The sequence below is a fragment of the Helianthus annuus genome, chromosome 16 (assembly GCF_002127325.2).
Source record: "Helianthus annuus cultivar XRQ/B chromosome 16, HanXRQr2.0-SUNRISE, whole genome shotgun sequence".
In the NCBI taxonomy this organism is placed as follows: Eukaryota; Viridiplantae; Streptophyta; class Magnoliopsida; order Asterales; family Asteraceae; genus Helianthus; species Helianthus annuus.
Genome location: NC_035448.2, coordinates 16,392,008 through 16,464,096, shown reverse-complemented (window position 1 = coordinate 16,464,096; position 72,089 = coordinate 16,392,008). Strand labels below are relative to the sequence as shown.

General features: G+C 35.3%; 2 long non-coding RNA genes across 22 annotated transcripts; both read right to left on the bottom strand.

Moving 5' to 3' along the window:
• Positions 1–31,972: 31,972 nt before the first annotated feature.
• Positions 31,973–36,362, bottom strand: LOC110918441. Of its 8 annotated transcripts, none has more exons than XR_002581314.2 (8): positions 36,005–36,360; positions 35,829–35,892; positions 35,141–35,234; positions 34,897–35,053; positions 34,333–34,419; positions 33,566–33,721; positions 32,913–33,173; positions 31,973–32,383 (listed from the first exon to the last, which is right to left on the bottom strand). It is a non-coding gene; the product is annotated as an uncharacterized LOC110918441 (long non-coding RNA). The 8 variants fall into 8 exon arrangements; XR_002581315.2 differs by lacking the exon at positions 31,973–32,383 and adding an exon at positions 33,259–33,391 and having other exon boundaries at positions 32,772–33,173; positions 36,005–36,362; XR_004884922.1 differs by lacking the exon at positions 31,973–32,383 and adding an exon at positions 33,787–33,843 and having other exon boundaries at positions 32,772–33,173; positions 36,005–36,361.
• A 1,523-nt stretch (positions 36,363–37,885) lies between these two features.
• On the bottom strand, positions 37,886–43,165 carry LOC110918440. Of its 14 annotated transcripts, none has more exons than XR_004884917.1 (10): positions 42,900–43,164; positions 42,660–42,756; positions 42,311–42,565; positions 42,151–42,232; positions 41,901–42,043; positions 40,836–41,632; positions 39,096–39,216; positions 38,829–38,934; positions 38,371–38,400; positions 37,886–38,150 (listed from the first exon to the last, which is right to left on the bottom strand). It is a non-coding gene; the product is annotated as an uncharacterized LOC110918440 (long non-coding RNA). The 14 variants fall into 14 exon arrangements; XR_004884916.1 differs by having other exon boundaries at positions 42,664–42,756; XR_004884918.1 differs by having other exon boundaries at positions 42,660–42,741.
• Between the last annotated feature and the right edge of the window lie 28,924 nt (positions 43,166–72,089).

The following is a 72,089-nucleotide window of genomic DNA, read 5'->3' as shown; positions in this document are numbered from 1 at the left end:
GGATCGATTTCATGGGCCCATTCCCTAATTCGCATGACAACTTATACATCTTGGTGACGGTCGATTATGTATCCAAGTGGGTTGAAGCGATTGCCACCAAGATGAATGACCATACCGTCGTTTGTAATTTTGTACAAACAAACATAATTTCTAGATTTGGGATTCCCTGAGTGATCATTAGTGATGGGGGATCTCACTTTAAGAATTTTAACTTTGGCAAACTTTTGAAACGGTATGGTGTTGACCATCGAATCGCTACCCCCTATCACCCACAAACAAGTGGTCAAGTGGAAGTTTCAAATAGGCAAATAAAAGAAATTTTGCAAAAGATTGTTCGACCGGACCGAAAGGATTGGTCGACGAAGTTGAATGATGCTTTATGGGCTTATAGAACGACTCATAAAACACCTATTGGAACTACACCTTATCGCTTAGTTTATGGGCGAAACTGTCATTTACCGGTTGAACTTGTGCATCGTGCTTGGTGGGCTATCAAAGAGGTTAACATGAAATATGACGATGCAGGAAAGGAGCGAAAATTAAAGCTTTGCGAATTGGAAGAGCTGCGGGAAGAAGCGTATGAGTGTGCTTCAAAATATAAGGATGATCTGAAGAAGGCACATGACGCAAAGTTGAAGCCAAAAGAGTTTGAGGTGGGTCAAAAGGTTTGGCTTTACAATTCACAGCTCAAATACTTTCCCGGAAAGCTCAAGAGCAAATGGACGTACGTGATTACACGGGTCGGGAAACTTGGGGATGTTACAATCAAGGACCCGAAGGATAGGTCGAACCAAACGGTTAATGGGCATCGTCTTAAACCGTTCCTTGACGGTAACAATGATAAAAAGGATGAGAATGTGGAGTTGGTGAACTTTGTGGTAAGTGTGCCAACTTATTAGGTCAACTGAAAGGACCGGTAATAAATTTTGTAGAGTTGTGTATAATTTATTTTCATTGTTTGTGTATTTTTGTGGTAACCGTTCTCGTTTCGTACCAACCTTTTTTATTGTGTGAAGTCCGGATATCACGAACGCGTCTTGAAGACAAAAGGTATGTTTTTAAACTTAGTTGTGTGTATTGGGGACAATACACGATTTTTTTTGGGGGTGGTAGGACCGTTAACGGTTTCGCGTTTTTAAAATTTAACTTATAAAAAAATCATAAAAAGATTTTTAATAATTTTTAGGAATTTTATATGTATATAGTTCTTTTATAAAAATTTCATAATTTTCGTCCTATTTTTCATTAAAAAAAATAGAAAATTGAAAAATAAAAAAATTCGAGTTTCTGCATATCGTCGGCGACGGTGGTCAGGCCCGTCGCCTACGGTACCTCAAAAGTTATGTAAAAACATTAACTTAAACATTAACGAGTACCGTTATTCGACCACGCATCAGCCGCACACCTAGTAGGCCGCACAACTCTTGTACAATTATATAAAACACATAGTACAAACACCTGCTGCATGACCGCACACCTTACTATATGCTGCACAACCACTTTTTGGACTCAATGACTAACTGGACCGCACACTCACGTTTTGAGTCGCACACCGTTATATCTGGGCCCTATGTTTAATAGACCGCACATTTTACATGCTGGATTAGTGTTAGTGCATTAATGTCTATCGCCTCCGTCAATCCAGTTCGTAGCTGAAATGAGTAGTAATCAAGATATTATATTGTAATATTTAGGAAAAGGAAAGGTGACATTTATGTAATTAATGAGAAATCTCATTAAAGCCCCTTGGCCTATAAATAGAAACCTTAGGGTTAGAGATTAGAACTTTTTGCCACATTTGAGATTTGGAGATCTAGAGCTAGAGAGAGAAAGTCTAGAGAGAGAAAGTGACGTCGTGATTCAGGTGCTTGTACGTTTTCAGATTTATCAACAGAATCACAGAATCATAGATTATATAACGTCGTGTGTGTTCGGTCACGTTCGTGTACGGATTCCACACGTTACACGAGTCGGTTCGCAATCGTTTCGGAGTCGAAAACCGATCCTACAAGTGGTATCAGAGCAGGAGCTCGATTGCACGGATCAATCACACGAAATCGCACAAGAAATCATCAGATTCAGATCCAATTTCATCCAGATTTGTCAAAATTTCTTCACTTTTACATCTTCATTCACTTTTCTTCTGAAAAACACAAAATTAACGGGGTTTTAACGGTTCAAATTGGCTAATTTTTTAGTATTATATGCGAAAATCATATTCGAACAACCCTACAAAATTTCAGATCAAAATTCCAAGTATTTTGAGAGAAATCAAGAATTTTCTGTCTGAATTCATTAACATGTTCGTTGCTGTTCTTGGTAATGTTCACCGATTGGATGGCAATCCGATCAGATGACCATCCGATCCTTAGCACATTGGTTTATTAGGTTCAAGTGTCAAGTGTTGGATTGCAATCCGATCGGATCACCATCCGATCCATTGCAACTCATTAAAAAGGTTGACCTTGTTGACTCTGACTCGATCGGATCACCATAAGATTCACAGCACATTGTTCATTCAAGTTTTAAGGTTCAAGTGTCAAGTGGAAATCCGAACGGATTGCCATCCGATCCTAAACTCTTCATTGGCTTGTGTTACAAGTTCAAGTGTCGGATCCTCACTCGATCGGATCACCATCCGATATTTTGTTGGTGTCACTCGATCAGATCACCATCCGATTCTAAACACAAATTAGTCAAGTGCCGGGTCCCCACTCGATCGGATCACCATCCGATCCAAAGCATAGTGTCCAAGTGTCGGATCGTTACTCGACCGGATCACCATCCGATCCGCTGTCATCTGATCATTGTTACTCTGTTGACTTTTGTTGACCCACTCGATCGGATACACATCTGATCCAACTGTTTGTTTAAAATTAATCGTTTGTTTGTACGTCGTGATTCAGGTAATTCAAAGGTGATAAACGAAAAACATCATGGCTGAAGAGTTTCACAACACGTTCTACAAAGCTTTCACAACAAAATCGTCGGAAACTTCAACCGTTACACTGAAAACCATAACAAAAGCAATCAATGATAATATTAAACATGATAACTTCTATGGAACCCATCAAAACCACCAAAGCTTGAAAGTATTGAAGATTACACATGGTGGAAAGAACGATTCATCAACTGGGCCAAAGCTTACGCACACGAAAGCTGGTTTTGTATGGAGTTTGGTTACGATAGACCTATCAATGATAAAGGCGAAGAAATCCCACTCAAGAGCTTAACCACCGATGACAAGAAAAACTTCTCATATGAACAGAGAATGATTGCTCTAATCCAATCATCGATTAGAGATGACATTTTTGCATTACTTGAACATGACGGGTCATCAAAATTGGTTTGGGAAGCTTTAAGGATTAAGGCTGAGGGGGGGTAAACAAATAAAGAAAAATAAAATTGCTTTGTTAAAGAAAGAGTTTGATTTGTTTGATAGTCTAAAAGGAGAGTCGGTGAGGCAAATGATTGAGAGATTTTTCCATTTAAAAATTGAGCTTGATAGGTTTGGAATTGTCAAAACACGTGAGGAAATTATTGATAAAATCATTGAAGCGTTACCACGAGCTAATCAGTGGCAAACGTTTGTGTTTATTTTGAAAAATGATGTGTTGTATGAAACAATTACTCTCGCTGTGTTGATTGAAAAGATTGAAACTCATGAACTTGAATTGCAGAAACAGAACAAGATGAGTAGCTCTTCGCATCAACAGAATGTCGGTCTTTACTACAAGGGCAATGTACCTCAGGTGACTGTAAATGAATCACCAAAGACGGCATTCAGTGTTGAAAAGACAAAAGAACCACAGAAATGCTCATCAATTTACGATCCAGGATATCATTCATCATCAAGAACATCAAACTCTGAAGAACCTGAAGAGATTCTCTGCAACATCGCTTTAAAGCTAAAGAAGTCTTCAATGATGAACATCAATGCTGCTAAACAACAAATGAGTCTTCTAGGATCAATTCTGGAATCTTATGAAGATCTGGTAGATGGGAAAATTGGAAATTCCGAACTGACAAAGGAAGATTACGACCAGATCGATCCAGAAGAGATGGAACTCATTGATCTGGGATGGTGTTTGGCAAGCTGCATTCGAAGAGCTCAGCGGTTCATGGATATCATTGGCAGACAATCAATCTGTGGACCATCAACAAAACTGGGCTTCGACAAATCAAAAGTGACCTGCTTCAAATGCAAGCAAAAGGGTCATTTCAAACGAGAATGCAGAAACTCTGCTGTTGAAGAAAGAGCTAATCCGTTTAAAGAAGATTACTATCAAAAGGCGATCTATCACAAGAACAGACAAGAAACACCAAGGTTGAAACAAATTGAAGATAATCCTAAAAAGGAGAAATCAAGAGCTTGTGTTGTGATCCAAAATGATGAAGGGTTTGACTGGAGCGAATTCCTTCCAGAAGATGATCTTGTTGATGATCGGTTCACAGCTCATGGCAGAACTATATCATCAAACAAACATTATGCATTCGTTACTGAGATAAAAGAGAAAACAAGAGAAGAGATTCTGGAAGAGAAAACTTACAGGGAAAGATGTATCGTTGGATACAGAATTGAGGAGATGGAAAAACAGTATGAAGAAGTAAGAAGCAATAATAGATGGGACAAGAAGCGAGAGTGTTCTGTCAATAGCAATGGTGAACCAGTTGTTCATCCAAAAGAAGTGGTTTTTGATGATGTTCTTGCAGTAATTCCTCTATCCGGCGAGTACTACTCAAATGTTGAAAAATATAAATACTTGTCACACCCCGATTTCCACGTGTCTCACCGGTGGGCCCGGTGGGGGATTACCGTGACGATGTTGGCAACAATATAGTCAAACCACACAATTATATAATGCACAGCGGAAGCATAAGATAAATATATAAACTTCAACCTCTGGTTGTAATATCAAATGTATTACAGGGGTTGAATATATCCACAGTGGATCGTAAATAAACATAAAGTATTGTTCCATCAGATACTGCAATCAAGCTTGCGAGACTTATCACGACGCTAGGGAGCTAATACTAGCCAATTTACGTTTAGGTACCTGCACTTAATCTTTTTGGGGAAAATACGTCAGTTTACACTGGTAAATACATTCAACTGACACATTTGAAAATGTTTATTAAAATTGATTTGAATGCACAAGGTACAAACTCTTTTATAACTTGGGAAAATTATAATAAAATCTTGTGAACGTTTTACATGTCCTTTTATGCGTTCAGTAGCCCGGGTCGTGCCGGGTTAAAGATTTATAGACACACCACGTTTGCGTAAAACCGTAGTATAAAAACCAACGGCTACGTCTTTTAATTTAATGTCGACACTTTATACCGGGTGTACGCCTACACCGAGATGTCGTTGGTCGTGGCCATTTCGTAAAATGATGCCAAGGATATCCGGGACAACGGTCATTAAACCCCCCAAAGGCTTATAAGCAACAAAACTGTTTAAATGAGCCGATCATATTATTTAATTAACCACCTAAGCGATGGAAGAATATAATGCTCAATCAAGCGGTATTAATATACCGTAACCCAAGCCCATATAGGGGAAATAAGTTAAAGTATTTACCTTTGCAAGTATATTTCCTTAATTTGGATTAAGTCACCGATAGCTTTTACTGGGGCTCCTAATCTGGAACGAAGGTTTTAATTAACCTCTTAGAATCCTAACGAGTCGTTATAATGGCCGTAGCCTAGACCGGTTGGTTCCGATATATATAGATATGGTTTAATCGCGCGAAAAGGCGAAAACCGAGAATGGGGTGTGATTCTGTCCCAACAAGTTCAGAGACTTGTTTTATATGGGTTAATGGTTCACACTCTGGATTTTGGGGTTCAAATGATATTATTTGACCCGTATCGGCTAAATTATGAAAACTAGCTTCATAAGCCGAACCGTGCGCGCAATAGGCGAAACGGTTAACCATGAGAGTCGTACGCTTATTTCCTAAGTCAATATGCCTTAAATGGGTTGTGGTATCAGTAGGATACCTTCCGTGACGCCCGTAACGAGTTTAAGTTAATATTATGCCCCGTAGGGGCTTTTCGGTCATTTTAAAGACTTTTAAAGAGCTTTTCGAGTTCTACAGGAAATCTGAGTTTCCCGAACAGCTTATAAAGCTTAAAATACTTTATTTATTATTTAAAACCAGTAGCAACTGGAATCGGGTCAAAAGACCTTGTAGAACTCATGTTTTGGCCGAAAAGGGCATATTCGGTATTTACCGAACCGTAGCCATAACCGCAGGTTATGAGCGAGGTAAAATTTATTAAAAATCTTTAAAATTCCCAAAATATTATTTTAATACAGTGGGTAAAAGTTTTGGTGACGAAATCTTGGTTTAGATAGGGGTTATGCTAATTGCGCCGTTTATTACAAAAGTTTACTTTAAATGCGCCATTTAGCATAACTCTCATTCTAGACCTCGGATTGACGTGAAACTTTGCGGACATGCTTATAATTTAATAAGCAAGGTTTTGGTCCGTTCACGTGTCCGAAATACTCGTTTTAATTTCAAAAGGCCGTTACGGTCAACTTTTAGGCGAGTGACGGAAATGCGCAAAAGACTCGGATAACTCATGAACTGATCACAGAGGTTTATACCAACATGTGACCTGGTCCTAAGAGAGTCCTAAGGTATATTTATACCTCACTAAAACGGGTCAGAACTGAAGTCAAAGCAAAAGTCAAACTTTTGCGACATTCGGCTCCGAACCGGGTCAATATAGCAAATGATCGATTCAAACGAGCGCAAACAAGTTTATATACTTAATATCATGTTTTATAAGTGTCAAAACAGGTTTCATAACATATACATTACAGATTATGCATAAATCGCTAAAATAGCTTTCTGTTGACTTTTTAACCGCACGTTTGACTCGATATTTGACATAGTTAGAGTGGTGATCAGGGGGAACCTTTTTAGAGGTTTATTACTCACATAATTACCTACTCAAAACTACTTTTGATCCATCATAAGACTGAACCATTTGCAAGTTATTGCAATGACAACCGTTAGTTACGACGGTTGCGTTTATGAGCTATAACTATGGAAATGCAGGACCAAAATGAGTATGAACGACTTACAGAAGTGTGTTCTTGCTTATAGAGCAGAGAAAGAGGCTAGAGAGCTCTTGGAATGATCAGATGAATGTGTTTTGTGTTGTGTGAATGTTATGCACATAATGTGGCTATTTATAGCCAAAGAAAGCTCTCTAGATCACTACACAACAACCTATACTGGTCATGATGATGGGTAGATGTCCCCTGAGTGATATGGGTCGAGCATAGAGTGCCCATGCCCCATTAATTGGTTGTTGGTCGTTCAAAGGGTCCAAAGGTCAAGTAGTTACAATGTTTCTGCATCTGGGCGTCCCACGCGGCCCGCATGGGAGTTCCATGCCATTTTAATGCGGGTCGCCTAGGATTTGAATATCAGACGCGTAATACAGGAGGCTCGCGGCCCGCCTCAACTTAACCATAACCTTCACGCGGGTCGCGAGAGGTTAAGATTTCAGAAATTTTAAATCTTTTGTCATGATTGCGAAATCCTGGTAATTAATAACGAAATCTTTCGTAATGATTTACCTGACCTTTCGGGTTTGAAAGGGTAACTTTGCGGTTTGGCCCTCGGTTATTTACCGATAGGGGCCTCGTGTTATTTACCCGCGTTGTTAAGTCCCCGGTTTATTTATTAATTATTCAGAAAGCCTTAACTTCTGTTATTGACGCTTTTAACCCTTCTCATACGAATCTGAGTATAACTCTCTCGTTTTAAGACGGAACTTCGCGGAATTTATACAGTATATTCTAGTGAGCGTATAATACTGTTACGAAGTCTTGGGAACGTTAAAGGGTCACTCAGAGGTATAATTAAACATGTTGACACAGTTAACCCCTGTAGTTCGTAATCTCTCACTTTCTTTCGCGTTTCGCTTCCGTACGATTTATGATTTATTCGTTTGAAGGTACAAGCATTTATTTAGGGTTACTATACAGTATATTTACCCTTGTCGACATTTATAACCCTCGAATTTACATACTTTCAAGGTTTGCCAAAATTAGTCCTTTATTTATTATAGATGCCACGTGTAATCAAATGACACGTGTTAACACATCATTGGACACAAAAATTCGAGGTGTTACATCCTCACCCCCTTAAAATAAATCTCGACCCGAGATTTACTCAAATAAATAGGGGTACTTTTCTTTCATTGTAGCTTCGACTTCCCACGTATATTCAGGACCTCTACGAGCATCCCATTTGACTTTTACAATCGGTACGTGCTTTCTGCGAAGCTTCTTTACCTGTCGATCCTCGATCGACAAAGGTTTTTCTATAAACTTTAAGCTCTCATCTATATGCACATCTGTGTGTGGAATCACCAACGATTCATCGGCGAAGCACTTTTTGAGATTGCAGATGTGGAACACATTGTGAATTCCATTGAGCTCTTCAGGCAAGTTCAGTTTATAGGCAACTGATCCGACTCGTTCAATGACCTCAAAAGGCCCTATGTATCTCGGACTCAGCTTGCCTTTCTTGCCGAAACGCATCACCCCCTTCCAGGGTGACACCTTAAGTAATACCTTTTCACCTACTTCGAAGTGAAAATCCTTACGCTTTGGATCAGCGTAGCTCTTCTGCCTATCGCGGGCAGCCTTGAGACGTTCCCGGATCTGGACAATCTTGTCCGTTGTCTGGAAAACAATCTCTGGTCCCGATAATTGGACCTCTCCTACTTCCGCCCAACAAATAGGCGATCTACATTTCCTACCATATAATGCCTCAAAAGGCGCAGCCTTTATGCTGGTGTGGTAGCTATTATTGTAGGAGAATTCGATCAGGGGTAGGTTTTTATCCCAGTTACCACCTAAATCGATCGCACATGCACGAAGCATGTCTTCTAGCGTTTGGATAGTACGCTCACTTTGACCGTCCGTCTGTGGATGGTAAGCCGTACTAAAGTTTAAACGCGTGCCCAAAGATTGCTGGAAACTCTTCCAGAAGTGTGATGTGTATCTAGTATCCCTGTCGGAGATAATAGACACAGGTATGCCGTGTAAGGCTACAATCTTATCAACATAAAGTTGGGCTTACACATCGGAGCTATACGTCTCCTTGATGGGTAGAAAATGAGCTGATTTAGTCAGCCTATCGACTATGACCCATATTGTATCATTTCCTTTCCTGGTTTTGGGTAACTTGGTTATGAAGTCCATAGTTACACATTCCCACTTCCACTCGGGAAGTTCAGGCTGTTGTAGTAAGCCAGACGGCTTTTGGTGCTCGGCTTTGACTTGAGCACAAGTCAAGCACTTTGCTACATTGGCGGCTACAGACTTTTTCAAGCCTATCCACCAATAATTTGCCTTTAAGTCTTGGTACATCTTATCAGCACCAGGATGAACTGAGTATTTGGAACTATGGGCTTCCTGGAGAACAACATCTCGTAGTCCTCCATAAATCGGAACCCATATACGTCCGTTCAGCCTCAAGATTCCATCCTTGCTAAGAGTCAACTGTTCCTCAGTTACTCCTAGCTTTTCATTAGGGTAATTAGCTTCCAACACAGCCTCTCGCTGTGCAGCTAATATCCTTTCAATTAGATTGTTCTTGACTTCAATGCTCTTGGCATTGATTCGAATGGGTTTTACCCTTTCCTTTCTGCTCAAGGCATCGGCGACTACATTCGCCTTGCCGGGATGATACCTGATTTCGCAGTCATAATCATTCAAGGTTTCCATCCAACGGCGCTGCCTCATTGTTCAACTCTTTCTGGTTGAACAGGTGCTGGAGGCTTTTGTGATCAGAATAAATCACAAATTTAATGCCATAAAGGTAGTGCCTCCACAACTTAAGTGCAAATACAACGGCACCCAACTCCAAATCATGGGTGGTGTAATTCTTTTCATGCACCTTTAATTGCCTTGAAGCATAGGCAATCACCTTGCCCTTCTGCATAAGCACACACACCATGCCTGTGTGTGATGCATCGCAGTAAACTACAAATTCATCAGTACCTTCAGGTAATGTCAACACAGGTGCGTTGCTTAGCTTTTGCTTCAGTATTTCGAAGGACTCTTGCTGCTTTGGGCCCCAAATGTACTTTTCTTTCTTCTTGGTCAAGGAAGTCAAGGGCGCAGCAATCCTCGAGAAATTTTCAATAAATCTCCGGTAGTATCCTGCTAACCCCAGGAAGCTACGGATTTCGGTAGGCGTCTTTGGCTCTTGCCAGTTCATGACTGCCTCTACCTTAGCGGGATCCACTTGGATACCACGCTCGCTCACAACGTGACCTAAAAATTGAACCTCTCGTAGCCAGAATTCACATTTCGAGAATTTGGCGTAGAGTTTCTCACGCTGTAGTAATTCGAGAATGCAACGAAGATGCTTCTCGTGGTCTGCTTGGTTCTTGGAATATATAAGGATATCGTCGATGAAGACTATGACAAATTTGTCCAAATGCGGCTTGCAGACGTGATTCATGAGATCCATGAACGCAGCCGGTGCATTTGTGAGCCCAAAAGGCATCACTAGGAACTCGTAATGACCATAGCGAGTCCTAAATGCAGTCTTGTGTACATCTTCATCTCTGACCCTTAACTGATGATAACCCGACCTTAAGTCGATCTTCGAGAAGTAGCTTGCTCCTTGCAGCTGATCGAATAGATCATCGATCCTTGGTAAAGGATATCTATTCTTTATGGTAACTTTATTTAGCTCTCGGTAGTCGATGCACAACCGCATCGATCCGTCCTTCTTCTTTACAAATAGGACAGGAGCTCCCCAGGGAGATGAACTAGGTCTGATAAAACCTTTCGCCAGCAGTTCATCCAACTGGGTCCTCAGTTCTTTCATTTCCGTTGGAGCTAGCCTGTAAGGTGCTCTTGCTATCGGAGCTGCTCCAGGAATGATGTCTATTCTGAACTCCACTTGTCTATCTGGTGGCAAACCAGGTAGTTCTTCAGGAAAAACTTCAGGGTATTCAGAAATGACAGGAAGATCCTCTATCTTCGGCTTAGGTTCTTCAATTATCACCTGAGCCATGTAAATTACGCAGCCTCTGTTCAAACACCTTGAAGCTTTTAGCATAGATACGTCTTCGGGCAATCCGTAATGCGTATCCCCTCGAATGGTAAGAGATTCACCACTCGGAGTCTTTAAAACTATCTGCCTTTTGCCGCAAATGATTTGGGCCTGATTACGGGATAACCAGTCCATGCCTAGCACAATGTCAAAACCCGCTAATTTGAAGGGAAGTAGAGATAAAGGAAAAGAATGGTTCCTAATGGACATTTCACATCCTTCTAGAATAGTAGAGACGGTTTCTATCGTGCCGTCTGCTAACTCTACTTCGTATTTCATATCAAGGGTTTTGATAGGCATATTTAGTAGTTGGCAAAATTTCTGGTCTAAAAAGGATTTATCAGCGCCAGAATCGAATAGTACTCTTGCAAATATATTATTTACGAGAAAAGTACCTGTAAGCACATTGTCGTCCTTAACCGCTTCCTTTGCATCCATGCGAAAAACTCTCGCATTCGACTTCTTCGTCTCTTCCGCCTTCTTGGCATACTTTGGGCAATTACTCTTTATGTGCCCCTTTTCGTTACAACCATAGCAGGTTGCATCCTTTATCTTTTTGCACTCCACGGTCTTATGATCCTTGGACTTGCATAGCCCACAGGATGGAGTCTTTTGTTGCGACTGTGAACCAGACGCAAACCTACACTTCCCGAAGTGAGGTTTCTTGCAGACCTTGCAGTGAGGTCTTCCATCAGCTTGCCCCTCCTTCTTTGCCTCCGACCCTCTCTTGCCCTCACCGTTTCCACGGTGCTTTTTCCCAGACTTTCGTGAGGTATCATCCTCACGTTTTCGCTTTTCAGCCTCCTTGCTCCTTTGTGCCCTCAGACGGACAGCGTCTAAAGTTAGAGACAAGGAGATGTCAGTAACTGACCTGAAGGTCGTCGGCCTAGAGGCCTTCACACTGGCCTTGATCGCCGGTTCTAAGCCCCCAATGAAACGGGCAATCCTTCGAGGTTCTGGTGTCACAAGATATGGCACCAGGCGTGACATGGTGTTAAAGCTTGTCAGATATGCTTGACAATCCAGGTTTGTCATCACTTGTGAGACAAAATCCGCCTCAATCTTCTCAACCTCATGTTGAGGGCAGTAGTTTTCTTTTATGAGGGCAATAAACTCCCCCCATGACATTTTGTATAAGGCAGACTTACCTGAAGCCTGCACCAGAGCTCTCCACCACGCCAGGGCCTCGCCCTTGAACGACTGGGACACAAACTTTTCCACGTCCCTCTCAGCGCACCCGCTGATGTCCACAATCGTGTCCATCTCGTCTAGCCAGGTGATACAGTCAACCGCATCTTTCTCCCCTGTAAATTCTCGGGGCTTACATGATACAAAGTATTTGTAGGTGCAACCCTTAGCACTGGATGCATCAGTATATTCTCTATCGCGATGAACGCTGTGCTCAGTGGACGAGTGTTTGTCGTCATCTTTCTTGGGTTCAGAGGGTGGTTTGGAGTGTGTCTTTGGTTTAGAGGGTGGTTTTGACACGGTTCTGCCTTGGGACTCAGTATATTGACGATCAATAGCTGCCTGAACAGCATTGTCAATCAGAGCCTTCAGTTGTGCGCCTGTCAGATGCACTGGCGTATTGTCATAGTCATCTTCATTTGTGTGGCTGTTCTCTCCATTGGGATCCGCCATTGTAACTTGAATCTGTTACAGAAGATAACAAAATTTTATTCAGGAGATTATTATATAATTGTCTTTTATGACAATTTGTCAACCATGGTACAGAGACCATATTTGGTTAACTTATTATTTCATTAAATATTAGGATTTGAATATATCCTATTTCAGCTATATAAATAGTATTGGCGGCATAAAGCCTAATCATGATGATGTTTTATAATATTAGCCGAGATTTCAGAGAATCAAAGGCATAGAGAATTGAACCGTAGTTCTTTTATCTCTTTCTGACAGAGAGTCATAGACTACCACTGTCTTTTGTCTTTGTAAGACAATTATTACGGCCCATAGGCACTACACCTCTAATGGATGTTTTTAATATGGTTGGCCCGTAGGCACTACATCTCTAATGGATGTTTTAATAAGGTTGGCCCGTAGGCACTACATCACTAATGGATGTTTTAATAATATTGGCCCGTAGGCACTACATCACTAATGGATGTTTTAATAATATTGGCCCGTAGGAACTACATCACTAATGGATGTTTTTATAATACTGGCCCGTAGGCATTACATCACTAATGGATGTTTTAATAATACTGGCCCGTAGGCACTACATCACTAATGGATGTTTTAATAACACTGGCCCGTAGGCACTACATCACTAATGGATGTTTTAATAATATTGATCACCTTCATTGGTGATTTAACCCATGATTTATAAATCATTTAATTGGGTTTTGAAGTCCTTAAAGGGTCATTGTATAAGAATGACGTGCGTGATTTTTAACGAATCACATCTGCCATGATTGTTAACATGCGTACAGAGGTTAACAGGGAATCAGAATCTTTTCAATTAGGTCGTACCATCTTGACTGGATCTTAAAAGACACCAAGCTAGGTTTCACCTTTTAAGACTCTTTATTTAGGCAGATCAATATAAAAGGAATGGTTTTGATTTATTTTTACACATATTAAAACAAAACTCATAACATACATTCCATAATCTCAAATACAATTACATATTGCCCTAAACGGGTCTTTCCAATAGTACATACCTCCATAGAGGTTTAAAATAAGTGACAAGTCCACACAGGGACTAATACAAGGTAGGTTTCCATGCAAGGACTAAAGATAAGTCCACGTAGGGACTGAAATACGATAAGTTGTCCACACAGAGACTTATTTTAAAGCAGAAATTACATTAGTACAACTATTAAGGGCTAATGGTCACGTTTCTTCTTTTTGCCCTTTAGTAAGTTCGCCAAGCCTTTGAGAAATCCTCGGTGGCTTTTCTTCTCTTCCTCGAACTCTCTCTCCACACGATCTAGTCGATGGAGTATTTCTTCCTGTTCAGGAGGAGAGAAACGTGGTTGTGGCGCTTGATGCGGAACGGGAGGTCTGGGAGGTATTGGATACCCATGAGCTGAGTAGTCCGGTGGTCCCATGTTTCCATGTGCTCCGTCAGGGTAGCGCGCATTATATCTTGCCGACACCACATATGGGTCGCGCTCATAGCCGTAGTTGTATTGTGCTTGTGATGGTTCGAACGGGTTGTAAGCCGTTGGACCCGTATAAGCAGGTATGGGTTGGTCATACCCAAATGGTGGCGAATTTCGTGCAGCTGGTGCGGAGTTCGCCTCCTGTATAGGACTTGAAGGTCCTTCTTCTTGTAGTGGCGGATAGTGGCTACTACTAGAATGTCGAGGAGTGCTGAAGTGGATACCCCCTCCTTCTCGTGTAGACATACGAGCATTTGTCCTCCTACGCCTCGGCGGATCAGGTATTACTGGTTGCGCCGGTGGCGGAGGTGGTGGCGTAACTGCCACAAAGCGTGAATCCTCAGAGGGATCCTGTGGATGTCGCGGTTGTTGAGATGTTTTTTGAGGTGGCGTGTAGTACCACTCATGTCGGTCAAACAACGCTTGGAAACTGTCTGGTCCTTGATAGGGCGTTCCATGGAAGGATGACCCATCAGAAACTTCTATCGGATGCGTGGGCGTACCACGAGCTGGTTCAGTAGGATCCTCATCTTCCTCCATGGGATCTTCAGAAAAGTGGTCTTGTGGCCCTAGTGGAACAAAACCTGAAGGTTCCTGTATGTAATCAGCCGGATTAAACTGACCTATGTAATATGGAGTAGGGTCGTTATAATTCCGGGTCGATACCGAACGTTGTAGAGGTATGAAGGAAGGTTGTGGGTTGTTGGGATCATTCTCTGAGTTTGGGCCAAAGGAGTGCCGGTAAGATGGCGTCGAGCTGTGCGAGGTGGAATGCCTCGCGGGTTCGTAAAGATCTCTTCGTCGTTGTGGCTCTTCGCTCCGTGTCATCGAAGGATGCCTTGTACCTGATGGTCCAACTTCGTTATCGTGATGTGTCACGACTTCTCCTCTGCCTCTTCTTCCTCTTCCTCTTCCTCGGAATATAACAGGTGGCATTTTCCTGCTTAATAAAACTTTAAATACAAAAAATAAAAGAAAAGACAAAATTGGAATAACAATTCGAATTTGTCCTAAGTTCTTGTCTAGACTCAAGTATGTGCAATTGTGTCATTGAGATTAAACACAATAGGATAGTGTTTAATTCACTCAATGTTGGCTCTGATACCAACCTGTCACACCCCGATTTCCACGTGTCTCACCGGTGGGCCCGGTGGGGGATTACCGTGACGATGTTGGCAACAATATAGTCAAACCACACAATTATATAATGCACAGCGGAAGCATAAGATAAATATATAAACTTCAACCTCTGGTTGTAATATCAAATGTATTACAGGGGTTGAATATATCCACAGTGGATCGTAAATAAACATAAAGTATTGTTCCATCAGATACTGCAATCAAGCTTGCGAGACTTATCACGACGCTAGGGAGCTAATACCAGCCAATTTACGTTTAGGTACCTGCACTTAATCTTTTTGGGGAAAATGTGTCAGTTGAATGTATTTACCAGTGTAAACTGACGTATTTTCCCCAAAAAGATTAAGTGCAAGTACCTAAACGTAAATTGGCTGGTATTAGCTCCCTAGCGTCGTGATAAGTCTCGCAAGCTTGATTGCAGTATCTGATGGAACAATACTTTATGTTTATTTACGATCCACTGTGGATATATTCAACCCCTGTAATACATTTGATATTACAACCAGAGGTTGAAGTTTATATATTTATCTTATGCTTCCGCTGTGCATTATATAATTGTGTGGTTTGACTATATTGTTGCCAACATCGTCACGGTAATCCCCCACCGGGCCCACCGGTGAGACACGTGGAAATCGGGGTGTGACAATACTATAAGAAAAAGCTGGATAAAATCATCAGAGATGCCATGACACCAAGTCTGAAAAAGAGGGATGAAGAAAGAATGAAGAAAAATGTTGATGAGTTGGTGAATGATTTAAAGAAGGTAGCTGAGGAAGAGAAAGAAAAGAAAGACGAAGCAGTTGGTGAAAAAGCTGTTACTGAAAAACAGCAGAATGAAGAAGTTCTGAAAAAGATAGGAGAAGATGATAAGAAGGTTGAAAGTTCGATTGAAGTGAATGGTGCTAATGTTGTTGGTGAGGAACAGAAGATAAAAGAAGCTAATCAGACACAGACGGAAGCGAAAGCCGAAGTGCCAATCACTGAGGTAAAAACTGATTCTGAAATCTTAAATAAAACTACTGAAAAGATGAAAAATACAGAACAAGAGATCTTGAATTCACTAAAATCGAAGAAGTTTTCAAAAATAAATGAAAAGAGATGTTAGAAAACGAAAAAGTTTTGAAAGATAATGACGAAAAGCTCACAAAAAAATGTAAAAGTTTAGAAAAAGAAAATGAAATTTTAAAAGAAAAAGTTTCAAAAATGACAGAAGAGTGTTTGCAAAAAGAAAATGCATTTCAAGAAATGAAAAAGGAATATGATTCAATAAATTGGCCTATCACATTACAAAAGAATCATATGAAGATGTGAAGAGTCAAATGAAACTTGTTCAATCAAGATTGAAATAATGTTCTGAAACAACTGATACGCTTAAGCGACAGTATGAAATAAAGCAACAAGTTGTAAATTCTTACATTGAAGATGTTGCTAAGCTAAAGCGTAAAATAGCTGATTTAGAACAAGATAACAACAAGTTACACAGTTATCACACTTCGTCATATGTTCTTGAGCGCATTTTCAATATAAAACCGGATGGTAAAGATTCTGAGCAAAACAAGAAAGGAATTGGCTCAGAGTATCATCAGGTTCCACCACCGTTTGAGGAAAAATTCACGTTATATGATGACGAAAAGGTGGAAAAAGCTTTCAACATGGTTGATCAATTTCCAGAAAACATTGACATAACCTATTCCAAATTTGATGATTCTAGTGATTCAGAGGTGGTAGGTAAGGTCGTTGAAAGTGTTTTGAAAGAAGAGTCGGTTGAAACAGGTAAATCTGAATCACAGGATGAAAATGAAGGTAGTTTTCATGAGGGTTATCTGAAAAACTCAAAATCTAAGAATAATACGAATGATGATTCAAAAGGATTGGTTTACACCATGATTGGATCGGACAAATTATTCTCAGATCTTGAAGTTCCGATTCAGAATGTGATTTCAGAAAAGATTGACAAAGTTTTCAAAATGGTTGAGATTGAAAAATCTGAGATTTCAAAGTTTGCTGGAAAGAGTCACAAAAATTTTTATAACAAACCTGGTTACAAAAAGAAAACATGAAGGCTAGGTTGGGTTATAAAAAGAAACATAAATGGAAAAAGATGAAACACCAAATTATCAGAGAAAGATGAATTTTTTTCACGGAACAAGTTCTGAAGAAGAGAAAGAACTCGAATTTAGACGACAGTCTAATGCAGAGTTCTATGCTCAGAAAAAGCAACAACAGCAGGTCAAAGATGTGTCAAAGGGAACATGCTTCAAATGTGATCAAATAGGACATCTTGCACGCAAGTGTCCAAATCCGAAACCTGTTGGTGTTGAAACGAAAAAGAAGTCTGATGTTGTGAATCAGAAATCAACCAAGTTTGAATCAAAGCAAACTTGTAAGCCGAAAATGTCAAAGGCTGGCTCACAACAAACATGGAAAACAGAGACACCCAGACTTAGAACAACACAAAGTTGGAAAACAACTGTTGATGCAACAAAACCAAATCAATTTTGGAAACCAAAAGTTTTTGTTCAAAATCAAAATGTTCAAAATGAATCACGTTTTTACAAAAGAAGTGCTTCAAAAGGACAAGGTTGGGCGGTTAAAACGCAACCTAGTTCTGAGCAGAAAATTGATTCAATCAAAAAGGATGAAGTAAAAGATGAAAAGTTGTTTGTTCAAAATAATGATAAAAATTTTCCGAAATTGAATGAATCATACAGTGTTGAAATGCCTAAGGTTTAACAGACCTGTGCTAACTTGTTCAAGTGATTCAATTAAGTTGTATGTGCAGGTGCTTAAGAAAACTGAATGTCAGATAAAGGAGTGTCGGAGCAGCCTGGCACAAGAGGAGAAGGCTGCTGAACCCTGCAACTGAAACAGGGAGTTTGTTTGATTTTCTGTACATAAATAAACAATATTTCTACAAACCCTAAAAAAATTGAAAAATTTAAAAACCAAAAATATGTTTTTATTTTGTCAAAAATTTGAAAAATCAAAAATATGTTTATTTTCACAAGATTGAAAAACGGTTTTCAAACTGTCGAATATCAATGTGTTGTAAATCATGGGGGTACGCTATATTTTATGCAAATCAGAGCATGAGATGCAGAAAATGGATGGCGAGACAAAGCTATCAGTAGGGTTGTCAAATTTTCTTTAAATGTTTTGAATTTTAGGGGGAGTAAGAAAATTTCAGAAAATCCAAAAACATTAAGAAAATTTGAAAAAGCCAAAAACATGATAAAAATCAAAAAGAGTTTTGTGTAAAAAGAGGAAATGATTGTACATCAGTTAGACAATCATGGTACACTAAAGAATTAGAAAGTTAAATGTGACAAACGGTCTCACTGATGATATGCCAGTAGGTTTTTACACGCTTAGTAGATTGTTTTCGATATATAAACCTAAATATCAAATACTTACTTATCTCGTGGGGAACATCTCTCGGATATATGGGTAACCCCCGAAATCTTGTTTGAGAGATTGCCTGATTCTGAGATACTAGGTCTTTATACTGTTTGATATCTAGGGTATTATACCTGGTCTTCTGATATTGCGGAAGCAATGGCCTAGACCTCGTATATTACTTTCCGCGCTTTAAAAGCTTACCCTCTGCATAAAAATTGAAAAAAATCGATATGAATCAATTGCAGTTGAAGAAAAGATTCCCTAAAGGGAACACACCTAAAGTCGAGCCTTCATCTCTTTGACTGAACGGAAGTTCATACCTGAGCTCTCAAGGTCTCGCACTAACCCAGAGAACAAATATCAAATTGGTATATTCACCTGTAAGACTGAATCTAGGGAATTTTGATACGGGAGTATATTCTGAGGTGGGACACGCGAATAAGTTTAAGTCCTTAAAAGACTAATTTCGTATCTCGAATCGATTAAACTTTGTGTGAAAATTTAAGTGGATCAATATATTGACAATCTAAGTGAATCGTTTAGAACTTAAAGTGATTTAAAGCTCAACGGTACTAGTGTTTTGTCATAAACTGATATGATCCTCTGACACGAACTCAAACAAAAATATTGTCTATAAATATGTTTGTAAATATCTCTTTACTCCTTTATATTTCAGAAAAATACAAAAAGATTTTGATTCTACTTTATTTTCGACAACCGATGTCTAAAAGCTGAGTTTCAAAATCTGAGTATGCTGATCGTGTTTCTGAAAAATAAACAAGTTCATTAATTTGAATCTTGAAGTTTTTAATCAAAAATAAAAAAAAGTTTGTGAAATCTCCAAGGTCATTAATTTGGACTTGGATGATAAATCGTGAAGGTTTTGGATGCTTAAACTGTTAATATTTGTTGTAAAGAGCAAAGTTTCGATTTTGATAATTAATATTACCAAATCTATGAAGATTGTCGATAGGGGGAGAGAATCAAGCAATCCTGGATATATTCATAATATTATATTTTAGAGCCAGGATCTTGATTAAAAGTTTTTAAGAGCCAGGTCATGATTCCTGGACAATCGAAAAAGCTTTCACAGTCGTATATTTGAAATGTTTTAGCTTATGCTGAGAGCCAGGTTTTAAATCCTGGATGTTCAAAAAAGTTCACTTATAAATGTTTGAAAATATGCAGATGTTGTACCAGATTATGATCCCGATAGCCGAGTCTAAGGGGGAGTCTGAAGACAAGCTTATCGCAAAGGGGAGCTTGTAACTGGAAAGGCAGGTGTCGATTCCAAAAGCACGGAAGCTTGACGAAAGGGGGAGCCTGAAGAAAAGAGTTTACTGAAAGGGGGAGCTAAAGCTGAAGACAGATCCATAGGGATACTATTCAAGAAATAGGGAGTTTGTGTTTCTAAAGATGATAAAGCTTCAAGAAGACTCAGAGAAAGAGAAGAACAAGACGCTACGAGATTGACTGCGGCAATATCCAAGGGGGAGTCTGTTAGTGCATTAATGTCTATCGCCTCCGTCAATCCAGTTCGAAGCTGAAATGAGTAGTAATCAAGATATTATATTGTAATATTTAGGAAAAGGCTAGGTGGCATTTATGTAATTAATGATAAATCTCATTCAAGCCGCTTGGCCTATAATAGAAACCTTAGGGTTAGAGATTAGAACTTTTTGCCACATTTGAGATTTGGAGATCTAGAGCTAGAGAGAGAAAGTCTAGAGAGAGAAAGTGACGTCGTGATTCAGGTGCTTGTACGTTTTCAGATTTATCAACAGAATCACAGATTATATTACATCATGTGTGTTCGGTCACATTCGTGTATGGATTCCGCACGTTACACGAGTCGGTTCGCAATCATTTCGCAGTGGAAAACCGATCCTACAATTAGGCTGTTCATGTAACTATTCACAGATCGAGTTATGTTAATAAATGTTTATGTGGTCCACATGCCTTATTTTATGATAAGTGACAGTATGTGCTAGTTGTTAGTACGTGTACAACTATGAGATGTTACATGCATACGAATCTGACTATATCCGGTAACCATAATAGGACGTGGTTGACCAAACTTTAAAACAAGTAAATTACCTGCCGAGCAAAACAAAGGTGAGTTCACACACTTTACTAAAAGCATGCGTTCCCGGTGGTTGGGAAATAGAACAAATGACACTTTCCCAGGTTTGGGATTGCTTACTATTCGTGGTTTGGAATACAGTTAATTACTATTTATATTATGCAACAAGTGTACTAAACGAAACTCTATCATGAAGTCCTCACTTTCTATACCGATTAGTCGCTGGGGGCCTGCGAACGGGTTATTAGTTGATAGCACTATTAGGTTTCACCAACCTCAAACCGTGCCTGGATAGGATCGGGCGTGAACTAATGGACCTTAGCAAACCGTCAATGATGATAGACATTGACAAACGGGGCAACAACGAAACAACAGGTCGCTCAATATTTGGTATTACGCAGTTTAGTAGCTTACATATGGGGTAGCTCCCCATGGCATGATATAAATGAGTTACTTAACACAAACATAAGTTTTAAGGAATTAAAACTGGACAACTCGTGAACTCGCCAACTTTATGTTGATACCCTACTGCATGCTTTGCAGGTACTCAGTGATAGCAGGAGCTTGCAGCGGGGAGTGTAGTGGTCGCTTTAACCCGTGTCGGGTTTTCTTATTAATGATTATGAACTTTTAAACTTTTGTTTACACTGTTTAACTTATACTTCCGCTGTTATCTTTAAACTTTGTCTTAAACTTGAACTTTGGACTTAGACATTAATAGCCACTAAGCGTATTGGTAGTGAAGAAAAAGGTTTTATTATCATGATGTTCAATATGATTGATGGCTTGATTCTGGTCAGTCACACGCCTCACGGTAATACTCCACATGTGGAAATTGAGGGTGTGACATGTGTAATTTTCATCTCGTACGCATCGTGCGTTAAGAAATATTGTATGTTAACCGGTCTCGTAATTAGTTTATCTCGTTATCATTGTAGAAAAATTGTTTTATGAAGTTTTAGGTGTATTTATAGCGACGTTTATAAATAATAAACTTTCTATATTTTTTTGAACAAAAATTCTTAGAGGATGAATACATGATTTGAATTTTGAACTTTTTGGATATAAGCCACACACCTTAAACATCAGGATATTATTCTTTAAAATTTAATGTTTTATTCACTTTATAAATATATCATCGTAATTTATATATTTTTGGTATTTATTGTCCCGATATATTAGAGATTTAATTATTTGTATATTTTGTTATTTTTATTTATTGTTCCTAGTTATTAGAAATTTAGTTTATATAATACTAGATTATAAACCCGTGTATTACACGGTGTTATACGATAAAAACGATATAATCATATAATCTGTAAAAAAAACTTCGACGTTTTATATTACCATATGACAGTGCATACAAAATAAATTTACTTAAAGTAAATGAAAATAAAATTATTGGTATTTCATAAATTTGTTGTAAAACAACGACCTACTAGCAATGTATAGAGAAGAATGAGAGAATGGAAGATGGATTTGTTATTGATTGATTTCAACATCATATACAAATGTCATTATATATAGGCCCTTACATTAGTGCAATAGTAACTAAAAAGATAGGAGGTATAGATGTGGGTAGTCACTACATAATGGATGCACTAAAGAGATAGGAGTTATAGATGTGGATAGTCACTACATAATGGATGCATTCATAACACTCCCCCTTGACTATCCACATGATGATATACTATTCTTTAATATGCTTGGTGATGCTGCCTCGTTAAAAACCTTGCTAGGAAAACCCAATGGGACAAAATCTCAGCTAAGGAAAAAAGAGTGCAGCGCGCATTTTCTCCCTCTGATACTTTTGGGTCATGTATGTTGCCTCATTAAAAACCTTACTAAGAAAACCCAATGGGACAAAACTTAGTCAAGGGAAAAAGAGTGCAACTTGAATAAGTCTCCCCATCATTTTAACATGTATCCTTTAAGTGACGTGTATCCATCTTCCTTGAAAGTCGAATAAAGCTTTTGTAGAGAATGATTTGTCGCTTGATCCCTTAATGTGCAATCCTTTATGTTGAGCAATGTTGTATAATCTTCTAACGAGACTTTAGGTGCTTCCTTTGAAAAATTATCATATGTCACGACTGTGTTTCGTTACATTCCTGCATCTACAAGACTAACCAAACTTGTTTTGATGGGTTAGTAAAATAGAATCAAATATCGTTTATACCTGAAATATTTCTTTGAACTCATTCCAATGTCTCTTCGCTTGACAAAGGTTATATCATGACAATAAGCTCAAGTGAAAGATATTATAACCATACATAGCTAGCAAAACATATTAATGAACTTATGCATTTAACGATGGTACTTCTAGAATGAGAATCTCTACTTTGGTAGGATATGATAATAGGCATTTCTTATAGCAAATGACTTAACAACCTTCAACATACTTTAAGGTTCAACTATGTCCATACTAAATTATCCAAACATCATCTTCTAGATGTACTTGAGAGATTAGTAAAATATGATTACATATATACTCGAACTGCAGTTCGAGTAATAATTAGACCGTGCCAAGGTTATTAAAAAATTCTCCCTCTAAAAGCTCGACAATTTCTCTCAATGATGCCTAGACATCATTACTGTAAATTGCGATTATAGTGAACTTTTAAAAGTAGAATGTTCATAGAACATGGCTAGTTGAATCAAACTTATATCCCTCTTTATGTGAATATCTCGAGTTGTACAACACTCGTTTCGGCTATTTAGTCCATACGTATTTTGTCAACTTCATATAATACGTTCTTGAGGTTTTGACATCATTAATGCTTCTAGCATTATCAATCCATGAGGGAATTTATTCCATCTTATCAAAATATGCATGTGCTTTCACTCTTTAGAAGTTTTGCTACATAAATTTGCTCATTTAACATATAGATATCTATATCATATGCAAAATATCATGAACCCTTGCTTTTATCTCTAAATCCATATTGTACCATGAGTGTACACTATTTATTGAGATATCACAATCACCGAGTACAAGTTTTCCATGTATGTTTCTTGGTGCACAAGTATTACATCGTTAAGATGTGTCAATTAACTTTTGAAGCACTCAATTGCTTTAGAAACTCATCAGGAGTTCCAATTATATCCAATATGTAAAATAATCATAACCTATTCAAATCAGAATATGTATAGAATGATCACATTGTTCTCGAGAACTTACTTTACATGACCTACATAATTTAATCCTTCGGGACTTTCATGTAAACTTTCAGTATCAAGTGATACATAACATTCATAAGATGAATATCAATTCTCTCTTTATATTACCAGACTAATAAAATATTGGAAAGTCAATACATCCACCACTGGAGAAAACGTCTCCTCATAATCAATCATAGGTCTTTGCGAAAATTATTGTGCCACCAATTTTTCCTTATATCACTCAATTTGATTTTCACATAATTCGCATAAAAGACCCGTTTATGTCCAACATATTTTACAACTTCAGTTGTATGTACTGTTGGTCCAGATACTTTCCATGTCATTAGAGAATTCAGTTTTGCCTTATTTGAGGCTTTCCATTTTGGCCAATCATTTCTTAATATTCATTCATAGTCAGATCTTAAATCTTGATCTCATCATTTAATCATTTTAAGTGCTACATTATATACAAAAGTATAACGACATCGATTTTTATTTCGATTCCATACATATCTTAGACATGATACAACTAATCGAGATCTCTTTATTTTCAGGTACCTGAGGTTCTTCTTGAACAATCATGTCTATTGTCTCTTCAGGAGATCTTATTACTATAACCTCGACATGACCATCTTAATTACTTGCACCAATTTTCGAGGAATTTTGTTATTGGACTCAACTAGTCTACCACGCTTTAGGCGTGCAATAGACTCATTACAAAAATATGTGGTTGTCCTCTTGGGACACAAATATAATTGGAGCATAAGCAGTTGATTATGTGACTTACTTGATCACTCTATTTAGGTTAGTGAACTTGTCTGGTAATTTGTTCTCTAATATTGGTAAATGAATTATACTTTAAACTTCTAGTTCATAGTTTATAGTCTGAGGATCAAGATGACATGATAATTCATTTCACTTTTAAAACTTTCCAACTGCTTGTTATCTCCCCCTAATGTTGGGAACATTCATTCATTAATGTGAAAACCAATGAGCCATAAACGAATTTCTCACTAATGGCTTTAAGTATTTAATCATAGACGATTATTTATACCCAACATATTCTCAAACTTTTTAGAAGTCCCATCTTTGGTCCCTGACCAAAAACCAACTACATGGGGAGAACTATAACTTATTGGCTTGATGTGAATTGATGGTACTAAATGTAAAATTACATGTACCTAAATGAACTTTTGCTCCTCTCATGATTATTGGCTTTGTAACCAATAGTAGATGTTTAGTGATCACAATAACACTTATTCCAATGATCGTTAATCACTTGGGAATCAAATTCACTATTATCAAATAAATATACTAATCTGGATTAATATGCTTGCTATCACATTAGCTAAGCAATAATCACACAAGTTTCAGGTTGTGGATTTGATAACCATTTAGACGATGCATCGATTTAAAAAAAAACTAAATGGTATCATGTTGGGATATGCATATCCTTTAATCGATTTCTAGAATATTTAGGTATACACACCCTCATTTATTTTGCAAATATATAATTTTCCTTGAGAGCAAACATTACATGCTAATTATTATCTTGAAGAATCTTCTAGTTCTTCATTATGTTTCACATCATCATTGACTTGGTGTGGTCTAACCAGTCATGCCAATTAAGTAAATAATCATGATACATAAACTTCTAGTTTACGATCGTATGTGTAGTAGTTGCATTATACGAGAGAACAACGTGTTATCATTGCAAACTATTGTGTGATATAACTTTTATCCGTTTTCACATTTTGTTCTCGTATAATCACTACCATAATTTGCCACTTATAATGGTCAATCTCATTATTATTATGATCGTCATTACAAATTTCTCAATTATGTCCATGATCACGGTATTTTCAATGATCGTTATATAATCACATTCAATTCAGGGAATGAAGTAGAACCAGAACAAGTCTTATAACTTTTCATTCTTCATCGGAGGTTTTATGGATCATACATGTTTTAATTGCACTCGTGTTTGTTTAATACAATACATAAAATATGAGAGAACCGTATCTTATTATTTCAAACATTCATATTATACATGTTTCATATATTATATTCTTGTATAATCACTTCCTTAGTGAGTCACTTCTTGTGGTTGATTTCAATATTAACATGGTTGATCTCACTATCAATATAGGATCATTACAGTTTTCTCATTTACCATGATCACGACCTTTATAACGATCATTGTATAATCACCACATGGTTGATCTCATTATTCACATTAGCATAATAACAAACTTACATGGTGGCATCATTTTAATTTCATTTGGGTCATGATCGTGACCTTTACACTGATCATCATCATATTCACTTTAAGCAATGGGATAGAATCCGAAAACATTCATGGATTCTCATTCTTTGTTCAGTCACATGTGTATGAAATCATTTTAAACTCGTACTCTGTTAATGGTATCGCTACTTCATGAGCATATCTTAGGTGTGACAAATGAACATCTTTTATCAAGTTTTTCATTAAAGACAATCTTCTTTTCATATATTATAATTTGAGAAATCGTTATATGACCAAGTCATGTAGTATTATCGGTCTATAAATCTTATGACCTTTTATAAATTAATAATCAGATTTAGAGAGTATGACAATTCTGATGTCATATTTAAGCATATTTATACTTTTTTTATGATAGCATATAAACCACAAATTTGGTTTTGTTGTTTTATTCAACAATATTTACATGATACATGATGGCATATAAAATCAAGGTATAATGTAGAGTCAATTTACATAATACACTACGTTATAACATATCGTAGTAGAAAACAAGTTATAGAAAAAATTTATAAAATAAGATATATAACATGATATAGCCGATCACAAGTATATCATATATACACATATTTGTCACTATAGTTTAAAACACAAACAAATGTCACTATTAATTTTCTCGGTCATATAAAAACATATGAATTTTTATTACTTGTAAATGAGCTTTCTTATACTAACAAATTTTGTTGCTCAAGAAAATATAACAAGCATCTTGAGAATTTTAGTGTCATGTTAATTTGCAAATAATATCGTTTACCACACAAATATTTCATAGAATCAAATCACATATTTAAATATCTAATAGTAACTAAAAGGCTTATACAATTGCAATAACAATGATATAAAACAAAGTTAACTAAGTAGTTGTCATATTATAACATATTATCATATAAACATGTGCATTATTGTAAATTCATTAATAGAATTGCACTAATGATTATCTTCAAATAGAACTATTAGACATCACCTTTTCATACAAATTGTATTTTGGTAGTTCATCATAAATTGTATAAATACTAATAAAACATTACATCTATTCAGTTGCATATAAAGTCAAAAGAGAGTTTGAAAACATATATGATGCACATATAGTATTAAAATCAAACTATTAATTAAAAATCACAAACTATTAGTCTATCATTGTTCAGAAAACTATTATCATAGACAACTGAAAATAAATTGGATCAAACCCAGCTATATGTCATCCACAGATTATCATGCACATTACATAGGAATATATAGAAAAACGATTTTCTTTATAATCAATATTAGATTATTTAACAATATTTACAATGTAAATTAACGTGTCAACAAAACAGTATTACTACTAAACACCATAAAAATATATTCATATAATAATAGAAAACGTGATTGAAGTTCATAATATATAAAGGCATTATAATATTACTGAAATATTAAAATATATGTTGCTAACGATATTACAATAAATACATATTTACAAAATTACTTTCATAAATCGGATGATATATATATGATATAGTTGATATCATATATAATATTAGAATCTTCAAATAGCTACTACACCATATATTAATATTAATTTTATAATAGATTAAATGCTTATAGTTGACACTAATAAATAAATACAACAAAGTTGTATCAAATTCTTTATAATTAGAATACTAAATATATATATATTTTTTCTTTTGAAAAAAGTTGTATCAAATTCTCATTCTGATTAAAATACTAAATATATCGACCAAAAATTTTACAGAAACCATTGCTTTTGTTAGTATCGTTTTGATTTGTTCAAAGTAATCAAATAACATCTCAATGATTGAACACTTCAATATTGATCCAAAAGATTTGTTTTATGACATTCAAAAATTTCTTTTCAATATTTTTATAGTAATATGTATGATGACTTGTTGATGCTTGAAATTGAAAATATAAATTAATCATCCAAAGATTTAATACGAATAAGTAATACAAGATTAATAATTAATAAACCTCATGAATCAAAATAAAACTTACATGTAGGATAGTCATGCCGACTAATATTTTTTTTAAGAACTTTGATTTTTGATGACGCCCTGGATGTGAATTACCAGAATTCCGTGTTTAAAGTCTCGTGCTGATAACGTGTTGTAAAACAACGACTTACTAGCAATGTATAGAGAAGAATCAGAGAATGGAAGATGGATTTGTTATTGATTGATTTCAACATCATATACAAATGTCATTATATATAGGTCCTTACATTAGTGCAATAGTAACTAAAAAGATAGGAGTTATAGATGTGGGTAGTCACTACATAATGGATACACTTAAGAGATAGGAGTTATAGATGTGGATAGTCACTACATAATGGATGCATTCATAACAAAATTAGGTTTGTTTCCCGTATTAATAATTGTTACATGGATTTAATTAATAATTAGTTATTATAAAGATATGATCTAAGTTAATGGTTTATATAGAATAAAATATTTTCATAATTAATGGTTAATTTACTATGTTATAAAATGGTAGAAAAAAAATAATAATACTAAAATATGATTAAATTACTATTTCCTATTTTATAGAACATTTCTTTATTTAGGGTCGGTTAAGTGACTTTTTTTACTTTATAAAATATTTCTTTATTAGGGCCATGAAAAAATTTGGACGGAAAAAAAATTTGTGAGGTGAAATATGCCAAAAATGAATAAATTTAATTTTATATACTAAGTAATAAATAAGTTACGTCTCTAAAACCCGTGTATTGCATTGCATGGGTTGAATAAACATTTGTTTTATACGACTTGAATAAATATAATGTAATCAGTTAACACACACGGTTGTCAATATATGTTTTGAAAAAAGTTAACTTTGATGTACTATTTGTGGAAAAAATACATAATAGTTATACCTAAATAGTGGAGAGTTCAAATGAAAAGAAATTACAAATTAAGAATAAAAAGAATAAAATGCACAAAGGTAATTTGAACAATCATTTAATGAGTCTATTCTTTATTTATGTTATTCAAATTAATAAACCACTCGGTTATCACCCGTGAATACTCACGGGTTGTGAATTAAAAAAAGAAAAAATCAATTGTACATATATATTATTAATAAATGAAAAGTGCATGAAGAATAAGGTATATTAGTTAATGTTAACAATGTCTTGAAAATTAAGTACCCGTGTGTTACACTGATGGCTAACAAATACGAAAAATTTACAACTCGCTGAAGATCTCTTTATAAACCACATTAGTTATTTTATTCGTATGTTTGTCGTCTTTGTCAACTATTAGTAGTTTGACTCCATCTCGTGTTTTAACCTTTGATAAAGCGATGTACAATTGGCCATGTGTGAAAAAGGGTTGCCTCAAGTACAAACCAACTCTAGATGACAGTGATTGTCCTTAGCTTTTGTTGATTGTCATCACAAAACAACCCGCTATTGGAAATTGTCACCTTTGAAATACAAAAGAAATCTTTCTATCCATTAATGTAACTCAAAATACTTTTACCAAATCTTCTAAATTTTTATGTTATAACATTCTTTTAATTTTTAAGTTTGTCTGATTTTATAAATTATGAGATTATAAAATATGACATTACATACATGAAACCTATGCCTTCTAATATTTGGGAATCAACTTAATTACCTAAATTTGACATTCTGAAATTTAAGGTTAATACATTTAATACTAATTTTTGTAAGGAATAAAATTTTTGTTATAATATTAAAACTATCTATATAAATAATTAAAAAAACATTATAAATTGACAGTTAAAAAATTAAAAAATACTGGTTCTTAATTCTGAAAACTTATAAATCATGGTGCCAAAAAGCTAAACAATAGAAAGATTACTCTAGCAGTGAAATTAGTTTTAATAATAATAATAATAATAATAATAATAATAATAATAATAATACACTGTAGCAAATTAATAAAGTTGATTAGACCACTCAAAAATCACCACAACAACAATCACTATTCTAACTTCCCCAAAAAATCGTCAAACCAACAGCAACCACTACTACGGATACTCAAATCAAAGACTAACTAAGCCTAAAACCTATTTGTAGTTCAAAAACAGTATGTTTAACCTAATACGTTAGTGATCTAAAGCCGAAGATTGAAATACGTTACTGATCTAAAGCCGAAGATTGAAATAAAACGAAGCATCGTACTATAGATGTAACAAAACCGAAAAGATAAGTAAATGATCTTTTGTTTTGTTTAATTAAACGGGTAAAACACGGCAACCTGAACACGACATGTTTTTGTTTGGTGTCGGTTTGTGTCAGTAGTTACCACCCATAGTGCATGTTCAATAATAATAATAATAATAATAATAATAATAATAATAATAATAATAATAATAATATATAGGTAGAGGATCCTGTACAAAGTGGAACTTTTGTGAGAAGTGTGAGAAATAATTTGGGAGTGACAAGTGTCCTTTATCCTAATTAATTCAAAAGGGTATATTAGTAATTTGACATTCTTATCATTTAATTGATTTCCAAGATAACTGCCAAAAAAAAAAAAAAAAAAAAAAAAAAAAAAAAAAAAACTAAACTGGTGATGAGTTTTTATAGGGATTGATTCGAAATATGAATTTTTTTTGCAAGATCCAATAAGATTATCATCTACGCATCATTCTTCATCAATTATAAATACATGAAATCGCTAGATACCTTCCCCAGATACAATACAGTTGTTTACTTTCTGCGTCCTTTTTCGATTTTGGTGTTTTTATAGCATTTACAGATGTATAGTGTTTTATCCTCAATCAGTAGTGTTATATTCTGTACAGACATCTTAATTTCCTTTCATAGTGTTTTATCCCCAATCAATAGTGTTATATTCTGTACAGACATCTTAATTTTCCGGTTCATAGTGTTTTATTCCCAATCAATAGTGTTATATTCTGTAGAGACATCTTAATTTTCTGGTTTATAGTGTTTATCTCCAATCAATAGTGTTATATTCTGTATAGACATCTTGATTTTCTGGTTCATAGTGTTTTATCCCCAATCAATAGTGTTATATTCTGTACAGACATCTTGATTTTTCTGGTTCATAGTGTTATATCTTCATATAGTGTTTTATCAAGGGTTCATAGTGTTATATCTTTATATAGTGTAGGATACGGTTACCATTTTTTATTGGAGAAAGTTGCTGATTTTTAGGAGAATAATGGGGTTTTGGTTGTGTAGGAGACGGTTACCATATTTGAAATATTTGAAAAGACACTATTGCCCTTCAATTTTACATAAGGCCCTTCTAATTAAAACACAATTTACATTTTATACCCTATTGATCTCAACCATTAGATCAAATATCCAATGGTTTAAAACACTTCTTACCCTTCTCACATTTTAAACACTTTTTACCATATCCCTACTCATAATAATAATAATAATAATAATAATAATAATAATAATAATAATAATAATAAACTGTAGCAAATTAATAAAGTTGATTAGACCACTCAAAAATCACCACAACAACAATCACTATTCTAACTTCCCCAAAAAATCGTCAAACCAACAGCAACCACTACTACGGATACTCAAATCAAAGACTAACTAAGCCTAAAACCTATTTGTAGTTCAAAAACAGTATGTTTAACCTAAGTGAAATGCCTAATTTCAATTAACCCTAAATCTTTAACCAATCAGTCGAAACACAAATTTCGCATCAACTCAACAAAATTAACCTTACAATCACACAAATCAACTGATTAACAACTTATAATCACAACGTATCAGATCAACAAAAACCGCAAACAAAACAACAATAATAATTAAATGGTAAATTAAACTCACGAAAGTCAAAACTGAAACCAGAGAAACCACAGCCACGCCAGCAGTCGTGCCACCGTGTCTACGCCACCGCCACCGCCACCACCACCGCCACCGCACCATCTAGGGTCACCAGAATCCTAGCCGTGACCATCACGGCTGAAACCCTAATTGCCGAAGCACACCTGCGATGATCGTGGTCGGCAACCGTAACATTTCGCCTCTGGGGAGAGGTTGTGGGAAGCAGTGGAACGGTTGTTGGGTGTTATCTCTGGTTTTGGTGTGAAGAAAGCAAGCAGGCTGTGACACATGATTAATTTGGTGATGAATCACCAGGCACGTGTCAAACAACGTAAACCAACCGCAATGTACATTAATTTAAACTAAAAGAACAGCATCATCATGCATAAAAGACTAATTTGCATAAAGATGTTACAAATTAGTGTATATATAAATGTAGTTTATAGATACGGTTGATTACCGAAGGCAAAGTCGCTATCTATTCATTCTCCCTGAGGGTTAATAATTCTTTTCAAAGAGGTAATTAGGGGTGTTCACATTTATAAAACACAAAGGATAAATAAAAAGAGTCACTGAATCATATTAATAATTTACTACAGTAAAGAAACTAAAACATATCAATAATGAGATCTAAGATCATATGAAGTTAACTTTTGAAGTCAACTTGTCAAAGTCTGATGTGATTATTATAACATCTTTTAGGGCAAATTTAGAGGTGTTCAAATGTATATAACACAAAAAATAAATAAATAAATAAAATATCAAATATGAAGTTAACTTTAAAAGTCAAAAAGGTCAAAGTCAAGACCTTCTCATTCTAATCGAAGCTTTAGGACTAACTTCCGACTTTTGTCGTGATTTCATCCTCTTCTTCAAAAAACTCCTTCCCCCACTTCAACATATCAACTATCACATCCCCACACCACAACATTCCTTTAATCAAGTAACCCAACTTGGCTGCAATCATCCTAGCCACCGACCCACTATAATCCTCCACGTTTGGTGCCAACGACCTCCAATACATAGTCTCCCTAGCCCTGCCGAACCACCTTCCACTGCCATCCGGTTCCTAACCAAAAATATGAAGGTATATGAATGATAAAAATATCAAAGGCCTTTAGTTTACAGCTTTAATGATCAAAATATAAACATACATGTTGCTTTCTTCCTTCAAATTACGATTAAGGGTTTTTTGAATGTTGAAAGACAAATGCGTATGCCGTAAAAGTATTATAGATTAGATTAGAGCCGGGAATGAGATAGGTGCTAAAAAATACCCGTTCAAAACTGAAACCGAAAAAAACATTTTAGAAAATTAAAACCAAAACACCAATTCATGAATATTGACATTATGTTTGTTATCCACTTTTCCTTGTCATTTTTCTAGCAAACGAAGTAATCATATAAATTTTCAAAGAAATGTGTCTATCCTCAAAAGAATGGAAACAAAATCTTTCAAACCTGTAATCATTTTAACATTAACTCCAAGATTCAAAGCCCTTTGAATCGTGTTAAACCTATCATGACGTGGAGGAACAAAGTGCGGCATTAGCCCAACGAACTGTCATGGTCCTTCAGGACTCTCTTTAGTCTTTAGGCCCTTGTGGAACTTCCTATCTTCACAAAAAGTTGTAAATAAAAGAAAAATTATCAAATCCTAAAAACAAATAAAAGAAAATTACCAAAGCAATCTTTTGTATATATAAAAAATCCTACACCAAGTCACCTTTACTTCCTGTCTGCAAATTTATCAATGACAACATGAATTCAACGTTTTATATCTTATTTGTTATGTGCAAGATTCAAAACCGCAATCAATATTCACTAGAAAAATCTCAAAACAAAAAATTTATAGAAAAAGAATAAAAAAGATCATGTAAGAAGTACAGAAATCCGTTGATGGCCTGCTAAAGAAGACAAAACATTTTTGACCCTTCTTTCATAGCCATGACAGACAAAGACAAATCATCGAACACCTTGAGTACAAACATCTATGCCATTGCAGTCAAAACTATATATATATATATGGTGGGGAAGGAAGGTTGCGAAGACTTCTGTCAACGTAAGCCATAGCTATGGTGGAATGAATGGTTTTAGCATCTAATTCTTGAAATCAATTGACCAGAAAACCCTAAAACCCTTCTACGTGACTCCATCAAGATCAAACTGGATAAGAAATTTACATATTCTAGAACAACTGATCTGAGCATGAAAAGATGACCATTTACCATTTTTGACATAAACAACTTTTTATGAGCTCACCATCCACATATGTTGTTAGTTGAATCTACAATCCATGTATACAACTGCAGCCACTAATTAAAAAAAAAAACATATTTAGATCAGATGATTAACTCTTCAGCTAAACTTAAGAATTGACATGTCTCCCAAAGTCACATATTTGTCCTAATTTGTATCTATAATAGGTTTCGTTCATTTAATCGAGTCTCACATGTCATGACAATTGCATGTTCAAGGTAAAAACTTGCCCGTTCAAAAAGTTGACACAGTGACACGTGTATCTTGCATAAAGTGACTCCAATCGATGAAGTCAGAAGGCTGATTATCAACAGGAAAGCCGACAACCTAAAGCAACACATGCTGTTGCATCATCACAGAAGACTGAAAAAGAACAATTTCTGGAGTAATATAAATTGTGCACCTATGGAGATCTTTTTTACCTCAATTACCCTATCTGGAAAATTAATAAAAAAAGGATTATATCAAAAAAAAGGTAAACAAATATGACTTCAGAGATATGTTAATTGATGGGATGATATTCAAGTTTTAACCTTCAGTGGATCATGTTCAAGATCAACAAAATGCAATTCCAGTTCTTTGGTATTCGTTAATTTAATAAGTTCTGCAAGCTCTTTGACACATATCAGATATATCATATCTTCAATAATGATGACCCGTAAATTCTCAAAGATAGAAAATTCCTGAACCCTAAGAGCACATGAAATAGTTATCCACAAATATACAAAACAGATAGGAGAGTTCTAGTTGTGTATAAGTTGTAACTTGTAATCATACCTGTTGGCTAAACTTGAGGATTGCACATACTCGGTCTCAAAGTTCGGGCATCTTTCCACCATAATTAGTCTCGTCCCCGTGCATAATGCCATATCTGTCCAACATCATACATCAAAAATCATGTCTATGTACCCCGGCTTCAATGAGTGTTACGATGATGCATATTTAGCCGATATACTCTTGTAAAATCACTTGTGAAATTACAATATTTATTTAAGAATTTACAAAATAGGCATACAAACACATTCTATCTAAACACATAAAGCACATTTACTTTTATCACAATTTTCTTTAAACACATAAAGCACATTTTCAACCATCAGTTCAGTTCTCGGGTTGCATGATAAGCAACAACAAATCTTTGTTTACATAAATCTACCACATCTTTCTTTATGTGTATTTGCGTACCAAAGAGTTAGGCTTAAATATTATATACACAGATCTATCAATCAAACAAAACCTTTGCCAATAAAACATAAAATGGTGAGCAGAGGGCAAGGAAACCGTCCATTCAAAATCATGCACACAAAACTTCTGCCAATAAACAACCTAATTACTTATCTCAGTAACATAACGTAGTTCAAACAACAAATTTCTTACTTATCTCTGCCAAAAACCTTCTTCATAGATCCCCATAAGATATTAAAGCAACGCCTAATAACAAAATAAAAGAAGGAAAAAGTGTTACCTAATCGAAGGTAAATGGATGACCAGAAAACCTACCGGAAGCTAAAACGTCATTGCCGCTAACCCTGTTAACAAAGCCAGAGACACAAATAAAATAACCGGAGATAAGTAGATAACAAAACGAAAAAGGGAAAGAGTGTTATTAAACAACCAAAGGTAAATCGCCGATCGGCTTACCCATATGAAACCAAAACACCAACTTGGAACTTCGTCAGTGATTTAGGGTTCAGCGACGTCAACACTCAGCGCCGCCATCACCATCGTTGATTACGGCCTTCACACATACGGAAGACTTCGTTGCCATCGTTGGGTTCCAGAAATCAAATTAAAGAAAAACGAAATTAGATTCAAAAAAATAAAAACATCAAATTCAAGATTCAGGAAGGAAACATGCCTGGACGCCATGGAGTTTACATCAAGACTGATGCTCATCTTCATCTTCGAATTGAGAGGGCAGATTGGCAAAGAAGAATGAAGAATGCGATGAAGTTGTCGGCTAGGGTTTTTAGAGGGAATAGGAAAGAAAGTGGTCTGAATTACTGGGTAGTGCCTTTTATATAGATCCGAATGAACGGGTATAAGATAACCGAAATCAAAATGGATCCCGCGTCCAATGTATGTATCTTTGTGTATTGAACTTTGAGAATGAGTTCCCTCCTAAAATCACCCTCTACTCAACCAATGGATGCCACATAAGCAAAATGGCTCCACCATTTAAAGACAAATAACCCAAATCATCTCATTTATTAATATATATAGATAATTATTTAATGAGTCATCTTAAAAAATAGTTTTGCACCTTACACAATAAAAACAATCATGCACATGATCCTACATATTCAACGTTTCCTACACTATAAAAACAACGTTTCCTACACCATAAAGACAATGTTGTAGTGTAAGGTACAAAATGTGTAGGACCCCAACACTTTTAAATAATTTTGCGACTCATAATAAAATATGTGTAGGACACAACACTTTTAAATAATTTTGCCACTTCTAATAAAATTGGTGTATTAATAGTGGTGAAGGAGGAAATTATGGTGGCATTAATAAGACTTGAATAACCGTTTATAATATTTATTACTATTTTAAAATGTCTATCATACCTTTATTAATTAAATCATTAATTAAAAGTAGATAAAAATTATATCTTAATTCACAACCATTGATCAAAAAAATATAGGGCCTAATTTTTTTTCTTCTTACAAGAAGATTATTCTCAAATGAACCTCCCCCTACTTAAATAATATTTAAAATGATATTAGTGCCATTGATATTGAAAGTAGTTTTATATCATATAATGTTTATATAAAATATATGAAATATTAAAAACTAGTGGTAATACCCGCGAATTTCGCGTGTTGAAAAATGATATGTTTGTTACTTTTAAAAACAAAATACGTTACTGATCTGAAGCCGAAGATTGAAATAAAACGAAGCATCGTACTATAGATGTAACAAAACCGAAAAGATAAGTAAATGATCTTTTGTTTTGTTTAATTAAACGGGTAAAACACGGCAACCTGAACACGACATGTTTTTGTTTGGTATCGGTTTGTGTCAGTAATTACCACCCATAGTGCATGTTCAACCAACTTATGAATGAGCCGATTCAAATGATTTTTTAAGAAGAAAATTGATAAAAAGCGAGTCAAAACTCACACGAAGTGTATTTGAGACACAAATATTTTGTTAAAATTTTGGATATAAAGTGGTGCACGTCAATACAAGCCAACCCAATCAATTTTTACTTTTTATCCAACTTATCCCTTTAGCCACCTCTTATTTCAAAGTTTATTCCCTGGAAGTGTAGACCATGCTTAATAGCTACAGAAACAAACACTTTTTTTTTTAGTTGTCTACTAATAAAATTACATATTTATATGTTATATTACTTAAAGAAGAGTTTTTTTTATTCATTTAAGTTTAGTACGGTCTTTTCATCTTTTAACTATAATTATCAAGATTAGATGTGCTTAAAAGTCCATCGCACACCAACTATATAATTCACATTCACATTCACATAATAAATATAAAAAAAATCATAAGTCGAAATGCCCTAAATAATTTGTGGGGGTTTTTTATAATGAAATAATATTGTCTTTTATTTTCATATGAACCCTACGCATGTTTGAAACATTTGGAATATGCATAATTTGTTATAAGGGAAGTGGTTGCACATCTAAATTAGTTGGAGCACTCAGTGCACATAAGCATCTTGCTCCAATTTAATTTGGCATATTTTTAAGACATTAGCATAGCAGTCCTCCAAGTTGTCACTTGTTTTTTGAACAATGCCCATAAACGAAAAAATATCCCCCTATAAAATCATTAAAAAAAGAATCCGTCAGCATGTTGTCACTTATTGAGATACTAATGACTGAAATATACAACACAAATCAAGAGTTATTCACCCGAGATCAAATTGAAATTCAACAAATAATGTGCTAAATCAACAGTGAATCATCAACGAATTTTAAGTGTCGAACTTGATAAAGCGACAAATAATCAAGTAATGAAATTGGTATTAAGGAGGTTACCTGGAATAAGAAATGTGCTTGCTGAAAGACCTGCAAAATTGTGACCCATAAACACTTTGTTTTCAGTTGTCTTCCAAAAAGTCCTATTTATTCCCATGGTAACCCATTATTGTTTCCAACCCAGGAGGTTAGTCACCAGCCCAAACCTAATACTAATTCTCTTTTGTGTATTTTAATCATTTCGTGGATTGCAACTAATTTTACCAACGTCCATGAACTCCCATTCATCTTATTCAATTTTTTTATGTTAAACTTATTGAAGTATAATTTTGTAGATTATTATTTTTAATGTTAAACCTAAATATGTAAACTTATCAAAGTATACTCAATCTTGAATCATTAGCGGTTTCATAAAACGATAACCATAGCTAACACAAACACAAAGTATAATCATTGTACATGTGACATGTTGCGGATAGGATCGAAATGGCCAGATCTAAAAAACTTTCAAGACTTACCAAATCATTTCGTCATGTGTGTGTAAACGTGTAATAATGTTAAGAGACTAAAACCCTACGCAACTCCTTTGGAAACAGTGTGAAACTCTGCTCGAAGTTGTCTCACCTGAGAGAAATCAAAACCAAAAGAACGGATTCAAATTAAATACCAAAGCAAACACAATGATTAAAAAGGTTAACAAAATTCAAGAGTATCATTATATGAAGTGTCAATATTCTGTTTGATAGTGTACGAATGGAAAACAAACTTGAGGGGAATAACTATACCTTAAATCGTCACAGGAACACATATGACCACCACCATCACCTTTGTTAACCTGAGCTTCACCAACAACTCTGCATCATCGCCATCGCCAGAGTACATCCAAAATCATTTAACATCCTAAAGCTGTAACAACCACCCAGATAAGAGACTCTATTTTTAATTATCATGATTAACAATAACAAAATTTAAAAAAAAAAAAGTCCCTCTTTAGATGGGTGGTTCACCATGGGCATTCTGATCATTCCCTAAGCTTGTTATAATAGCTAAACAATTGTCAGTTCAAGCGTTCAGTTATTATTGTTACTATTCACAACGTTTGTCAATTAATAGTATGATAATGATAATTATAATCTATTAAGATAATAAATTACACATAGATGTAATTACTACTATACTCACAATTGGTTCCCGTGTTACGATTATTAACATATTTTAACACCCCCTAATTATCGGTTATAATGAGGAGTTGGTCACAATTAAAGATGCAAGTTGAGCTAAAATGTACGTAACATAAATGACCCTGAATCTAAATTAGGTTGAAAATAAGCAAAAATGTAGTAAAGGAGTACATTTTGAACAACAAATTTTGAAGTCTTGTCATGATGGGGAATGTTCCAAGAACACATTAACCCTTGTAGTGGGGAACCCGTGCGATCCTGTGGGGTGGGCCTTTTACAACCCCATATGCTACGGCTAATAAGACTCGTTAAAAACGACAACTGATTGTAGAGCGTGAAAGGCTACATAAAAGTTGATATATCAAGTCAGTGGCTTGATATACAACAAATGAATTAGTTGCATAATAAGTTCAATTTTGGTCCAATTTATATTTCAAGCAAGCGTCCGTCCACCCAAAAAAAAAACGGACCAATATTAGCTACCCTTTTATGCGATTAACTCAAATAACGTCAAGAAAGTGTTGTATCGATATGAAAGCATTAGCAATGCCGATGACGAATGAAAGAAAGTATATTATATTACATATAAAGTATGAATATATGAAGATAATGTGCACCAAACATTGCATGTTAGTATCACGTCACAACCCCCCAGAATTATGTTTTAGTCCTATATCATCCTTTAATTCTACCACTTATGTTATATATAGCCTTCAACCAAAAAAAACACCTATAAGGAAATGAAACATATCAACAATCTGTATTTACAGGAAAAAAAAAACAATATAACCAATTATAAGAAAATGTAAAATATGTTTGGATGTTAGATGAAAACTGGTAACAAAGACGGTCATTTAAAGAATAACATGTCAGATCATCTCTTCTATTGAATTATTATTTTGGGTACTTTAACAGTTATAATTTATTATAGAGATTGATAAACAAAAAAAATTGATGATACAAATTGCAGCTAAGTTTAGTTTAGAAAGAGATTGCAGTTGCTCAGTAAGGTCTCCTTTTAATAAAATTCATAATACAAAATCAAATTACGTACAATATAAACATGCCATATGCACAAATTCTTAAGCAAAACGAAAAATCTAAAAGGCTAGAAACATAAGCAATTGAAATTGAAAAAAAAAAGAATTGGATAAAAAATTTTGTGCAGACAGTAAAAGGGGGAAATAGCTGACCCATTTGACCCGCTTAACTGCAACTTACCCATTCAACCCATTTCACAAAGAAACTAATCCATCAGGCGCGTTTAACACAGGATAGTTAAAAGCAGTACTCGTTCAGACCAACATTGAATCAAAAGGGAAATGGAAGTTTATAATACCATACCTGAAATCATTTCACAAAGACAGCTGGAGACATGAGAGGACCGGGACCAAGTGACATGGCGGGAGTAAGTGATTGCATGCCGCCAGGTGGCGGCATCCCGAGTGGTCCGAAAGGTGACCCCATCACTGGCACTTGCATGTTGACTGGTTGACTGTCTCTCCCGGTGGGCCGTACCTTTCCTCCCCTCCTCATTCTGTTGTTAGATTGTCCTTGCCAGCCGCCACCTGGACGATTGAGTAAATTACCTTTTTTCCCTCTACCTATCCCACCCTAGATATCATCCTTGTTTCCATCGTCTCCATATCAATCTTTTGAATTTTCAACAGATTGATCATCAGCGTTTCTTGCAATAGCAGATTGCTCATCAACTTCATTCTTCCTCCAATAAATCATAAGCTTTAATTTCGATCTCTATCACATCATAGGTCCTGTTCCAACCCATATGTCTTTTCGTGTCGACCCGATCACGATCACGTCTTTGAGATGGTGACTCCCAATCTCTAGTATAGTCATAAGGGGCATCACCGTCTTTTGTTTCATGCCTTCTTTTCCGGCTGTCATCTCTTCCTCGTGATCTTTCATCCCTATAACTGTCTTTTTCTAGATCCTTCCTTCTGTAACTGCCACTTTTGTCTCCATTTCACTGTATTCACTATCGTGATGACGTCTTATGCTTCTCTCAGGTGTCTTAGACCCTATAGAGCGATCAGTGTCTTTTTTACCCCTCTCCCGTTTCAATGTGCTACTATCCTCGTCAGCATTATAGCATCTTTCAGCTGTATCAATTTTCTCCTTACCTGACATGTCACTAGTTTCACTTCTTTTTTCGTCTTTTCATGGTATTTAAGATTTTTATCACCTTCACCGTGTCTAGTTTTTTTATCGTATTTATATGGCTCAGATCTGTTATAATGCAGGATCACATATTTAAGGTGGGTTGCATGCAGTTAAAATTTATATTTATAATTATAATTTATTAACTTGTAGTTAAATTAGCATTTTACTACTAATTAGATAGTTAGCACTTAAAAATAAATTAAGGTTAATTAACATATAATCACTCACTTCATTGTCTCATCAAGAGCTGCAGGCAGGCTAAGTTCTTTATTGTATCAGGCATATTCAGTGAAATACTTGGATTTGATGCTACCTCCAATTAGTAGACATGATGTTGCAGTACCACTAATGAGTACATCCTTCAGTGTATTCTTATATGAAACATCATAAAATTAGGTAATAAATAAATTCTAGAATCTCAAAAACATATATTAACCGATAACTTTAGCATGATAAAGGTAGACTTTATCCAATTTACCTCCACCCTCGACTTATTCCTCTGCTCCCCAGCATGTAAATATAAATCCTTGAATAATAGGAAGAATGTATACATCCAGCTTCTGTAAATGTTGTCAGGAATATGAAAAGTTTCAGGTAATTGTGTTTAATTTTTTTTTTTTTGAAATAGAAAGTCAAACCTTTAATTGTCACTTTGTGCAGTCGCCGCCTCAGTGATGGTGTGAAACAAAACCCTAGCAATGGTTACACGAAAAGACTCGAAACACAAAATATTAGTGTAAATAAGAGGAAATCATGGAAGTATTTCAATAAAAAAAAAGAACAAACCTTTTGAATGAAGATAATTGATGAACAAAAGAAGATTTGATGGTGGCGTCTGGAGGAAGATTAGGGTCTTTAATAACCGAATCAACAAAAACATATACATTCCAAAACTTCACAAATCCAAACATCAGTCAATTAAACAACTAACATAACTACTAAAAATATATAACATAATTAATTGCAAACCCTAAATTTTATCAATACCTACATTCAACCTAATATTCTCTAGCAACTCACTGTACACCTTCAACAACAGAGCCTCATTAGGCATGTACTTGAGGATGACCTAAATACGATCAATCTCAGAAAAAAAACGCAGATCATAAATCGTATCAGATGAAATCAAAAAACCTATATCATTTGCAATTTAGATGTAATTGAACGAAATCATCGATGAAAGATAGATGAAATCATAGGAAAATAAGAAGAAATACATTGACTTACCAGATGCTAATGTAATCGGAAGAGATGGTGGTGGATTTGCTTGATCGGCGGTGACCGAAAATAGGGTTTTTGGAATGTTATTGACTGAAAAGGGTCTTATTATCGGGTTTCTGAAATTAGGGTTTCTGGAATGTTATGGATTGAATCAATTAATTGCATAGGTTGATGGATCATAATAGTTGAAACAGAAGGAGAAGGATGAACAGATGGAAGTCTAGGGTTCTCTAAGCGTGGGGTTCTCTACGTGAAGGAGAAGAATGAGGGTTTTTGCTTTATATATGGAATGAAGATTATTAACCCGAGTGAGTGATTCGGATCCCGTGTGACCCATCACCACAGGGAAATCAAGGGATGCTAGTTTTGGCGGGAAAATGAGAAATTGAGGCCCTAGTAGGTGGACATGTGTCCCTGGCTTTTATTAGGTTAAGAAGATATCAATCGATTACTAATATAATAAAAGAAACCATTTTAGGGACACTTGTCATCATATTAGGCCATGTTTTATAGATAAGTATTATTTTAGTTTAATATTTTCTAATTAATTATAGATAATCTTCCTACTAAATATTATTTAGTTTAATTTATTATGGATAATTATTATTTAGTTTAATCTCCTTCTCATTTATAATGTTATTTATTTAACTAATAGAGTAAATTACGATTTTGGCTCATGTGTTTATATCACTTTTACTCTTTTAGCCAAAAAGAATTTTTAACATCTAAGCCTCCAACATCTTTTTTTCTAATCTTTTTGGCCCCTAACGTCTTTTTTCTAACCCTTTTGGCCCCTAACATTTAATGGATGAGGTTAGTGTTAGGGGCCAAATGGTTAGAAAAAAAGACGTTGGGGGCTCCGATGTTAAAAAATTCTTTTTTAGGTTAAAAGGGTAAAAGTGATATAACCACTAGGGCCAAAATCGTAATTTACTCTAACTAATATTATTTATCATTTATACATTTACGAAGTTTTAAATAATGGGTTAAATTTATTGAGACTTCGTTAACAAATTTTGCTACAACAAAATAATATGTTTATATCAATCTAAATTTTTATCTATACTATACTATATAATAAAACATTAATGTGTGACATATGTCGTTCATTGTAGGTATTTATTTCATAATTTTCTCGCCTCACTTCCAAACTTATCTTATATTAATTAAATAAATAATGAATAATGAGCTAATATTAAATTTTATCCTACTTTAAATTTCGAATACCATTATTCTATTTTTCTAATAAAATATTATCCGAAATTGTAAATTGTTAATTTAAAACATTTTAAATAAAACAAATTATTTATCACGAAAACCAAACTTTGTATTAATATATTAAATATTTTTATTTTCACTATACAAAATTACATTTACTAACTTTTTTATTATTTGGTAAAACTCGTGAGAAAGTCGATGATACAATCTGTCTTCTAATTGATGGTTCAAATGCTTTCATATTTATAAACTTGACAAACATCACAAGATTTGATCATACATGACACAAAATTTTGTTTAGATATTAGAAAAGCGTCTTAAAAATATCGTTTTATAATTATTAAATTTTCGCTATTAACTATTTGATTTTTTATTTACTTAACCCGTGTAATACACGGGGTTATAATCTAGTTAATTATCTAAAAGGAAAGAAATAAGAAAGTTCTAAAACTTATAAACAAAATTTAAACTACAAGTTTTTCTTATTATCACGCAACTATAAATATATGATTTGATTTCTAAGCATTTATATGTTATCATATATTAATAAATATATTAGCTATTAGATTAATATATTAACAATATTATTAATAAATTAGTGGAGAGAATATCACTGAGTGGAATCAAAATTAGATTAGATTAAATAAATATAAATAATAAGTAGACAAAAAGTATTAATCATAACTCAAAACCCTTGATTATGTTACTATTAACAACTGCCCTTTTTCCATGGAAAAAAACTTCACTGTATTATCAAAAATTCATAAGTTGACGGTTAAATTTTTAAGGTTGTATAAACACTTAGAAAAGCCATTAGTGTATATAGAGTTAACATGTTAACAACTTATGCTTTAAAATGTTTGCCATGTTTTAGTGTTAAAAATTATTAATTTATAAATCTAATTTATGTTTAAAATTAATTATTCTAAAAATGGACCAAGTTTTAGCATTGGAAAAACAAATCTATACTGAAGTTTTAAAAAGATATGGATAAGCCACATAAAATAGTTTTATAAATATTAATTTAATTAGGTCACGATATACTAGAAAGTTTTGTTTAGGTAGAAAGGTTAGGAAGTAATATTAACCGTCTATTAACTAATCAATGACTAAGATTAAATGGATTAGTCTGAACAAAAAAAAAAGAGGTGCATGAGTTAGTTTGAGGGTATTCTAGTCCATCCAAGTCAATAGTTTCTCTCTCCTCCAATTCCCCATCATTTTTAAAACGTTAATAACTGATGTGTGTAAAATGCAACATATAAATCACATCAATTAAGGCACAAAACTAACCCTTTTTGAGTACTAATGTTGGAAAAATAGTGTTTTTGTCTTCCTTTTGCATTTTCAGAATTAAATGAGCTCAAAATCACAAAAGAAGCAAAAAAGACAACTAATTCTAGCATAAATACAAGAAAAGGAACAAAAGTAGACTGCCCAGACCCTCAACGGCACCTCCCAAGGCAAAGAAGAGAAAACAGAGTCTGAACACGCCCCGTGTCCAGCGAACACGGGGGCGTGCCCAGGAAGCAGCAGAAAAGACAAACCAGTAGAAGCTTCCATTGCCCACCACAGGGCCGTGTCCAGCGGGCACGGGGGCGTGGTGAAAGTACAACAGGCGCATTAATTGTAATTGCGAATTACAATTAATGAAGAGAGAGAATGTCAGACGGGCACGGGGCCGTGTCCAGCGGACACGGGGCCGTGTCCAGCCTTCTGTTCAGCCTATAAATAGAGGAGCTTGGTTCCATTCTCTCTCATCCCTTGGCACACCACCTCTCTCACACTTCATCCACCACCCACCGCCACCATAACACCATCATCCATTGTCCATCGTAGAGTGTGTGAGTCGTCTCGGGATCCAAGATTGATCGTAAAAGTTCTTGACAATCAAGGCCATGTTTGCCTAAGTCTCTTACATCACTTGGTGAAGACAAGTGTTTAGTATAATACTTTTTATTTTTAACCTTTTGCACTCTTTATTTGGTTTTGTATTAATGACTTTAATAACTAGTTACTTATGTTGAAGGTGATATTTCCTTATCGTTTGTCCGTGGTGTCTTGGCATTATTTTACTGTCTAAATAAAATAAAAGATTTTCACCATTCATATCTCCACGGTCTATATGGAGGTATGTTGGCTACCTGGTCGGGGGTTAAGGGAACGGTTTGGTAAGGGTCTTGCCCTTGTTCAGCGTTTAAGGTCCTGCTTGGGACCTGGGTCAAATTTAGTAGGATCTCCTTCAATACCCATAGGTATTGGATGGCGGGGATCCAAACTCTTTGACCCCCTCATAAGTTAACTACTATTAATACTATAACCCGGCTATTTAGGATTGTATCCCTGCTGACTCAGACTACTTAGTCGAGGGTAACGTCACCGCCAAAAGCGGGGCCTACCACAATTTGCATTAATAACTTAATTCATTATCTTTCAATAATCCGACCCTTTAGGATTGTATCCTTGCTGACTCAAACTACTGGGTTGAGGATAACGTCGCCTTCAAAAGAGGGGCCTACTACAATAACTAAGATAATCTCTTAAACAAGTGCAAAAGTGCGAAAATAATCAAAGGTTATACTAATACACGTGTCGGATCCAAGTGATTCATCTTGTCTATCTGTTTTTATTTTATTTTATTTTTCAGCATTTATTTAGTTTTTATTTTTCTTAGTTTAAAACATTTTTCTCACTTTTTGATTTGATTAGACGTTGAGGATAAACCGGTATTAAAAGCTCTTGTGTCCTTGGACGACCTCGGTATCTTACCAACACTATACTACGTCCACGATGGGTGCACTTGCCCATATGTGTGTTTAGTGTTAGTGAATATCGTGTTTTATAAATTTAAAACTTGGGTAAAAGTGTAAAAAGGGGCTTAATTATACATTAAAAACATATACACACTGACACGCATCAAGTTTTTGGCGCCGTTGCCGGGGACACAAGGATTTTAAGAAAGTTAGGAATCAACGGCCTAATCATATTTTTATTTTTCTTTAATTTTTTAGGATTTTTTCTTAGATTTTCAGCTTCTGCGGAGCTCAACACGGGGCCGTGCCTGCTGAACACGCCCCGTGCTCAATCATTGGAACTGGCAATCCTGTTTTAAGTCAGACAGTAGGCTGAACACGGGGCCGTGTCCACTCAACACGCCCCCGTGCCCAAGATTCAGTTGCTGAAAACAGAACCGTTAGATCCCGGCGGTTGGTAATTTCTGACACAAACATGAGTGATAGTAATTCTTTTTACTTTCGGCACTCTTATGGTTTGTGGTGTCGATTATGTGGAGGCGAACATGAGGAATTAAAATGTTATTTTCTCAACTATAGGCCCCACTATATAGACCCACCGATTCCTTGTAACCTTAAGAGGGGCGAAAGTAAAAATAATCACTATTTCTCCCTCGAATGCGCCCAGCCAGATATTCTAGGAGAAATGCTCCTTGACGAGTTATTTCAACTAGAAGAACTACTTCTCAATTGGTCAAAAGAACTTAGGAAAGATTTTATAGATCCATCCCAAAATGATGACCATGAGGAAATGTTGGAACCGCATTCCGACAACCTCGTTGCTCCCGAAAATACCTTCATACCTAGAAAAGACGTGGACGATAGTCGTCCCTGTGCCGATTGTGCCGTGAAGGACTCCCCATCGACTTCGTTCGGTGCATACATAGACCTGAGCGATTCGGCATACACCTTCTTTAACGAGAGCCCGGAAAAGGGTTGGACTTGTCCACCTAGAACGAAAATAGGAATTACCCTCACCGATAACCTCTTGCGTTCTCGCCTTAGTATAGGACAATTAAGGTATCTTAGGCGCTTTGGGGTTGTTCCAACAAATCAAGAGCCACCCGATATAAATTAACTCCTTAGTAAGAGACAAAACTCCATGAAACAGCCTGCCGACACGGGGTCGTGCCCGGTCAACACGCCCCCGTGTTCACCCAGAAGATTCTCTGCTGATTCTGTCAGAATACGAACAAAATGTGTCAGGATTCTCTCTGCACACGGGGCCGTGTCCAGCGAACACGGGGCCGTGTCCAGTGTGCTGTCGTTTTCTTTAAATGCAGCCTGAATCCTGCTCATTTTTTACCACTTCACCAAGCAGAGATTCCTGGAATCTTCACATATACCATCCTAGGTAAGTGCTAAAAGAAGGTTCCTAAGGACCATCTTGTCTTTTCCACTTTTGTTCATTTCTCCTTCTTCTAAAAATTTTTCAAACATCACCTCCATGGAAGCTTGGAAACCCATGATTCCAATCTTCTATGTAAGGTTTGTAGGATTTTTGGCTACGAATTCTTGTCTAAAGTTAGATCTACAACTTTGCTTTAAATTATCTGAGCTTAAAACACAATAAAAATGTGTTAAAATAATTTAAAAACCTAGAATCGTTAGACAAAAATCCTGCAGACAGCTGAACACGGGGCCGTGCTCACTGAGCACGGGGCCGTGTTCGAGGTACTGTTCTGCAAAAGTTTAGTTATCTTCAGCTTCTTTCGCAGAAAATGGCCAGCAGAAATAGCGGGACATCTTCAAGAAATAACCGAAATGGAAGGAGGTCGTCCACGGCGGAGGATTCCCTAGTAAACTACGTTTACGCTTTGAGGGAAGCCATAGACGAGATGACGGGAGTGGAAGAAGCATTGGTGGACCGTATTAATCATCTGACGGTGGGATTGGAGGGCTGCCTACGAGAAGTAAACCTCCTGCACCAGAGGTTAAACCTTCTCGGTTCCCCGCCTTTGGTTCCGGTGATAACCCAAAGGGCGTGGAATGTAGTACCCGAGGTCATCATTCCAGCCGAATGGCACGCCATGCACCAAGTGCCTCAGCCAAGGGTGGTGCAAGGAGTCCCGGTGAGCGTTCCTCCTCAAGACACCGAAGAGAATGAAGCTACATTCTACCTCCCAAGGGAGATAGAAGAATGGCTTTGAATGACAACCGAGGAGCCATCGGCTAGAGAGTGTTACTACATCGGGAAGCTATTCCCGAAATTTTCCTAAATAAGTAGAACCCTTATGATAACCTCATGTATCCCCTAGTTATTTAGCTAACTTAATGTAATGTCTCTCTATGATTAGCAATGTTATGATGGTTATTAAGATTGATGGTTGTTTTTAAAACACACTCATGGTGGTAATGGATGAAAAAGGGAACGAGAAAAATGGAACCATGCACGAAGAACAGAACAACCCGACAAAAATCTCCATCACAGAAGGCTCAACACGGGCCGTGCCCAACCAACACGGCCCCGTGCTGAGCCCCCTGCAGAAAATCACCCAGTTCAGGTAACTGGACACGGGTCGTGTTCAGCGGACACGCCCCCGTGTCCAGGCTTCTGTTTCAATTCTCTAATTTTTGTTACTGGCACTTGACCACGGGGCCGTGCCCGGTCAACACGGGGCCGTGTCCAGGATGCCAGTAACATAGATCTTTGCTTTTTAACCCACTTTTACACATTCTAATCAACCAAAAACATTATTTTTGGACACATTGAGGACAATGTGTAATTTAAGTGTGGGGGGATGCTAAAACCTTGAATTTTGCAAATCCTAAACACAAGCCTTACACAAAACTCTATTGGAACAGCTAAACACCCCAAATTTTTTCAAAAACTTTTCATTTTTTTTATTTACTTGTCGTAGTTTAAGTTGGAAATAACAAATTCTTAAAAGGGTATATTTTTATAAGTTTACAACCGATAGCGTCGTGATAACAAAGAACCAACATAAGAAAATTATGAAAGGGCATAACAAGTCTAGTTAAAAATTCGATTATATATACTTGATCACATTAAAAACCCATTCCCACAAAAGTGAGTTTTGAGCCTTTATTGAGCATAAAAATATACATATTTAGATTAAATGCTCATTTTTCGTTTCTTGTGTGAATAGCCGCTTGGTTCTTACAAATCTAGAACTTGCCACGACGATACATTCCCGGTCCTTACCAATTTAAACCCAAGTAAGTAAATGATGGAGGCATTAGGACTAACCATTTTTCTTTCAAAACCATTATTTTTCAATTTTTTATCACCTACCCAAAATCCCCCTAGATAGCCCCTTTGAGCCTAAACCCTTCATTTCATTACCCCAAAAACCCTTTTTACCCACCAAAAACCTTTTTATTTTTTTCACCCTTTATTTTAGTAACAAGCTCGTTTTTTTCGTAAACTCACCTTTTTATGTGACGATCAAAAAAAAAAAAAAAAAAAAAAAAACACAATAGTGATGAAGTCAAAAACAAACAAAAGCTATATAAAAGCTTTTTTGGAGAAATACTTCAAAAATAGAAAGTCACTAAAAACAAAGGATTTCACGAAAACCGACGCTTGTTACGATTTTCACCCTTTTTACTAACCACTAACCCAACCACCCACCTTTAACCCAAGCCTAACCCTTCACCCCAAAAGTCCTCTTGATATTTACAAAGGTAAAAAGTTAAAAAGGAGGAGGATTGATTGCTTGGCAAGCCTATGGAAGGCGTAAGTTCCATGCCGCTCTCGAGTGATTCACTAAAAATATACACCTTCGGCCGAGTGTTGAGTGATCTCCCGTGAGGTATGTGAACTTGTATATAAATGGAGTTTTAATAAGGCATGCTATGCCCAAATAAGTAATTTATCTTATGAGAAGTTCAAAATAAATCATAACGAATAGGATTGTAAATAAATAAAAATAAAACTTACAAAGACCTTGGATTCCCGACACTCTAGGACAAGTTAAAAACCTTCTCTTCTACCTATTCCATTTGGGAGTGTAAGCCAAATTTAAAGAGTTTTGCTTGAGGACAAGCAAAAGTTCAAGTGTGGGGGTATTTGATGTGTGTAAAATGCAACATATAAATCACATCAATTAAGGCACAAAACTAACCCTTTTTGAGTACTAATGTTGGAAAAATAGTGTTTTTGTCTTCCTTTTGCATTTTCAGGATTAAATGAGCTCAAAATCACAAAAGAAGCAAAAAGACAACTAATTCTAGCATAAATACAAGAAAAGGAACAAAAGTAGACTGCCCGGACCCTCAACGGCACCTCCCAAGGCAAAGAAGAGAAAACAGAGTCTGAACACGCCCCGTGTCCAGCGAACACGGGGGCGTGCCCAGGAAGCAGCAGAAAAGACAAACCAGTAGAAGCTTCCATTGCCCACCACGGGGCCGTGTCCAGCGGGCACGGGGGCGTGGTGAAAGTACAGCAGGCGCATTAATTGTAATTGCGAATTACAATTAATGAAGAGAGAGAATGTCAGACGGGCACGGGGCCGTGTCCAGCGGACACGGGGCCGTGTCCAGCCTTCTGTTCAGCCTATAAATAGAGGAGCTTGGTTCCATTCTCTCTCATCCCTTGGCACACCACCTCTCTCACACTTCATCCACCACCCACCACCACCATAACACCATCATCCACCACCATCATTCATTGTCCATCGTAGAGTGTGTGAGTCGTCTCGGGATCCAAGATTGATCGTAAGAGTTCTTGACAATCAAGGCCATGTTTGCCTAAGTCTCTTACATCACTTGGTGAAGACAAGTGTTTAGTATAATACTTTTTATTTTTAACCTTTTGCACTTTTTATTTGGTTTTGTATTAATGACTTTAATAACTAGTTACTTATGTTGAAGGTGATCTTTCCTTATCGTTTGTCCGTGGTGTCTTGGCATTATTTTACTGTCTATATAAAATAAAAGATTTTCACCATTCATATCTCCACGGTCTATATGGAGGTATGTTGGCTACCTGGTCGGGGGTTAAGGGAACGGTTTGGTAAGGGTCTTGCCCTTGTTCAGCGTTTAGAGGTTCTGCTTGGGACCTGGGTCAAATTTAGTAGGATCTCCTTCAATACCCATAGGTATTGGATGGCGGGGATCCAAACTCTTTGACCCCCTCATAAGTTAACTACTATTAATACTATAACCCGGCTATTTAGGATTGTATCCCTGCTGACTCAGACTACTTAGTCGAGGGTAACGTCACCGCCAAAAGCGGGGCCTACCACAATTTGCATTAATAACTTAATTCATTATCTTTCAATAATCCGACCCTTTAGGATTGTATCCTTGCTGACTCAAACTACTGGGTTGAGGATAACGTCGCCTTCAAAAGAGGGGCCTACTACAATAACTAAGATAATCTCTTAAACAAGTGCAAAAGTGCGAAAATAATCAAAGGTTATACTAATACACGTGTCGGATCCAAGTGATTCATCTTGTCTATCTGTTTTTATTTTATTTTATTTTTCAGCATTTAGTTAGTTTTTATTTTTCTTAGTTTAAAACATTTTTCTCACTTTTTGATTTGATTAGACGTTGAGGATAAACCGGTATTAAAAGCTCTTGTGTCCTTGGACGACCTCGGTATCTTACCAACACTATACTACGTCCACGATGGGTGCACTTGCCCATATGTGTGTTTAGTGTTAGTGAATATCGTGTTTTATAAATTTAAAACTTGGCTAAAAGTGTAAAAAGGGGCTTAATTATACATTAAAAACATATACACACTGACACGCATCAATAACTTTTTCATTCGGTAATATATTTTTTTATAAAAATTGCACCATAAAAACGAGCGTTTTTTTTTAATCTTTAAAACAAGAACACTATTGCTATGCTTTTGAAATTTTTTCCGAAACCCAAATGCGTAAAACGCAATAGATAGAACAACACACTATAACCCAAGTTCTAAAACGCAATCGGGTTTCATATGGTCGTGTTTATGTTTTAACATGGCCATGCCTCTATTCTGACATAATCATGTTTATGTTTTAGCATAGTCATGTTCTTTGCACTCAAATTCTAAAAATGTACGCTCCAGGTCTAAAACGCAATGAGTTTCACATGGTCATGTTTCTCTTTTAACATGGTCATGCCTTTGTTTTAACATGGTCATGTTTTTGCTTTTACATGGCCATGTCTTTGTTTTAACATGGCCATGCCTCTGCTCCAACATGACCATGCTTATGTTTTAGCATGATCTGTCCTCCAGGTTCTAAAACGCAATGGGGTTTTAACATGGTTATGTTTATGTTTTAACATAGTCATGCCTTTGTTCCAACATGATTATGCTTCCATTTTAATATGATCATGTTCTTTCTTTGATGTTCTTTTACACTCCAGTTCTAAAACGCAATGAAACCCAAATCAATATTTTGCATTGTTTATGTTTTAACATGGACATGCTTTTGTTCCAACATGACCATGCTTCTATTTTAGCATGATTAAGTTCTTTACACTCCAGATTGTAAGACGCAATGAAACCCAAAATCAATATTTTGCACTGCAGGTTCTAAAAAGCAATAGAGTTTTAGCATAGGTTCTAAAAAGCAATGTAGTTTTAACATGGGTATGCCTTAGTTCCAGCATGATCATGCCTCTGTCTTAGCATGATCATGTTCTTTGCACTGCAGGTTCTAAAACGCAATGGGTTTTAACATGGCCATGCCTTTGTTCCAACATGATCATGCTTCTATTTTAGCATGGTCATGCCTCTGCTTTAACATCCAAAAGAACAAAAATGAAAAGAACTCTAACTAAAATATAATGAGGTGAAAAACGCAATTGAGGTTTGATAACCTAAAACGAAATGAAAATAAAAATAACACAACTTACAAAAGAACTCCGATTAACGACGGTGGACAGAGAAAGAACTCCGACACACCATGGGGAAACTTGTTGTGGTGGCGGTGGGCGGTGGAGCGGTGGTGGTGGATGGTGGAATGGTGGTTTTAGATCTGAAAAACTCAACAGGTGGTTGAAGGTGGTGGTGGTTTCAAATCTAGTTTCCGGCAAGATGGCGGCGATCGTAGGTGGTGGTGTTGGTTGTGATGTGGTAGTTTATGGTTTTGAATATGGTGGTTTTGAGTATATGGGGAAGAGAAATGAATTACAAATGCAGGGTTTTTTTTTGAAGATTATGAGTTTTGACTAAAATGCCCATTCTTATATTTTTTTTCAACTTTACCACATGTCATGCTCTTATTGCTTCAAGCCCTTTCTAACCAAACTAAACTTCCTATTTGATTTTTTCCCTAATTTATAAATCTAGTTATGTTTAAAATAAATTGTTTTAAAAATGGACCAAGTTTTAGCATTGGTAAAACAACGTTTTAAAAAGATATGGATAAGTCACATAAAATAGTTTTATAAAATTAGCTAAATCCAATTGTGGAACATCGCAAATTAGAGGTTATTGCATATTAATAAAAAATATATTAGATATTAGATTAATATATTAATTAATAATATTACTAAATTAATGGAGAGAATGCCACATAACATTTAATGGAGTCTTTTATTAGAATTTAGATTAGATTAGATTCTTTTAAATAAAAGTAAATTATAAAAAATCGTTCTTTATGTTAACACCAGATTGCAAACTATGTCCTTTGTCTTTAAAATGGACAAAAACATACTCGATATTTGCAAATCCTTGCAAGTTATGTTTTTTAGCCATAACCTAGTTAATTTTTAACGTTAAATCAAGGTAGATTGGTAACTTTGCTCTTTTATTTTTAATATATTTAATAAACAAAAAATAATATATATATATATATATATACGTATATATATAGTGGAGAGTTCAAATGAGAAGAAATTTTTTGTAAGAAAAAGAAAGAACAAATTTCAACCAATAAGAATGCTTTATTTTACTTCGTTTAATATAATTATTTAATGTTCCTATAAGGGTACATTGGTAAATCTACATATGTCATTAGTTTGTAGTCTTCCTCTTTAATAGCTAATATATTAAATTTTTTGTAACTTATCTTCAAAATATATATTTTTTCAAGAAACAAAAAAAAATAAAATAATTTAAAGTGTAGGATAAAATTCAACGTGTAGGATGAATTTCGAAATATGTAGAACAACTTTTGATGTGTGTAGGCAAAAAAAAAGTTAGTGTGAAGGATAATAGTATTTATGACTAATTAATTAATCAAAATGATAATAAATGAGATAAGTGAAAAAAACTATTTAATGTTTTACAAAATTACCCTTTGTTCTTTTTTTTTTTCTCAATTAAATTTTCTTCTCAACTGAACCTTCACCTATATATATATAGGGCCACTAAAATGAAAACCACCCTCAGTTAAGAGAACCATGAGAACCATTTTCCAACCATTGATCTTTGGAGATGGATGAATGAGATTAAAAGTTATAAAAACAATATTAAATTATTTTTGTCTTATTATGTTTTTAATATTTTAATATCAAAAGGGCAGTTTAGTAAATTTGCTTGTTATGTTTTATTGTATATATTTTTTATTACTTTTTTTGTCTTATTAAATTAATTGTTTTTTATAAAAATCAGATTTTTTAATTAAAAAACATTTTAAAATATGATTTTTTTTTTACAAAAAACAATTTTTGTCAGGATTTTTTTACAAAAAACGTTTTTACGAGCTGGTATTTTTACGAGCTATTTTTTACGCCCAGTTTTACGCGCCGTTTTTACGCCCGGTTTTACGCGCTGTTTTTTTACTCGCCGTTTTTTACGCGCCGTTTTTTTACACCCTGTTTATACACGCCGTTTTACGCCCCGTATTTACGTGTCGTTTTATCATCCGGATTTTTTAGGAGCCGTTTTTTATGCCCCATTTTTACGCGTCGTTTTTTTACACCCCGTTTTTTAGTGCTGTTCTTTTGCGCGCCGTTTTTTTCGCCCCGTATTTACGCCCCGTTATTTTACACACGCGTTTTTAAACTTTTTTTACGGTTTTAAACTTTTTTTACGAAAACTTTTTTTACGGTTTTGAATTTTTTTTTACAAGAAAACTTTTTTACAAATTTTTTTTATAAAAACTTTTTAACAAAGAAAAAAATTTTGTACGAAATTTTTTTTACGGTTTTAACCTTTTTTTTACAAAAACTATTTTTTACACCCATGTTTTTTAAACTTTTTTAAGTTTTTTTACGAAATTTTTTTACGGTTTTAAACCTTTTTTTTACAAAAAAAATTTTACCAAAAATTTTCTACAATTTTTTTTTATTAAAAACCTTTTTTACAAAAAAAATATACGAATTTTTTTTACGGTTTTAACCTTTTTTTTTCCAAAAAAGCTTTTTTTACACACACGTTTTAAACATTATTACATTTTTTACGAAAATTTTTTTTGCAGTTTTAAACTTTTTTTTATAAAATTTTTTTCACAAAAACTTTTTTACAAAATAACAAAAAGAGGAGAGAGAAATTTGAAGAGAGAGAAATTGAAAATATTTAAAAAAAAAAGACTTTAAAGAGGAGAGATAGATGATTTGATGATTTTGATTAAATGACTACATTACCATTTTGGTTGTCATTATTTGATTGGTGGAGAGTGGTTCTCGCGGTTCTCGCAACTCGGGATGGTTTTCATTTTAGCGGCCCTATATATATATATAGGGAGAAGATCATGCGAGAACCACCTCTTATTGCGAGAACCGCGAGAACCAATGTGAACACAACTAAAAATGCCTAAAAATAGCTAAAAATCACACAAATTTTTTTTTAATATTTTTTATATAAAAATCGCTACTTTTCGAAGCTAAAAAAATTTAAAAAAAAATTTAAAAAAAAAAATTTCGCCACTAAAAGTAGCGATTTGAGCATAAAAAATATTAAAAAAAAATTTAGATTTTTTTTTTTTAGATTTTTGGGGTTTTTTAGGGGTTTAGTTTTTATCATTTTAGCTTAGGGGGGGAGGTTTAGGTTTTTGGGGGGTGGGGGAGGGGGGTTTAGGTTTTGGGGGGGGGGGGGGGTTAGTTTTTTTAGGTTTTTTGGGGGGTTTTAGTTTTTAGCATTTAGCTTGGGGGGGGGGGGTTAGATTTTTTTTTTTGGGAGGGGGGGGTGTGGGGGTTAGGTGTTTTTTAGGTTTTTTTAGCTATTTTAGGTTGTGTTCACATTGGTTCTCGCGGTTCTCGCAATAAATGGAGTTCTCGCATGAGCCCCTCCCTATATATATAGGACAAAGATCCGTTAGGAACCACCCTTTATTGCGAGAACCGCGAGAACCAATGTGAACACAACAAAAAATGCCTAAAAATAGCTAAAAACACTCAAAAAAAATTTTTTAATATTCTTTTATAAAAAAACGCTACTTTTAGCAGCAAAAAAAAATTTAAATTAAATTTTTTTTAAATACATTTTTTTTGCTACTAAAAGTAGCGATTTTAACATAAAAAATATTTAAAAAAAATTTTTAGATTATTTTTTAGATTATTTTTAGGTTTTTTGGGGGTTTAGTTTTTAGCATTTTAGCTTAGGGGTAGGGGGTGGGGGTGTGTTTAGGTTTTTGGGGGGGTGGGGGAGGGGGGTTTAGGTTTTTGGGGGGTGGGGGAGGGGGGTTTAGGTTTTTGGGGGGTGGGGGGTTAGGTTTTTTGGGGGTTTTAGTTTTTAGCATTTAGCTTGGGGGAGGGGGGTTAGGTTTTTTGGGGGTTTTAGTTTTTAGCATTTAGCTTGTTGTTAACTTATTTCGGGCATAGCAACAATACAGCGAATTCCGTCTTTTTAACACTTGTTGGGTGACTATTTTCTAGCATGCAACACAATCAATTTCGATCGCGATCTCTGATGGAACCACCAACATCTTCGATACTGTTAATATTTGCTACCGTATTTGAATAGATGAATATAATTGCGTCGATTTCATGTGTACGATGTCTATATAAAAACAATTGCGTCAATTTCAGATTCATCGTTTATCATATATAAATCAGATTATATAAAAACAATTGCGTCAATTTCAGATTCATCGTTTATCATATATAAATCAGATCTATTCTTACAGTCCCCTTAGCTCAATCAGACAATCGATGTTCACCGATTTCCGGCCATAACAGCAACACAACCAATTTCGTTGCTTAAACACTTGTGGGGTGACTATTTTCAGCAAGCAACACAACCAATTCTGATTGCGATCCTTTGTGGAACTACCAACATCTCCGCTACTGTTAATATCGGCTATCGAAGGGATGAACACAATTGCGAGGATTTCATATTCATCATTTATTATATATAAATCAAATCTATCCCAGAGGGATGAGACTAAAGCAAATCTAACAGTAGATAATAATTCAAAATGAGCATTTGTATGGAGTTAGTGTGAGAATAGATAATAATTTCGATCAGCAAGACAATAAATTATGTTTCTTAGACTCATCAGGACTGACTATTTCCAGCCAGTAACATTAGGGGAAGAAGTTGTAATGTTGTCGGGTTTTGTTTTGGCTAATTCGGTGGTCAAATACATTTTCTAGGAACTACTTGCAGAAACCAATAACTAGACGTCCTTTATCACCAATGTTTACCATTTCATATTCCTAGTAGCAAAATGACCATTTAAGTCACCTTTTGCCTTGTGGATCCGTTGTTTTCCATAAGGAATGTTGGGAAAAAAGGGGTAATGAAACCAAAGCAAATTTTTATACGTTTTTACACATGTGTAAAATCACACATATGAAGTTTTACACATGTGTAAATCATAATCGTTAAAAAAATAAGCATTACACATGTGTAAATTATAATAGTTAAACAAATAAGTTTATATATGAAGGTTTACACATGTGTAATTCATAGCAATTAGAAAAATAGGCATAGATATCAAGGTTTACACATGTGTAAATTATAATAGTAAAAAAATGCATAAACACAGATAGGAAGGTTTACACATATGTAAATTATAATAGTTAAAAAAGAAGCATAGATATGAAGTATTACATATGTGTAAATCATAAAAGTTAACAAATAAGCATAGATATTAAGGTTTGAAAATTATAATAATTTAACAATATAAGCACATATTTGAAGGTTTACACATGTATAATTCAAAGAAATTAAAAGATAAGCACATATATCAAGGTTTACACATGTGTAATTCATAATATTAAAAAAAGATAACATAGATAGGAGTGGTTACATATGTGTAAATCATAGTAGTAAAAAAATGAAGCATAGATATGAAGGTTTACAAATGTGTAAATCATACATTTAAAAAGAAAAACACACACACACACACACACACACACACATATATATATATATATATATATATATATATATGAAGGTATACACATGTGTAAATCAAAATAAAAAAAAAGTATATCAAGGTTTACACATATGTAAATCATAATATTAAAAGAAGATAAGCATAGATAGGAAGGTTGATACATGTGTAAATCATAGTAGTTTAAAAAAGAAGCATAGATATGAAGGTTTACACATGTGTAAATCATAATAATAAAAATAAAATAAGCATATATATGAACGTTTACACATGTGTAAATCATCATAGATAAAATAAACAAGGGGTCGGGATTTAGAGAAAACGGTAGAAAGTGTGAGAACGGTGAGAACGCTTATCGATCGTCCGATCAAAACAATCTATGGACTAGATTGGCGCGGTGGCATTTTCGTAAATAACATCAATTTTATTACGTGGACGCGCTTCATTAAGGGTAAAAGCGTCTTTTGACAACTCCAAACAAAACGCCATCTCATGAAAATAAAACGCCAAAACAAAAATCACACAGCATTCTGCTAAAAACGCCATTAGATATAAAACGCCAAACTTAATTATAGTAAAATCCCGCCTAAAAAACCGCCAAAAAATCATATATATACAACAACTCAGACCTTCAATTAAAAAACACAAACAAAAACCCCAAACACCATATTTAATATATATCATTCGACTGATAAACGCCAGAAAACCCAAACATCAAATATATTGTTGTCAATAAAGTGTAGCTGTATGGTGTGGACAACATTGTCAGTTATCTTTCTTAACTGAGGATTAACAATGTTATCCAACACCATACAGCAACACTTTATTGATTTTAGCATGATCAAATTTACAGTTTTAAGATGGTTTATTTTGTGGCGTTCTTTTTCTCGGTAAAACGCCAAAAAAGATAACATTTTGGCTGAAAGGGTGTAAACTCAATAACATTTTGCTGCATGAGATGGACAAAAGTTATAGAAAAAGAGGCTGATTTCATACGAAAGTCGAAACAGCCAGTGAAGATGCTTCAAAAGAAGAAAGAGACTGGTGACAGTGAAGATTTGAAGATCAATATTTATTCTATTTAATTTTCTTTTTCAGTTAATTGCTATTTAATAAACAACGCCATATCTAATAAAAACGCCAAAAAGGTAAATGTCTTACACCTTTGGCGTTTATCAAACCATCATAAAATTAATTTGAACAAGTATTATAAGAAAACTTTTTTTATGAATTCTTTTTTTTTATTATTTTCCTTTTCAGTTGATAGTTGTATAAATAAAAACGCCATATATAATAAAAACGCCAAAACAGCCAAAATGCTTGTTTAAACGATATCATCATGTTAAACGTCCCCAAAAACTCCCAAACTATAATAAAATTAGTTTGAAAAAGTATTATAAAAAACCCCCAAAAAAAATAAAAAAAAACTTGAAAATGTAACTAGAAACAGTAACTTCAAATCAGAAAAACTGAAGATAGGGGAAATTTATTATATTAGAATATAAAACGCCAAACTTGAAAGATGGGACGTGTTACAGACTTCAGAGATAAAACTTGTCAAAAACAATAATTACAAACAGTAACTGAAAAGACGAATACTTTATTATATAACACACCGCCTAATTTAGGCGCCAAAAAGACATCCTATAAAATGATACATCTCAGCAACTTCCATTTGATCAAACCAAAAAAACAAACGCTAATACTACTAAATACCACTCACTGTAAAACGCCAAAAAAAAATCAAAGATGGCTAATATGCTTTATTGGATATTCAGTATTGTTATTCGTCAAGTTTCACTGAATGAATTGTTAGGGGAGGCGAGTAACTCAGTAAGATTTTGCTGCATGAGATGGACAAAAATTCAAGAAAAAGATACTAATGTCAGTCATATGGCATTTTGTATTTTTTGTTCTTGAAGAAGGATTGGATGAGGAGAAGAGATCAATGACACTGAAGAGTGGGATGATGATAAAGATGAAGATCAACATGAAGAAAAAGCGAAAAAACCCACCCACACGTCATAGATCTATGTCCCCAAACATCCACAAAAAAGCCACTTCAACAGACGAGCAGGGAAAATAATCAAACCGATGGGTTTGTTAAGTTTTACATAAAACGCCATATTTTGGAGTTAGTTCTTGTACTATTAAAGAACAGAGAGACTGATGATAGTGAATATTGTGAAGAGATATCCGATTAGGATTTTTAATTTATTTTTCTTCGCTTATATTTTTTTTTACTGTGGCTGAAATATAATCCAACATTTGTAAAACGCCAAGATAACCCAAACGCCAAAATGTTTATAAAAAATAATAGAACAATGGGCTATCTTGTTTAAAACCCCTTGAAAAACGCCATTCAAATAGATTTCCTGCCCCCTGGGTTCCAATGGCATACGATGTGAATAAACGCCATAAACGCCAAAATGTTGATACAATGAAACCATTAAAAACGCCATAAATTATTGAATTTGGTTAACGCCAAAAATCTTAAAAACCAAAAATTAAAACAATATCGGGAAAAGCGGGACTGGAAAAGCAGAAGATGAAAGGACAAAAAGCGCCTCCGCCCTTCTCTAAGCCGGGTGACACGTGTTGGGCCAGGAAGCGTTCTCACCGTTCTCACACTTTTGAGCGTTTTTTCCCAATCCCGTTTCCATAAACAAGTATAGATATCAAGGTTTCCACATGTATAAATCATAATAGTTAAGAAAAATAAGTTAGATATAAAGTTTTACACATGTGCCAATCATAATAGATAAAAACTTGAAGACAATATTAACATGGTTCGAACATCTAGTGGATATTAAGACATTTTACACATATATAAAATACACACTTACACAATGTAATTAGTGATACGAGGTAACTTATAAACTGACTTCATATCCATTGAATAAAGATTTTGACAACTGAGTTTGCATGTTATAATACAAATCATATACCAATATGTAATATACAATTTTTTTCTTGGTTATGCCCCTTCTCAACATAAGGCTAGTACATGAAAACCATATCATTATTGTCTACGTATTACATATAGCAACCCCCTCTTCATACCATAGTCTGCAGGAGTTACTACACCAGCAATCTGATCTTCATTAGACCCACAATAAAAGAAACCCATCAGCCACTAAATCTTCGGCTATTAGCGGCAAGAAAACAAAAAAAAAATACACACGATTACCTGATTTTTATGTGTAAAATGAGCTTATCGTACAAGATTATGATCGGGGATACCATTAAAAAGCACACGGGGATACCATTAAAAAGCACACGAATTATTAAAATCTCATCTTTAGCCTGTGTTTGTTCATTCTATATTTTTTGTTTATGTGTTTCATCGTCTTTACTTCTTAGATCAAGCGAACATGACCAGTAGTCTCGAGTATTCATTTATCGAGACCCACAAAAACTGTAAAATCACCAGTAATGACTCTGAATTTGGGTCCTAAACCTAGGTAAGGTGCAGAAAAGCTGCAAAACCGCCTTCAACATGGCGCAAGGGCGCATTGAGCAAGCCAAAAACCAACCTAAACAAGCGAATAACATGCTAAACTAGCTGAAAACAAATCTAGAACAACTAAAAATGGCGTGGAATGGACGTGGGTCTTTTATGCTATGTAGTTAATATCCCGATATATCAACCGATCTATCAGTGATATATCGGTTATCAGTCCCCTACCGAGATATCGGTACAAAATATTGGTCAGAATATCGGTACCGATAATATCAGCGATATTGATTGATATTTGAGCGATATTGGACCAAGATTTGACCAATATATCACCGATTTTCCCGATATGAGTACCTTTCTTCTTAGTTCTACATTATCTGTCTTTTTTCTTATTGTTGCTATTAGTGTTTTAAGTCTTAATTGTTAGTTGTTATTGATAAATGTTAGTGTTTTAATTCTTAGTAAGTTCCTACTTACTACAATTGTTAATGTTTTGCAAGTTGCAAAAGGTTAATTTGTTAATGGTAGGAGAGTATACTGAATTGTTAGTGTTAAATTTCTATATATATAAATTTAGCATGATATTAAAATTACCAATATCCCACCGATATCCTACCGCGATAACTGATATCTCAAATATCGGTCCTTGACCGATATCCGATATTTTACCGCATTAACTACTTAGCTTTTAAGCGTCTTGCGCCTAGCTGAGACGCTTAGCTTTTGCGTCTTGAGCCTTTAATTGCCAAGGTCTAAACTCATCAAACCAGGAATCGAAAACAAGATTCATTAAGGGGCTGGAAGCGTAAAACAAGCCATATGGCTCTCATATACAAATCCAGCTCTAAAGATTCAGGTGTGTTTAGGAGTGCATACTAAAATTGTCTATTTGTTTTATTTTTTTTAAGAAACAAAGCAATCCTAAACACACTCAAAATAGTTTGTTCTTATATCAAATGCAATAAGCAATACCAAACACCCCCAAAATTGATGTTAGGGCAAGCAACAATCAAGGGATCAATTTGGAAATTCAGGAATAGTTACGCGAATCAAGAGTTCATAATATTTTAAATAGTATCAGAATTACAAAATATGGTATAATTTCCCACATAAAATTATTCTCTTTAAATGGTTATCATCACTAACTCACAAAATTCTAACAAAACAATCAACATTAAATCCATTTCTCAATATAAAATAAGGTTGCAGACGAGTTGAGCTAAGTCAAGCCAGGGTTGGCTCGAGCTCGAGCTCAAAATAAAACGTGGTAGATTGGCTCGACTCGAGCTCAACGATAAACAAGCCAAAGAACGAACCAACGAGCCGAGCCTGGGTCGAGCTCGGCTTGGTTACAAAATGAGTCGGCTCTACTTAAGTCGTTTCAAACCGAGTTTTTATAGATTTGTTTTTGAGATTTTTAGGAGCGAGTTATGAGCCGAGCTGCGAGTCGCGAGCTTTGTGAACAACCCTAGTATATAATGACCCTATCTTGATGCAAGTTAAGAATGTGTGTGAGATTTTGTTCTTCTTTAAGATGGTCGATATCTTCCGGCGTTTGAGGTTGGGAATTGCGTTAAGTCAAAATTTAAAAAGCAATGCAACATTACACTTTGGGATAAAAAGGCATCTACAAGAGGAAAACACACACAAAAGGTCATAATGTGGTTATACTAGAGCCAAAGGATCGTAAATAGTGGACACATTATTAGGCAAATGCAACAGTATTAGTTAACTCACATAAAACACAAATAAAGTACTTAACGCTAAAATTATAAATAAGACTGTAATTCTCTTATTCTTTGTGTGTATTAATGAAATATAGTAATCAAATTAGTCCTAACCCTATTTGATTCAGTTTAATCGTTTCAAGCCGGATTAAATGAAGCAGTTCTCAAACCCATTATAAACCAACGGTTCAGTTTACTTTCAATCTAATTACCCCCAAATTGATTTATGTATCGGAGTGGTTTCGAATTATCAACCAGTTCCGTAACCCAAATTGGCTTCGTTGTGCACCTCTAGCCTGGACCCAAAAAGAGAAGTACTTTCAAAATCTAACTCAAATATGACTAGTGCAAAGTACAACTACAAACGGATAAACGGACTCGAATCAGTATAATTGTATACAACTTATTTAAAACCTTGGCACATAAAATGGACAATTCCCAAAGTACAATACTATAGATCTTATAAAACAGGCAAATGCAATGGTATTAAACAGACATCAAAATCATATCAATTTTGCAACTGAAAACTACAAGATTTAATAGTCAAACAACTGTAACTTTCTTACTTTGTTATGTACAAATACTTACCACCATAAAACTAAATTAGCTCTTTTAATTTTTGTAATTCTATAACTCTTGTATAAATGTATAAAAAGTGGGTCAATGAAATAGGGTGCTATCCTTAGTTTATTCTGGAAATATCAGTAAACCCTAGAACCAAAATTGAATCATGTTTGGTATGGGTGCGTTGTAATCTTATGATTCTGTACTTATTATATTGCAGTGTGTTTGTATAAAAAGCAGAGATATATGAAATAGCGTACATACCACACAGATGCACAATTCTCAAAGATAGGGTTTTGGTAGTCGCATATGAAGCAATTAGAAGTAGCTGATGTTTATCCATCTATGAAAACCATAAAACTACAACTATTTAGTTGCAGCGTAATGTATAAAATTGAAAAATTGAAAAATCGAATGAATTCACCAGAGATTAGGGGAGTGTCATGACTGCCCGTGATGTATTTTGAATCATGGTTGCTTGAATCTGCTAGTGATTGGAGACAACGTCGACGATTTTAAGCTTTGGGCGAGGTTGGGGTATGGCGATTTGACTGAGAGGTCTAATTCACTAGGTTGTATAATTACCAATTTAACCTTTTGATTAAAACATGAGAGAACATAAATGATTGGCTGAGAATTATTCTCACTGTTCTCACAAAAGATGGGTGTTCTCATTTAAACTCTCCCCTATATATATATATATATATATATATATATATATATATATATATATATATATATATATATATATATATATATATATATATATATAGAGTAGGGTTCGCACGGAAAGTGTGTTTTTCCTAGAAAGTCTAGGAAGCGATCTGGTCCATCCGATTGGTGTCTTTAAGGGTTGAGATTAAATCAATGACAATCTTGTAATATTTGAGTTTAATTAATTGATTGTTTTAAATGAGTAGGGACAATTTTGTCAATGGCCGTGTTTTAAATCAATTAGATAACCGCCCAGTTCCTAAATTCAAGCGATTTTCCCTCTCTCTCTCTCTCCAAACCCATCTTGGAAACCCCAATCCCTACCAAAAATAACTACAATCATGGAAGAAGATAACTTTAGAAATGATGGAGAACACCGGATCAAATTAAAACACTTCTCCATCTCCACCATCTTCGAGTTCATCATCACCATTCAAATATTGTTCTTATCATCTCCGTTTTCTTGACGATGTGTTTTAACAGCAAGCAAATTAATACAGTTGTGTTTTAGCTGCAAGCAGATTCATACAGTTGTGGTTTAGCATCCAGATTCATACAGATGTGTTTTAACAGCAAGCAGATTCATACAGTTGTGTTTTAGCATTCAGATTCATACAGATGTGTTTTAACAGCAAACAGATTCATACAGTTGTGTTTTAACAGCAAGCAGATTCATACAAATGTGTTTTAACAACAAGCAGATTTATACAGTTGTGTTTTAGCATTCAGATTCATACAGATGTGTTTTAACAGCAAACAGATTCATACAGTTGTGTTTTAACAGCAAGCAGATTCATACAGATGTGTTTTAACAGCAAGCAGATTCATACAGTTGTGTTTTAGCATTCAGATTCATACAGTTGTGTTTTAGCTTCCAGATTCATACAGATGTGTTTTAACAGCAAGCAGATTCATACAGTTGTATTTTAGCATTCAGATTCATACAGTTGTGTTTTAACAGCAAACAGATTCATACAGTTGTGTTTTAACAGCAAGCAGATTCATACACTTGTGTTTTAGCATTCAGATTCATTTAGTTGTGTTTTAACAGCAATCAGATTCATACAGTTGTGTTTTAGCATTCAGATTCATACAGTTGTGTTTTAACAGCAATCAGATTCATACACTGTGTTTTACCATCTTTATATTGTGGGATCTATAAAAAAAATTGGCTTTAGCCCTGTAAACTGTTAAAACACAGCACCAAGAACATGCTGATAAATTCCAGTAATCTTCTAAACAATGGAATATGCGATGTAATGTGACATGGAATTTTAGTTAATGAACACATTGACTTCCAGATTTGAATTCGAAAATAATAAAAATTCCGAAAATCATGGAATTTTAGTTAATGAAGATACATTCCAAAAATAAAATTAAAATGTGAAATTACATGATAGCCCTTCTACTTAAAATCCCTCAATGACACATGTCCAATTCTTATTCCTTCCTAGACTTTCTAGGAAAAATAGACTTTCCACCCAACGCCTATTCTATATATATATATAGGAAGGTTCAAATAAAAACCACTTTTATTGTGAAAACTCGAAAACTAACTAAAAAAAACCTAAAAAACACACCAATTTTTTTTTACAATTTTTTATTAAAAATCATTGTTTTTATATATATAAAAAAACTTTTTTTCAAATTTTTTTTTGTAGTACACATACACATGTGTAGTATTACACATGTGCAATACAAATTTTTTTTTGAAAATTTTTTTTATATATAAAAAATCGCGAAAATTGGTATGCAAAAAAAAATTGGTATGTTTTTTTTGGCTTTTTTAATTAGTTTTCGAGTTTTCACAATAACTAGTGGTTTTCATTTCAACCTTCCCCTATATATATATATATATATATATATATATATATATATATATATATATATAGTGATGTTAGGATCTGAGTTTGGATTAATTGTGTTTTACGTTTGAATTAAGATGAAGATGAATGAGAAATGCAGCGGAATGTAAATGATAACAAACTTTGCACACAATCAAACAGGAGAATTGCTTTCAATACACAAGTTTAACATTGAACAGAATGCTTGAATTTATTACAAGATTCAATTACAATTGCAAGTGTATAACAAACTCCCCCTCAGCCTGAGCTCATAGTGATTTGTTCGTGCAGGAGAAAGATGGTGAAGAGCTGATAGAACAGTACAGAGCACTATTCTATTAATAGGCACGAGCTAACCACTGAAGCATCTAAGCTGACGTCACCATGAAAGTGACATCTAACCTCCTAACAAACTCTAACATCTGATCTATACAACCTCTGCTATGCTAACTACTGTTGTACATTACATTTCATAATATAAACTAAACTACTGCTGCATCCTTCCACTGATGTGAACCCAACAGTACTTGTCATGATTAGCAGAGCTTGACCCATAGCAGTAGATTGAATCAGCAGAGCTTTAGTCTTCCATCAGTCTTTGACTTGGACATTAGTTGTGGGTCAGCAGTTAGTAAAGATCAGTAGTTTGGAGGTCAGTAGATGTTGAAACCACTTTCAAGGGGAGAGATTTGAATATAAACTTTTGCTTATTCTGGATCCACTGCTCTGATCCAGTTTTGGCTTTGATTATCTGTTCCTCTGATAGGGTTCAATCCCAACAATCCCCCTGGAACAGATAATGCCAAAACTCTTCATTATTGGAAGATCTTTATTGCCTCATCAGCAGTTCCCTTATTTGCCCTTTGAGTTGTAACTCAAAGGCTAAGGCCTCTGTGTCATCATCATCCCTGCTAAGTGGAAGATCAAGGAGATCCTGCAAATCTTCAAGACTTAGGCCAAGTGCTTGTTCCCTTGTTAGTTTCTTCACTTCTCCACTAGACTTGATCACTGTCAGTACATGGGTTTGTTTATCAGTTTTCCACTTTAGTACTTTTGAGTCTGGTGGGTTTCTTGGGAGATTTTTATTAGATGAGGTGTTTGGTGAAGCTGGCCTATTGATGACTGACCGAGCAGTACTTGCAGTTTGATCCAATCGAAGAGTTTCTACAATCATTTTCTTAATGCCTTCTTTTACAAGGTCATCACCTTCCATTAGCTCTTGGATAGTTTCAGCACCCAACTGTTTTTGTTGCCTTCTTTTAAAGATGGTTGCACCAGCTGGAGCAGTGGCTCTCCTGATTTGCAGCTTTAGTGGTCTTGTTGAAACCTCTGCTTCAGGGTAGTCAGGCTTTTGTGGAGCATTAGGATCTGTCTTCCTCAATTTCTCCAAACTTTTGTAGGTAGCCCTGACTTTATCTTCTTTCCATCTCAACACTTGATTAAAGGACCCATAATCAGCAGCAGCTAATTCCTCTTTCATTCTCCTCAGTTTTACCTTTTTATCAGGTACATTCTTTTTGAACTCTGCCCAATCTAGAGGAGTGTGCTTGACCTTATTCTTGATCATTTCTTGAATCCTGGCTGCTTCACTTTCAAGCTCAGGAATGGTCCAGTATTTATACATGTGTTTCTCTCCTTTGTATTTCTTATGGGCCATGATGTTTTCAACATAATCTTTTCTTAGGGATTCCTCTGCCTTTTCTGATATCCGCTGACACACATTCTTTGCAAATTGTTCCAAAGATCTGACTTGTGTGAGCAAGAACTGATAGTTCTGCTGAATTTCTCTATCAGATTTCCCTTGTGTATTTCTTTTTGAGATATCCTCTGCTTGCTGAGCCTTGATTTTCAAATATTCTTCAATATTGTTAGGCCTGGGATATCCTCCAACTGATGGCAAACTTCTTTTAGCAGGGTCATCCTCATAATAAAAGGACTTGATTTCTTCTCGGACTGCTATAAGTTCAAGAGGAAATTGAACAACTGCAGGAGCTAATGGTTTTTGAATTTAAGCTGATGAGAGAGGAACATGGTTTGGTATAGTAGCAAGTGTTAGAGATTTTGAAGATGTTGGTGGTGGTGAAATGTCATCATCTTTCAGGATTAGCCTTCTCCTTTTTGGTTGAGGAGAGGCTGATGATGTTTTGGGTGGATCAGTGGTGGTGATTTTAGTGGCAGTGGTTTGTGTTTGACTAACAGTTGTTGAAACAACCGGTGTTTCAACCACTGTTGTCATTACAACAGATGTTGTAACATCTGATGTCTTCTGCTTTTTGGTAGGAGGTGATGATGGAGTGGCTGTTTTTGGAGGTGAAATGATTTTTGGTGATGATGGTGGTAAGGCAGTGGTAGTGGTGTGTGTTGAAGTGATGTGTGTTGAAGTGATGGCAGGTGTTTGGCTGACAGTTGTTGAAACCACTGAAGTATCAGCAGTTGTTGACACAACAGGTGTTAAAACAACTATTTGGGTGGAAGTTTGATGTTGGGGGCTTTTGGATGGTGTATGCTTTGTGGGTCTGGATAGTATGGATTTGGGTTCCCTCACTTTTCTAGTGGGATTTCTTTTTGGCACAGGATGTTGAATATCCTTTGGCTCAGAACAACCCTGCGCATTCAGCTCCATGTAAGCTCTTTTCTCCTCATTCCACCTTGACATATCCTTTGCCACTCTGTCCCTTTTTACACTTGCTAGAGCTTCATCAAGTGCATTTTGGGTAACATCAACCTTTTTGCTGCCATCTGGCAAGGGAATCTTTCTGGTCATAGCATCCTTTTCTGGTTCAACATACAAACCATCATTTATTCCCTTCTTCTTCCACTCCTTTATTTTATCCCCCTGTTTGGCATTATCTGGGGGTAGTTGATCAATGAAGAGAACAGTGGGAGGAGCAGTGCCAGTGGTGTTCAAGATATAGGCCTTTATAGCCTTGATGTCAGCTTGAGTGTTTCTAAACCTGGACTCCAGCATGTTTCTCAGCTCTTGTACATGTGTTGCATGTTGCTGATCAGCTATTTTTTTGTTGTTGGAGAAAAGGTTGAAATAGATTCCATAACTCATTTGCAGCAGGTGCTTGTGGTGGAGCAGGTGCTTGAGTTGGAACAGCAGTGGGTTGCACCTTTTGAACTTTCAACAACTGATGCAACATTTTTTTGATTTCTGCAACAGAGGTATCCAGTTTTTCAACTCTGGTCGTCAATTCTTGATACTTTAAACCATCACCCAACTTAATGGGATCATCTGATTTCCCACCATCAGTGGTTGTAACAGTGGTTGATGCAGGGAGTGTACTCCAAACATTAACCACTGGTGCCCCTTTTTCTTGGTACTAGGGTCTTCTTCCTTCAGCACTTAATAACCTTTTGATGGCACCAGTGGTTAAAACAAACTCACCAGTGGTTATCAGAGGTGCTATAGATGGAATTGCCTCCAAGGAAGTCTTATTGATGTAACCACTGTCCAAGTGTAAACCAGTGGGTTTAACACTTGTAGTGGCTGCTTCACTTGGACTACCACCAAGAGTTGCTTGTAACTCAAGGGGTGTAACCTCCTCAGGTTGTGTTAGTGGGTTAGCCATGATTGATACATCAGATCAGTCATTTGTTGAGGCATATTCTCATTGATAGGTGATTGAGAAGGACTGGTTTGTGCCTAGTTCAGATCAATAGCATCCAACAATAATTTAGTTGGTGGGGGAATTGTGGAGGTGAGATTGGGTGTAGAAAGAGAATTTGCCCCGGGCATTGGGCTGTGGATGATGGAAGCAAGTGATTCCAGAGCATCATATTGTGGTGTCCCTATTTGTACAACCTGTGCTTTTTGAGAAGAAGCAGGAGGAGTTTCAGCCATGGGTTGAGATATTTCTACCATCTGCTGTGAGGAAGTAGCAGCAGTGGTTTCTTGTGACTTTTGTGCTATCACTGGCAGTTGCTCTGGTATCTCATCCTCCAGAGTTGCCTTTTTGGTAGGTTTGGGGGGTTTTTGAATTTTCTTTTGTTTTGGCTTTTTGTGGATTGTAGGTGTGGGTTTCAAAACAGTTGTTTTGCTGCTTTGATCACCTTGAGCAGTGGGCTCAGCAGCAGATACCTGAGGAGCAGTGGTAGCTACTAAATTCTGCTCAGGCACCTCTGCTTGTGTTTTGCAAGGTATTGACATTCTTGTAAAAGTTTCAGCACTTGAGCTGTTTATTTGAAAAGATTCACCTTGTTTTATTGCAAAAGCATCATCCTTACTAAATTTCTTTTCAAAATAATAGCTTAAAAATCTTGGAAAAAGTAAGAATGGCTTTATATTAACATTTTTAACCAGATCATTAAAGATTTCCTGGGAATAATTGAAATTTTCTTCTTGAAGAATAGCATACCCCAGGTTTTGAATCTTTAATGGTATTTCATTAAAAGAGGTAGTTTTATTTGAAACACACAATAACAGGGTATGAAATAAAAATCTTGTTGCAGGAGGGAAGTACCCTTTTTGTAAGGTATCACTCTTCATCATTGAATCAGCATACCATCTTTCAAGGAAATCAATTTTTAACTCATTTTTGGGAAAAGAAATTGTACCTTCCTGATCATTGAGTTCAAAGACTTCCGAAATGGATTGTGGTGTGATTTTGACTGCTTTACCCTGTAAAGTAGAGTTAATGGCTATGACATCTTCGCCTTGTTTGTCAAGGGTACAATTTA